This window comes from Oryctolagus cuniculus, chromosome 14 (genome assembly GCF_964237555.1).
Source record: "Oryctolagus cuniculus chromosome 14, mOryCun1.1, whole genome shotgun sequence".
Lineage (NCBI taxonomy): Eukaryota > Metazoa > Chordata > Mammalia > Lagomorpha > Leporidae > Oryctolagus > Oryctolagus cuniculus.
Window position 1 is genome coordinate 35,557,760 of NC_091445.1, and position 72,089 is coordinate 35,629,848.

The window sequence follows — 72,089 nt, forward strand, 5'->3', positions numbered from 1 at the left end:
AATGCACAAAAATCAACAGCCTTTGTATACACAGACAATGCCATGGCTGTTTTCTGGACTTTAACAATGGACTTCATCCTTTTGAATGCAATTTAGCATGTAAATTTTAGTTTTCTGCTGGCAAACGATAATTGTTTCCACCTGGAGTCAATTCCTCCACACATTCAAGTTTTCTAGGCAGAAAGCTTCAGAAACCCGAGAAAACATGCTAATTCTGTTTGTCCACATGTCATTGGATCCGCTTGCCGAACAGGAAAACTCTGCTTTCTGCAAAAAAACTTTGACGGTGATTTCTTTGTTAAATTTCACCCGAATTCCACAACACTTTGTCAATATATGCTGAAGGAAAGCGGAAATATTTGGTGTGTTGTGGCTATCTCAATCCAGATCTTGTACGACATCTGTGTTTGTTTGTGTTTTCTGGACTTTATCTATGGACTTTAACCTTTTGAATGCATTTTAGCATGTAACTTTTTGTTTTCTGCCAGCAAACGCTAATTGGTTCCACCTGGAGTCAATTCCTCCACACCATCTTGTTTTCTAGTCAGAAAGATTTAGAAACCAGAGAAAACATGCTATTTCTGTTTTTAAACATTACATTGGATCCAGTGGCCGAACAGAGGCATTGTGCTTCTCTCCAAAACTACTTTGACGATCATGTTTTGGATAAATTTCACCCAAAGTCCACAACACTTTGTCTGGATATGCCTGGAGGAAAGCAGAAATATCTGGTGTGTTGTGGCTATCTCAATCCTGATCTTGTACAACCTCTGTGTTTGTTTGTGTTTTCTGGATTTATCTATGGACTTTAACCTTTTGAATGCATTTTAGCATGTGCCTTTTTGTTTTCCGGCAGCAAACGCTAATTGGTTCCACATGAGTGAAATCCTCCACACATTTGTGTTTTCTAGGCAGAAAGCTACATAAACCCAGGAAAACATGCTATTTCTGTTTGTAAACATGGCATTGGATCCGCTGGCCAAATAGAAACTTTGTGCTTTTCTCCAAAACCACTTTGACCGTGATTTTATGGTTAAATTTCACCCAAATTCCACAACACGTTCTCTGGATATGCCCGGAGGAAAGCAGAACTATCAAGTGTGTTGGGGCTATGTCAATCCCAGATCTTGCCACAACCTCTGTGTTTGTTTCTGTTTTCTGGACTTTATCCATGGACTTTATCCTTTTGAATGTATTTTAGCATGTAACTTTTTGTTTTCTACCAGCAAACGCCAGCTGGTTCTACCTGGAGTCAATTCCTCCACACATTCGAGTTTTCTAGGCAGAAAGCTTCAGAAACCCGAGAAAACATGCTATTTCTTATTGTGAACAGGACATTGGATCCGCTGGCTGAACTGAAAAATTGGCGTTTCTCCAAAACCACTCTGACGGTGATGTTTTGGTTAAATTTCACCCGAATTCCACAACACTTTGTCCGGATTTGCCTGGATGAAAGCAGCAATAACCGGTGTGTTGTGGCTATCTCAATCCCAGATCTTGCTACAACCTCTGTGTTTGTTTGTGTTTTATGAGCATTATGTATGGACTTGGTGGTTTTGAATGCATTTTATCATGTACCTTTTTGTTTTCTGCCAAAAACGCCAATTGGTTCCACATGGAGTAAAATCCTCCACACATTCTAGTTTTCAAGGAAGAAAGCTTCATAAACCCAAGTAAACATGCTATTTCTATTCATAAACATGACATTGGATCCGCTGGCAGAAGAGAAAGATTGTGCTTTTCTCCAAAACCACTTTGACGGTGATTTTTTGGTTAAATCTCACACGAATTCCACAACACATTGTCCGGATATTCCTGGAGGAACGCAGAAATATCCGGTGTGTTGTGGCTCTCTCAATCCCAGTTCTTGCTACAACCTCTGTGTTTGTTTGTGTTTTTTGGACTTTATCTATGTACTTTATACTTTTGAATGCATTTTATCATGCAACATTTTGTTTTCTGCCGAAAACACTAATTGTTTCCACCTGGAGTCAATTCCTCCACACATTCGAGTTTTCTAGGCAGAAAGCTTCAGAAACCCGAGAAAGCATGCTAATTCTGTTTGTCCACATGACATTGGATCCGCTTGCCAAACAGGAAAACTCTGCTTTCTGCAAAACAACTTTGACAGTGATTTCTTTGCTAAATTTCACCCGAATTCCACAACACTTTGTCAATATATGCTGATGGAAAGCGGAAATATCTGGTGTGTTGTGGCTATCTCAATCCAGATCTTGTACGACATCTGTGTTTGTTTCTGTTTTTTGGACTTTATCTATGGACTTTAACCTTTTGAATGCATTTTAGCATGTAACTTTTTGTTTTCTGCCAGCAAACGCTAATTGGTTCCACCTGGAGTCAATTCCTCCACACAATCTTGTATTCTAGTCAGAAAGATTTAGAAACCAGAGAAAACATGCTATTTCTGTTTTTAAACATGACATTGGATCCACTGGCTGAACAGAGGCATTGTGCTTTTCTCGAAAACTACTTTGACGATGATTTTTTGGATAAATTTCACCCAAAGTCCACAACACTTTGTCCGGATATGCCTGGAGGAAAGCAGAAATATCTGGTGTGTTGTGGCTATCTCAATCTAGATCTTGTACAACCTCTGTGTTTGTTTGTGTTTTCTGGACTTTATCTATGGACTTTAACCTTTTGAATGCATTTTAGCATGTAACTTTTGTTTTCTAGCAGCAAACGCTAATTGGTTCCACATGAGTGAAATCCTCCACGCATTTGTGTTTTCTAAGCAGAAAGCTACATAAACCCAAGAAAACATGCTATTACTGTTTGTAAACATGGGATTGGATCCGATGGCCAAATAGAAACTTTGTGCTTTTCTCCAAAACCACTTTGACCGTGATTTTATGGTTAAATATCACCCGAATTGCACAACACATTCTCTGGATATGCCTGGAGGAAAGCAGAACTATCCAGTGTGTTGTGGCTATCTCAATCCCAGATCTTGGCACAACCTCTGTGTTTGTTTCTGTTTTCTGGACTTTATCCATGGACTTTATCCTTTTGAATGCATTTTAGCATGTAACTTTTTGTTTTCTACCGGCAAACTCTAGCTGTTTCTACCTGGAGTCAATTCCTCCACACATTCGAGTTTTCTAGGCAGAAAGCTTCAGAAACCCGAGAAAACATGCTATTTCTTACTGTGAACAGGACATTGGATCCGCTGGCCGAACTGAAAAATTGGCGTTTCTCTAAAACCACTCTGACGGTGATGTCTTGGTTAAATTTCACCCGAATTCCACAACACTTTGTCCGGATTTGCCTGGATGAAAGCAGCAATAACCGGTGTGTTGTGGCTATCTCAATCCCAGATCTTGCTACAACCTCTGTGCTTGTTTGTGTTTTATGGGCATTATGTATGGACTTGGTGGTTTTGAATGCATTTTATCATGTAACTTTTTGTTTTCTGCCGAAAACGCCAATTGGTTCCACATGGAGTAAAATCCTCCACACATTCTAGTTTTCAAGGAAGAAAGCTTCAGAAACCCAAGAAAACATGCTATTTCTATTTATAAACATGACATTGCATCCGCTGGCAGAAGAGAAAGATTGTGCTTTTCTACAAAACCACTTTGACGGTGATTTTTTGGTAAAATCTCACACGAATTCCACAACACATTATCCGGATATTCCTGGAGGAATGCAGAAATATCCGGAGTGCTGTGGCTATCTCAATCCCAGATCTTGCTACAGCCTCTGTGTTTGTTTCTGTTTTCTGGACTTTAACAATGGACTTCATCCTTTTGAATGCAATTTAGCATGCAAATTTTAGTTTTCTGCTGGCAAACGATAATTGTTTCCACCTGGAGTCAATTCCTCCACACATTCGAGTTTTCTAGGCAGAAAGCTTCAGAAACCCGAGAAAACATGCTAATTCTGTTTGTCCACATGACATTGGATCCGCTTGACGAACAGGAAAACTCTGCTTTCTGCAAAACAACTTTGACGGTGATTTCTTTGCTAAATTTCACCCGAATTCCACAACACTTTGTCCGGATATGCCTGGAGGAAAGCAGAAATATCTGGTGTGTTGTGGCTATCTCAATCCAGATCTTGTACGACATCTGTGTTTGTTTCTGTTTTCTGGACTTTATCTATGGACTTTAAACTTTTGAATGCATTTTAGCATGTAACTTTTTGTTTTCTGCCCGCAAACGCTAATTGGTTCCACCTGGAGTCAATTCCTCCACACAATCTTGTTTTCTAGTCAGAAAGATTTAGAAACCAGAGAAAACATGCTATTTCTGTTTTTAAACATGACATTGGATCCACTGGCCGAACAGAGGCATTGTGCTTTTCTCCAAAAATACTTTGACGAAGATTTTTTGGATAAATTTCACCCAAAGTCCACAACACTTTGTCCGGATATGCCTGGAGGAAAGCAGAAATATCTGCTTTTTATCTTCTGGACTTTATCTATAGACTTTATCCTTTGGAATTCATTTTAGGATGTAACATTTTGTTTTCTGCCAGCAAACGCTAATTGTTTCCATATGGAGTCAAATCCTCCACACATTCAAGTTGACTAGGCAGAAAGCTTCACAAACCCGAGAAAACATGCAATTTCTCTTTGTAACCATGACATTGGATCCACTTGCCGAACAGAAACATTCTGGTTTTTTGCAAAACAACTTTGATGGTGATTTTTTGGTTAAATTTCACCCAAATCCCACAACACTTTGTTTGTCCGGATATGCCTGGATGGATGCAGAAATATCCGGTGTGTTGTGGCTCTCTCAATCCCAGATCTTGCTACAGCCTCTGTTTTTGTTTGTGTTTTCTGGATTTTATCTAAAGACTTTACGGTTTTCAATGCCTCTCAGCATGTTTCTTTTTTTTTTTTTTCTGCTTTTCTCCAAAACCACTTTGACGTTGATGATTTGGTTAAATTTCACCCGAATTCCACAACACTTTGTCCAGATATGCCTGGAGGAAAGCAGAAATATCTGGTGTGTTGTGGCTATCTCAATCCCAGATCTTGCTACAACCTCTGTGTTTGTTTGTGTTTTATGGGCATTATGTATGGACTTGGTGGTTTTGAATGCATTTTATCATGTAACGTTTTGTTTTCTGCCGAAAACGCCAATTGGTTCCACATGGAGTAAAATCCTCCACACATTCTAGTTTTCAAGGAAGAAAGCTTCATAAACCCAAGAAAACATGCTATTTCTATTTATAAACATGACATTGGATCCGCTGGCAGAAGAGAAAGATTGTGCTTTTCTCCAAAACCACTTTGACGGTGATTTTTTTGGTCAAATTTCACACGAATTCCACAACACATTGTCCGGATATTCCTGGAGGAACGCAGAAATATCCGGTGTGTTGTGGCTCTCTCAATCCCAGTTCTTGCTACAACCTCTGTGTGTGTTTGTGTTTTTTGGACTTTATCTATGTACTTTATCCTTTTGAATGCATTTTATCATGCAACATTTTGTTTTCTGCCGAAAACACTAATTGGTTCCACCTGGAGTCAATACCTCCACACATTCGCGCTTTCTACGTAGAAAGCTTCAGAAACCCGAGAAAACATGCTATTTCTCTTTGTAAACATGACATTGGATCCAATGGCCGAACAGAAACTTTATGCTTTTTTCCAAAATCACTTTGACGTTGATTTTTGGGTTAAATCTCACACTAATTCCAAAACACATTGTCCGGATATTCCTGGAGGAATGCAGAACTATCCGGAGTGTTGTGGCTATCTCAATCCCAGATCTTGCTACAGCCTCTGTGTTTGTTTCTGTTTTCTGGACTTTAACAATGGACTTTATCCTTTTGAATGCAATTTAGCGTGTAAATTTTAGTTTTCTGTTGGCAAGCGATGATTGTTTCCACCTGGAGTCAATTCCTCCACACATTCGAGTTTTCTAGGCAGAAAGCTTCAGAACCCCGAGAAAACATGCTATTTCTTATTGTGAACAGGACATTGGATCCGCTGGCCAAACTGAACAATTGGCGTTTCTCCAAAACCACTCTGACGGTGATGTTTTGGTTAAATTTCACCCGAATTCCACAACACTTTGTCCAGATTTGCCTGGATGAAAGCAGCAATAACCGGTGTGTTGTGGCTATCTCAATCCCAGATCTTGCTACAACCTCTGTGTTTGTTTGTGTTTTATGGGCATTATGTATGGACTTGGTGGTTTTGAATGCATTTTATCATGTAACGTTTTGTTTTCTGCCAAAAACGCCAATTGGTTCCACATGGAGTAAAATCCTCCACACATTCTAGTTTTCAAGGAAGAAAGCTTCATAAACCCAAGAAAACATGCTATTTCTATTTATAAACATGACATTGGATCCGCTGGCAGAAGAGAAAGATTGTGCTTTTCTCCAAAACCACTTTGACGGTGATTTTTTGGTAAAATCTCACACGAATTCCACAACACATTGTCTGGATATTCCTGGAGGAACGCAGAAATATCCGGAGTGTTGTGGCTCTCTCAATCCCAGATCTTGCTACAGCCTCTGTGTTTGTTTCTGTTTTCTGGACTTTAACAATGGACTTCATCCTTTTGAATGCAATTTAGCATGTAAATGTTAGTTTTCTGCTGGCAAACGATAATTGTTTCCACCTGGAGGCAATTCCTCCACACATTCGAGTTTTCTAGGTAGAAAGCTTCAGAAACCCGAGAAAACATGCTAATTCTGTTTGTCCACATGACATTGGATCCGCTTGCTGAACAGGAAAACTCTGCTTTCTGCAAAACAACTTTGACGGTGATTTCTTTGTTAAATTTCACCCGAATTCCACAACACTTTGTCAATATATGCTGATGGAAAGCGGAAATATCTGGTGTGTTGTGGCTATCTCAATCCAGATCTTGTACGACATCTGTGTTTGTTTGTGTTTTCTGGACTTTATCTATGGACTTTAACCTTTTGAATGCATTTTAGCATGTAACTTTTTGTTTTCTGGCAGCAAACGGTAATTGGTTCCACATGAGTGAAATCCTCCACACATTTGTGTTTTCTAGGCAGAAAGCTACATAAACCCAAGAAAACATGCTATTTCTGTTTGTAAACATGGCATTGGATCTTCTGGCCAAATAGAAACTTTGTGCTTTTCTCCAAAACCACTTTGACCCTGATTTTATGGTTAAATTTCAACCGAATTCCACAACACTTTCTCTGGATATGCCCGGAGGAAAGCAGAACTATCCAGTGTGTTGTGGCTATCTCAATCCCAGATCTTGCCACAACCTCTGTGTTTGTTTCTGTTTTCTGGACTTTATCCATGGACGTTATCCTTTTGAATGCATTTTAGCATGTAACTTTTTGTTTTCTACTGGCAAACGCTAGCTGGTTCTACCTGGAGTCAATTCCTCCACACATTCGAGTTTTCTAGGCAGAAAGCTTCAGAAACCCGAGAAAACATGCTATTTCTTATTGTGAACAGGACATTGGATCCGCTGGCCGAACTGAAAAATTGGCGTTTCTCCAAAACCACTCTGACGGTGATGTTTTGGTTAAATTTCACCCGAATTCCACAACACTTTGTCCAGATTTGCCTGGATGAAAGCAGCAATAACTGGTGTGTTGTGGCTATCTCAATCCCAGATCTTGCTACAACCTCTGTGTTTGTTTGTGTTTTATGGGCATTATGTATGGACTTGGTGGTTTTGAATGCATTTTATCATGTACCTTTTTGTTTTCTGCCGAAAACGCCAATTGGTTCCACATGGAGTAAAATCCTCCACACATTCTAGTTTTCAAGGAAGAAAGCTTCATAAACCCAAGTAAACATGCTATTTCTATTTATAAACATGACATTGGATCCGCTGGCAGAAGAGAAAGATTGTGCTTTTCTCCAAAACCACTTTGACGGTGATTTTTTGGTTAAGTCTCACACGAATTCCACAACACATTGTCCGGATATTCCTGGAGGAACGCAGAAATATCCGGTGTGTTGTGGCTCTCTCAATCCCAGTTCTTGCTACAACCTCTGTGTTTGTTTGTGTTTTTTGGACTTTATCTATGTACTTTATCCTTTTGAATGCATTTTATCATGCAACATTTTGTTTTCTACCGAAAACACTAATTGGTTCCACCTGGAGTCAATACCTCCACACATTCGCGTTTTCTAGGTAGAAAGCTTCAGAAACCCGAGAAAACATGCTATTTCTCTTTGTAACCATGACATTGGATCCAATGGCCGAACAGAAACTTTATGCTTTTTTCCAAAATCACTTTGACTATCCGGAGTGTTGTGACTATCTCTATCCCAGATCTTGCTACAGCCTCTGTGTTTGTTTCTGTTTTCTGGACTTTAACAATGGACTTCATCCTTTTGAATGCAATTTAGCATGTAAATGTTAGTTTTCTGCTGGCAAACGATAATTGTTTCCACCTGGAGGCAATTCCTCCACACATTCGAGTTTTCTAGGCAGAAAGTTTCAGAAACCCGAGAAAACATGCTAATTCTGTGTGTCCACATGATATTGGATCCGCTTGCTGAACAGGAAAACTCTGCTTTCTGCAAAACAACTTTGACGGTGATTTCTTTGCTAAATTTCACCCGAATTCCACAACACTTTGTCAATATATGCTGATGGAAAGCGGAAATATCTGGTGTGTTGTGGCTATCTCAATCCAGATCTTGTACGACATCTGTGTTTGTTTGTGTTTTCTGGACTTTATCTATGGACTTTAATATTTTGAATGCATTTTAGCATGTAACTTTTTGTTTTCTGGCAGCAAACACTAATTGGTTCCACCTGGAGTCAATTCCTCCACACAATCTTGTTTTCTAGTCAGAAAGATTTAGAAACCAGAGAAACCATGCTATTTCTGTTTTTAAACATGACATTGGATCCACTGGCCGAACAGAGGCATTGTGCTTTTCTACAAAACTACTTTGACGATGATGTTTTGGATAAATTTCACCCAAAGTCCACAACACTTTGTCCGGATATGCCTGGAGGAAAGCAGAAATATCTGGTGTGTTGTGGCTATCTCAGTCCCTTATCTTGCTGCAGCCTCTGTGTTTGTTTCCGCTTTCTGGACTTTATCTATAGACTTTATCCTTTGGAATTCATTTTAGGATGTAACTTTTGGTTTTCTGCCAGCAAACGCTAATTGTTTCCATATGGAGTCAAATCCTCCACACATTCAAGTTGACTAGGCAGAAAGCTTCACAAACCCGAGAAAACATGCAATTTCTCTTTGTAACTATGACATTGGATCCACTTGCCGAACAGAAACATTCTGGTTTTTTGCAAAACAACTTTGATGGTGAATTTTTGGTTAAATTTCACCCGAATTACACAACACTTTGTTTGTCCGGATATGCCTGGATGGATGCAGAAATATCCGGTGTGTTGTGGCTCTCTCAATCTCAGATCTTGCTACAGCCTCTGTTTTTGTTTGTGTTTTCTGGATTTTATCTAAAGACTTTACGGTTTTCAATGCCTTTCAGCATGTTTCTTTCTTTTTTTTTTCCGCTTTTCTCCAAAACCACTTTGACGTTGATGTTTTGGTTAAATTTCACCCGAATTCCACAACACTTTGTCCGGATATGCCTGGAGGAAAGCAGAAATATCTGGTGTGTTGTGGCTATCTCAATCCAGATCTTGTACAACCTCTGTGTTTGTGTGTGTTTTCTGGACTTTATCTACGGACTTGAACCTTTTGAATGCATTTTAGCATGTAACTTTTTGTTTTCTGGCAGGAAACGCTAATTGGTTCCACATGAGTGAAATCCTCCACACATTTGTGTTTTCTAGGCAGAAAGCTACATAAACCCAGGAAAACATGCTATTTCTGTTTGTAAACATGGGATTGGATCCGCTGGCCAAATAGAAACTTTGTGCTTTTCTCCAAAACCACTTTGACCGTGATTTTATGGTTAAATTTCACCCGAATTCCACAACACGTTCTCTGGATATGCCCGGAGGAAAGCAGAACTATCCAGTGTGTTGTGGCTATCTCAATCCCAGATCTTGCCACAACCTCTGTGTTTGTTTCTGTTTTCTGGACTTTATCCATGGACTTTATCCCTTTGAATGCATTTTAGCATGTAACTTTTTGTTTTCTACCGGCAAACGCTAGCTGGTTCTACCTGGAGTCAATTCCTCCACACATTCGAGTTTTCTAGGCAGAAAGCTTCAGAAACCCGAGAAAACATGCTATTTCTTATTGTGAACATGACATTGGATCCACTGGCCGAACTGAACAATTGGCGTTTCTCCAAAACCACTTTGACCGTGATTTTATGGTTAAATTTCACCCGAATTCCACAACACTTTGTCCAGATTTGCCTGGATGAAAGCAGCAATAACCGGTGTGTTGTGGCTATCTCAATCCCAGATCTTGCTACAACCTCTGTGTTTGTTTGTGTTTTATGGGCATTATGTATGGACTTGGTGGTTTTGAATGCATTTTATCATGTAACGTTTTGTTTTCTGCCGAAAACGCCAATTGGTTCCACATGGAGTAAAGTCCTCCACACATTCTAGTTTTCAAGGAAGAAAGCTTCAGAAACCCAAGAAAACATGCTATTTCTATTTATAAACATGACATTGGATCCGCTGGCAGAAGAGAAAGATTGTGCTTTTCTCCAAAACCACTTTGACGGTGATGTTTTGGTTAAATCTCACACGAATTCCACAACACATTGTCCGGATATTCCTGGAGGAACGCAGAAATATCCGGTGTGTTGTGGCTCTCTCAATCCCAGTTCTTGCTACAACCTCTGTGTGTGTTTGTGTTTTTTGGACTTTATCTATGTACTTTATCCTTTTGAATGCATTTTATCATGCAACATTTTGTTTTCTGCCGAAAACACTAATTGGTTCCACCTGGAGTCAATACCTCCACACATTCGCGTTTTCTAGGTAGAAAGCTTCAGAAACCCGAGAAAACATGCTATTTCTCTTTGTAAACATGACACGGGATCCAATGGCCGAACAGAAACTTTATGCTTTTTTCCAAAATCACTTTGACTATCCGGAGTGTTGTGGCTATCTCAATCCCAGATCTTGCTACAGCCTCTGTGTTTGTTTCTGTTTTCTGGACTTTAACAATGGACTTCATCCTTTTGAATGCAATTTAGCATGTACATTTTAGTTTTCTGCTGGCAAACGATAATTGTTTCCACCTGGAGTCAATTCCTCCACACATTCGAGTTTTCTAGGCAGAAAGCTTCAGAAACCCGAGAAAACATGCTAATTCTGTTTGTCCACATGACATTGGATCCGCTTGCCGAACAGGAAAACTCTGCTTTCTGCAAAACAACTTTGACGGTGATTTCTTTGCTAAATTTCACCCGAATTCCACAACACTTTGTCAATATATGCTGATGGAAAGCGGAAATATCTGGTGTGTTGTGGCTATCTCAATCCAGATCTTGTACGACATCTGTGTTTGTTTCTGTTTTCTGGACTTTATCTATGGACTTTAACCTTTTGAATGCATTTTAGCATGTAACTTTTTGTTTTCTGGCAGCAAACGCTAATTGGTTCCACCTGGAGTCAATTCCTCCACACAATCTTGTTTTCTAGTCAGAAAGATTTAGAAACCAGAGAAACCATGCTATTTCTGTTTTTAAACATGACATTGGATCCACTGACAGAACAGAGGCATTGTGCTTTTCTCCAAAACTACTTTGACCATGATTTTTTTGGATAAATTTCACCCAAAGTCCACAACACTTTGTCCGGATATGCCTGGAGGAAAGCAGAAATATCTGATGTGTTGTGGCTATCTCAATCCCTTATCTTGCTGCAGCCTCTGTGTTTGTTTCCGCTTTCTGGACTTTATCTATAGACTTTATCCTTTGGAATTCATTTGAGGATGTAACTTTTGGTTTTCTGCCAGCAAACGCTAATTGTTTCCATATGGAGTCAAATCCTCCACACATTAAAGTTGACTAGGCAGAAAGCTTCACAAACCCGAGGAAACATGCAATTTCTCTTTGTAACCATGACATTGGATCCACTTGCCGAACAGAAACATTCTCGTTTTTTTCCAAAACAACTTTGATGGTGATTTTTTGGTTAAATTTCACCCGAATTCCACAACACTTTTTTTGTCCGGATATGCCTGGATGGATGCAGAAATATCCGGTGTGTTGTGGCTCTCTCAATCCCAGATCTTGCTACAGCCTCTGTTTTTGTTTGTGTTTTCTGGATTTTATCTAAAGACTTTACGGTTTTCAATGCCTTTCAGCATGTTTCTTTCTTTTTTTTTTTTCCGCTTTTCTCCAAAACCACTTTGACGTTGATGTTTTGGTTAAATTTCACCCAAATTCCACAACACTTTGTCCGGATATGCCTAGAGGAAAGCAGAAATATCTGGTGTGTTGTGGCTATCTCAATCCAGATCTTGTACAACCTCTGTGTTTGTGTGTGTTTTCTGGACTTTATCTACGGACTTGAACCTTTTGAGTGCATTTTAGCATGTAACTTTTTGTTTTCTGGCAGGAAACGCTAATTGGTTCCACATGAGTGAAATCCTCCACACATTTGTGTTTTCTAGGCAGAAAGCTACATAAACCCAGGAAAACATGCTATTTCTGTTTGTAAACATGGCATTGGATCCGCTGGCCAAATAGAAACTTTGTGCTTTTCTCCAAAACCACTTTGACCGTGATTTTATGGTTAAATTTCACCCGAATTCCACAACACGTTCTCTGGATATGCCCGGAGGAAAGCAGAACTATCCAGTGTGTTGTGGCTATCTCAATCCCAGATCTTGCCACAACCTCTGTGTTTGTTTCTGTTTTCTGGACTTTATCCATGGACGTTATCCTTTTGAATGCATTTTAGCATGTAACTTTTTGTTTTCTACCGGCAAACGCTAGCTGGTTCTACCTGGAGTCAATTCCTCCACACATTCGAGTTTTCTAGGCAGAAAGCTTCAGAAACCCGAGAAAACATGCTATTTCTTATTGTGAACAGGACATTGGATCCGCTGGCCGAGCTGAACAATTGGCGTTTCTCCAAAACCACTCTGACGGTGATGTTTTGGTTAAATTCCACCCGAATTCCACAACACTTTGTCTGGATTTGCCTGGATGAAAGCAGCAATAACCGGTGTGTTGTGGCTATCTCAATCCCAGATCTTGCTACAACCTCTGTGTTTTTTTGTGTTTTATGGGCATTATGTATGGACTTGGTGGTTTTGAATGCATTTTATCATGTACCTTTTTGTTTTCTGCCGAAAACGCCAATTGGTTCCACATGGAGTAAAATCCTCCACACATTCTAGTTTTCAAGGAAGAAAGCTTTAGAAACCCAAGAAAACATGCTATTTCTATTTATAAACATGACATTGGATCCGCTGGCAGAAGAGAAAGATTGTGCTTTTCTCCAAAACCACTTTGACGGTGATGTTTTGGTTAAATCTCACACGAATTCCACAACACATTGTCCGGATATTCCTGGAGGAACGCAGAAATATCCGGTGTGTTGTGGCTCTCTCAATCCCAGTTCTTGCTACAACCTCTGTGTGTGTTTGTGTTTTTTGGACTTTATCTATGTACTTTATCCTTTTGAATGCATTTTATCATGCAACATTTTGTTTTCTGCCGAAAACACTAATTGGTTCCACCTGGAGTCAATACCTCCACACATTCGCGTTTTCTAGGTAGAAAGCTTCAGAAACCCGAGAAAACATGCTATTTCTCTTTGTAAACATGACATTGGATCCAATGGCCGAACAGAAACTTTATGCTTTTTTCCAAAATCACTTTGACGGTGATGTTTTTGTTAAATCTCACACGAATTCCACAACACATTGTCCGGATATTCCTGGAGGAACGCAGTACTATCCGGATTATTGTGGCTATCTCAATCCCTTATCTTGCTGCAGCCTCTGTGTTTGTTTCCGCTTTCTGGACTTTATCTATAGACTTTATCCTGTGGAATTCATTTTAGGATGTAACTTTTGGTTTTCTGCCAGCAAACGCTAATTGTTTCCATATGGAGTCAAATCCTCCACACATTCAAGTTGACTAGGCAGAAAGCTTCACAAACCCGAGAAAACATGCAATTTCTCTTTGTAACCATGACATTGGATCCACTTGCCGAACAGAAACATTCTGGTTTTTTCCAAAACAACTTTGATGGTGATTTTTTGGTTAAATTTCACCCGAATCCCACAACACTTTGTTTGTCCAGATATGCCTGGATGGATGCAGAAATATCCGGTGTGTTGTGGCTCTCTCAATCCCAGATCGTGCTACAGCCTCTGTTTTTGTTTGTGTTTTCTGGATTTTATCTAAAGACTTTACGGTTTTCAATGCCTTTCAGCATGTTTCTTTCTTTTTTTTTTTTTCCGCTTTTCTCCAAAACCACTTTAACGTTGATGTTTTGGTTAAATTTCACCCGAATTCCACAACACTTTGTCCGGATATGCCTGGAGGAAAGCAGAAATATCCGGTGTGTTGTGGCTATCTCAATCCAGATCTTGTACAACCTCTGTGTTTGTTTGTGTTTTCTGGACTTTATCTACGGACTTTAACCTTTTGAATGCATTTTAGCATGTCACTTTTTGTTTTCTGGCAGCAAACGCTAATTGGTTCCACATGAGTGAAATCCTCCACACATTTGTGTTTTCTAGGCAGAAAGCTACATAAACCCAGGAAAACATGCTAATTCTGTTAGTAAACATGGCATTGGATCCGCTGGCCAAATAAAAACTTTGTGGTTTTCTCCAAAACCACTTTGACCATGATTTTATGGTTAAATTTCACCCGAATTCCACAACACTTTCTCTGGATATGCCCAGAGGAAAGCAGAACTATCCAGTGTGTTGTGGCTATCTCAATCCCAGCTCTTGCCACAACCTCTGTGTTTGTTTCTGTTTTCTGGACTTTATCCATGGACTTTATCCTTTTGAACGCATTTAACATGTAACTTTTTGTTTTCTACCGGCAAACGCTAGCTGGTTCTACCTGGAGTCAATTCCTCCACACATTCGAGTTTTCTAGGCAGAAAGCTTCAGAAACCCGAGAAAACATGCTATTTCTTATTGTAAACATGACATTGGATCTAATGGCCGAACAGAAACTTTATACTTGTTCCAAAATCATTTTGACGGTGATTTTTTGGTTAAATCTCACACAAATTCCACAATACATTGTCCGGATATTCCTGGAGGAACGCAGAAATATCCGGTGAGTTGTGGCTCTCTCAATCCCAGTTCTTGCTACAACCTCTGTGTTTGTTTGTGTTTTTTGGAGTTTATCTATGTACTTTATCCTTTTGAATGCATTTTATCATGCAACATTTTGTTTTCTGCCGAAAACACTAATTGGTTCCACCTGGAGTCAATACCTCCACACATTCGCGTTTTCTAGGTAGAAAGCTTCAGAAACCCGAGAAAACATGCTATTTTTCTTTGTAAACATGACATGGGATCCAATGGCCGAACAGAAACTTTATGCTTTTTTCCAAAATCACTTCGACGGTGATTTTTTGGTTAATTCTCACACGATTTCCACAAAACTTTCTCTGGACATGCCCGGAGGAAAACAGAAATATCCGGAGAGTTGTGGCTATCTCAATCTCAGATCTTGCTACAGCCTCTGTGTTACTTTCTGTTTTCTGGAATTTATCCATGGACTTTATCCTTTTGAATGCATTTTATCATGTAACTTTTGTTTTCTACCGGCGAACGCCAGCTGGTTCTACCTGGAGTCAATTCCTCCACACATTCGAGTTTTCTTGGCAGAAAGCTTCAGAAACCCGAGAAAACATGCTAATTCTGTTTGTCCACATGACATTGGATCTGCTTGCCGAACAGGAAAACTCTGCTTTCTGCAAAACAACTTTGACGGTGATTGCTTTGCTAAATTTCACCCGAATTCCACAACACTTTGCCAATATATGCTGATGGAAAGCAGAAATATCTGGTGTGTTGTGGCTATCTCAATCCAGATCTCGTACGACATCTGTGTTTGTTTGTGTTTTCTGGACTTTAACAATGGACTTCATCCTTTTGAATGCAATTTAGCATGTAACTTTTTGTTTTCTGCCAGCAAACGCTAATTGGTTCCACCTGGAGTCAATTCCTCCACACAATCTTGTTTTCTAGTCAGAAAGATTTAGAAACCAGAGAAAACATGCTATTTCTGTTTTTTTTTTAAGTTTCTTTTTTTTTTATCTTTTATTTAATGAATATAAATTTCCAAAGTACGACTCATGGGTTACAATGGCTTCCCCCCCCAAACCGTCCCTCCCACCTACAACCCTCCCCTTTCCCACTCCCTCTCCCCTTCCATTCACATCAAGATTCATTTTCGATTATTAATATACAGAAGATCAGCTTAGTATATCTTAAGTAAGTATTTCAACAGTTTGCTCCCACACAGAAACATAAAGTGAAAAATAATAGATGATTTTTTTTAAATGATGATGAAATCAGATCAGACCTATTGTCATGTTTAATCCCAGTGAGAGTCAAGTTGGGAATTGAAAATTTCTTCCTTTCTTTCTTTTTTTTTTTTTACAGAAGATCAGTTTAGTGTACATTAAGTAAAGATTTCAGTCGTTTGCACCCCCATAGAAACACAAAGTGAAATATACTGTTTGAGTACTTGTTATAGCATTAAGCCTCAGTGTACAGCACGTTAAGGACCGAGATCCTACATGAGGAGTAAGTGCACAGTGACTCCTGTTGTTGACTTTACCAATTGACACTCCTGTTTATGGCATCAGTAATCTCCCTATGCACCAGTCATGAGTTTCCAAGGCTATGGAAGCCCCTTGAGTTCTCCGACTCTTATCTTGTTTAGACACGGTCATAGTCAAAGTGGAGGTTCTCTCCTCCCTTCAGAGAAAGGCACCTCCCTCTTTGAAGACCTGTTCTTTCCACTGGAATCTCACTCACAGAGATCTTTTTGCCAGAGTGTCTTGGCTTTCCATGCCTGAAATACTCTCATGGGCTTTTCAGCCAGATCTGAGTGCCTTTAGGGCTGATTCTGAGGCCAGAGTGCTATTTAGGACATCCGCCATTCTATGAGTATGCTGAGTATCTCACTTCCCATGTTGGATCACTCTCCCCTTTATTTATTCTATCTGTTGGTGTTAGCAGATACTAGACTTGTTTATGTGCCCCCTTTGACTCTTAGTCCTTTCATTATCATCAATTGTGAACTGAAATTGATCACTTGGAGTAGTGAGATGGCATTGGCACATGCCACCTTGATGGGATTGAATTGGAATCCCCTGGTATGTTTCCAACTCTACCAATTGGGGCAAGTCAGCCCGAGCATGTCCCAAATTATACATCTCTTCCCTCTCTTATTCCCACTCTTATGTTTAACAGGGATCACATTTCAGTTAATTTTCAACACTTAAGAATAACTGTGTGATAATTACAGAATTAAACCAGTCATATTAAGTAGAACAGACAAAAAAAATACTATGAGGGATAATGTATTAAGTTGTCCATTAGCAGTCAGAGCTATGCTGATCAAGTCACCATTTCTCATAGTGTCCATTTCACTTCAGGAGGTTTCCTTTTTGGTGTTGAGTCAGTTGTCACCGATCAGGGAGAACATATGGTATTTGTCCCTTTGGGACTGGCTTACTTCACTCAGCATGATGTGTTCCAGATTCCTCCATTTTGTTGCAAATGACTGGATTTCGTTGTTTCTTACTGCGGTATAGTACTCTAAAGAATACATATCCCATAATTTCTTTATCCAGTCTACCGTTGATGGGCATTTAGGTTGGTTCCAGGTCTTGGCTATTGTGAATTGTGCTGCAATAAACATTAGGGTGCAGACCGCTTTTTTGTTTATCAATTTAAACTCCTTTGGGTAAATTCCAAGGAGTGGGATGGCTGGGTCGAACGGTAGGGTTATATTCAGGTTTCTGAGGAATCTCCAGACTGATTTCCATAGTGGCTTGACCAGTTTGCATTCCCACCAACAGTGGGTTAGTGTCCCTTTTTCCCCACATCCTCGCCAGCATCTGTTGTTGGTAGATTTCTGGATGTGAGCCATTCTAACCGGGGTGAGGTGAAACCTCATTGTGGTTTTGATTTGCATTTCCCTGATTGCTAGTGACCTTGAACATTTTTTCATGTGCCTGTTGGCCATTTGGATTTCCTCTTTTGAAAAATGTCTATTGAAGTCCTTGGCCCATCTCTTAAGTGGGTTGTTGGTTTTGTTTTTGTGGAGTTTCTTGATCTCTTTGTAGATTCTGGTTATTAACCCTTTATCTGTTGCATAGTTTGCAAATATTTTTTCCCATTCTGTCGGTTGTCTCTTCACTCTCCTGACTGTTTCTTTTGCAGTACAGAAACTTCTCAATTTGATGCAATCCCAATAGTTGATTTTGGCTTTGCCTGCCTGTGCCTCCCGGGTCTTTTCCAGAAATTCTTTGCCTGTGCCAATATCTTGAAGGGTTTCTCCAATGTTCTCTAATAACTTAATGGTGTCAGGACGAAGATTTAGGTCTTTAATCCATGTTGAGTGGATTTTTGTGTAAGGTGTAAGGTAGGGGTCTTGCTTCATGATTCTGCACGTGGAAATCCAGTTTTCCCAGCACCATTTATTGAATAGACTGTCCTTGCTCCAGGAATTAGTTTTAGATCCTTGATCAAATATAAGTTGGCTGTAGATGTTTGGGTTGATTTCTGGTGTTTCAATTCTGTTCCATTGGTCTATCCATCTGTTTCTGTACCAGTACCATGCTGTTTTGATTACAACTGCCCTGTAGTATGTCCTGAAGTCTGGTATTGTGATGCCTCCGGCTTTGTTTTTGTTGTACAAGATTGCTTTAGCTATTCGAGGTCTCTTGTGCCTCCATATGAATTTCAGCATCATTTTTTCTAGATTTGCGAAGAATGTCTTTGGTATCTTGATTGGGATTGCATTGAATCTATAAATTGCTTTTGGGAGAATGGACATTTTGATGATGTTGATTCTTCCAATCCATGAGCATGGAAGATTTTTCCATTTTTTGGTATCCTCTTCTATTTCTTTCTTTAAGGTTTTGTAATTTTCATCGTAGAGATCTTTAACGTCCTTGGTTAAGTTTATTCCAAGGTATTTGATTGTTTTTGTAGCTATTGTGAATGGGATTGACCTTAGCAGCTCTTTCTCAGTCATGGCATTGCTTGTGTATACAAAGGCTGTTGATTTTTGTGCATTGATTTTATATCCTGCCACTTTGCCAAACTCCTCTATGAGTTCCAATAGTCTCTTAGTAGAGTTCTTTGGATCCTCTAAGTACAGAATCATATCGTCTGCAAAGAGGGATAGTTTGACTTCTTCCTTCTTGATTTGTATTCCTTTGATTTCTTTTCCTTGTCTGATGGCTCTGGCTAAAACTTCCAGAACTATGTTAAATAACAGTGGTGAGAGTGGGCATCCCTGTCTGGTGCCAGATTTCAGTGGAAATGCTTCCAACTTTTCCCCATTGAATAGGATGCTGGCTGTGGGTTTTTTATAAATTGCTTTGATTATATTGAGGAATGTTCCTTCTATACCCAATTTGCTTAGAGTTTTCATCATGAAAGGGTGTTGAATTTTATCAAATGCTTTCTCTGCATCAATTGAGATAATCATATGGTTTTTCTTCTGCAGTCTGTTAATGTGGTGAATCCCATTGATTGATTTGCGAATGTTGAACCATCCCTGCATACCAGGGATGAATCCCACTTGGTCTGGGTCGATGATTTTCCTGATGTGTTGTTGTATTCTATTGGCCAGAATTTTATTGAGGATTTTTGCATCTATGTTCATCAGGGATATTGGTCTGTAATTTTCTTTCAGTGCTGCATCTTTCTCTGGCTTAGGGATTAAGGTGATGCTGGCTTCATAGAAAGAATTTGGGAGGATTCCCTCTTTTTCGATTGTTCTGAATAGTTTGAGAAGAAATGGGATTAGTTCTTCTTTAAATGTCTGGTAGAATTCAGCGGTGAATCCATCTGGTCCTGGGCTTTTCTTTGTTGGGAGGGCCTTTATTACTGTTTCAATTTCTGTTTCAGTTATGGGTCTATTTAGGTTTTCTATGTCTTCATGGTTCAATTTAGGTAGGTTGCATGTGTCCAGGAATCTATCCATTTCTGATAGGTTTTCCTGTTTGCTGGCGTACAGGTCCTTGTAGTAATTTCTGATGATTCTTTTTATTTCTGTGGTGTCTGTTGTTACGTTTCCTTTTTCATCTCTGATTTTATTGATTTGGGTCTTTTCTCTTCTTTTTTTAGTTAGTTGGGCCAATGGGGTGTCAATTTTGTTTATTTTTTCAAAAAACCAGCTTCTCGCTTGGCTGATTTTTTGTAATGTTTTTTTGGATTCAATCCTATTAATTTCTTCTCTGGTTTTAATTATTTCTCTTCTCCTACTAGATTTGGGTTTGGTTTGCTGCAGTTTTTCTAGGTCCTTGAGGTGCGCTGAAAGCTCATTTATTTGGTACCTTTCCAATTTCTTGGTATAGGCACCTATTGCTATAAATTTGCCTCTCAATACTGCTTTTGCTGTATCCCATAAGTTTTGATATGTTGTGTTGTTGTCTTCATTTACTTCCAGAAAGTTTTTGATTTCTCTTTTGATTTCTTGAATGACCCAGTGTTCATTCAGGAGCATGTTGTTCAGTCTCCATGTGTTTGCATACTTTCTGGGGTTTCCTGAGTTGCTAATTTCCAGCTTCATCCCGCTGTGGTCTGAGAAGCTGCATGGTATGATTCTAATTCTTTTAAATTTGCTGAGACTTGCTTTATGGCCTAGTATGTGGTCAATCCTAGAGAAGGTTCCATGCGCTGCTGAGAAGAATGTGAAGTCTGTAGATGTAGGGTTGAAAGTTCTGTAGATATCTGTTAGATCCATTTGGGCTATAGTGTCATTTAAATCTGCTGTTTCCTTGTTGATCTTCTGTCCGGATGATCTGTCTATTTCTGAGAGTGGAGTATTGAAGTCCCCCAGTACTATTGTATTGGAATCTAAATCTCCCTTTAAGTCCCTTAACATATCTTTTAAATAGACTGGTGCCCTGTAATTAGGTGCATATACATTTATAATAGTTACATCTTCCTGTTGAATTGAACCCTTAATCATTATATAGTGTCCCTCTTTGTCTCTCTTAACAGTTTTTGTATTAAAGTTTATTTTGTCTGATATTAATATGGCTACACCTGCTTTTTTTTTGGTTTCTGTTGGCATGGAATATCTTTTTCCAACCTTTCACTTTCAGTCTGCATGCCTCTTTGTTAGAGAGATGTGTTTCTTGTAGGCAACAAATAGTTGGGTTGTGTTCTGTGAGCCAGTCAGCTAAACGGTGTCTTTTAACTGAAGAATTCAGACCATTAATGTTCAATGTGACTATTGATACGTAGTGACTTTGCCCTGCCATTTTCCCGGAAATATTTTCTAGTATATGCTTTGAGCTTCCCATGCTCTTTTACTGGTAGGTGTTCTTCCTTTCCCTTCTTTCATATTGATGGTCGTGTTTCTGTGTTTCTGAGTGTAGCACATCTTTAAGTATCTTTTGCAGGGCCGGACGAGTGGCCACAAAGTCTTTCAATTTCTGTTTGCTATGAAAGGTCTTTATTTCACCTTCATTCACAAATGAGAGCTTGGCAGGATATAATATTCTGGGCTGGCAATTTTTCTCTCTTAGCACCTGTGCTATGTCTCGCCATTCCCTCCTAGCTTGTAGGGTTTCTGATGAGAAGTCAGCTGTGAGTCTGATTGGAGATCCTCTGAGAGTAATCTGACGTTTCTCTCTTGCACATTTTAGGATCTTTTCTTTATGTTTCACTGTGGTAAGTTTAATTACCACGTGTCGTGGTGAGGATCTCTTTTGGTCATGTTTATTGGGGGTTCTATGAGCTTCCTGTACTAGGATATCTCTGTCCTTCTCCAAACCTGGAAAGTTCTCTGCTAGTATCTCACTAAAAAGGCCTTCCAATCCTTTCTCTCTCTCCATGCCTTCAGGAACTCCTAGAACGCGAATGTTGGTTTTTTTGATAGTATCCTGTAGATTCCCAACAATATTTTTTAGGTTTCTAATTTCCTCTTCTTTTCTTTGGTTTGACTGTATGTTTTCCTGTGCTCTATCTTCTAAGTCCGATATTCTCTCTTCTGCTTCACCCATTCTGTTTTTAAGGCTTTCTAATGTGTTTGTCATTTGATCTATTGAGCTCTTCATTTCATTTTGATTTCTCTTCACTATAACACTTTCCTGTTCTACTAGTTTCTGAGTTTCATTTTGACTCTTCCTTAAAATTTCGTTTTCACGAGAGAGATTTTCAATCTTGTCCATTAAGGATTTCTGTAGTTCAAGGATTTGCTTTTGAAAACTTCTAAATGTTCTTATCATAAATTTTTTGAAATCCGTATCTTGCATTTCTTCTATCTCATCATCTTCATACTCTTGGCTTGGGGTGTTTTGCTTATTTGGAGGCATCATAGTGTCATCGTTGATCTTGCTCCCTCTATTTCTGTGTTTGTTACTCGGCATACTTAATTCTTCTTGCGTCACTGTGCGTTTTTTTTTTACCTCCACACATTCGCATTTTCTAGGTAGAAAGCTTCAGAAACCCGAGAAAACATGCTATTTCTCTTTGTAAACATGACATTGGATCCAATGGCCGAACAGAAACTTTATGCTTTCTTCCAAAATCACTTTGATGGTGATTTTTTGGTTAAATCTCACACGAATTCCACAACACATTGTCCGGATATTCCTGGAGGAACGCAGAACTATCCGGAGTGTTGTGGCTATCTCAATCCCAGATCTTGCTACAGCCTCTGTGTTTGTTTCTGTTTTCTGGACTTTAACAATGGACTTCATCCTTTTGAATGCAATTTAGCATGTAAATGTTAGTTTTCTGCTGGCAAACGATAATTGTTTCCACCTGGAGTCAATTCCTCCACACATTCGAGTTTTCTAGGCAGAAAGCTTCAGAAACCGGAGAAAACATGCTAATTCTGTTTGTCCACATGACATTGGATCCGCTTGCCAAACAGGAAAACTCTGCTTTCTGCAAAACAACTTTGACGGTGATTTCTTTGTTAAATTTCACCCGAATTCCACAACACTTTGTCAATATATGCTGATGGAAAGCGGAAATATCTGGTGTGTTGTGGCTATCTCAATCCAGATCTCGTACAACATCTGTGTTTGTTTCTGTTTTCTGGACTTTATCTATGGACTTTAAGCTTTTGAATGCATTTTAGCATGTAACTTTTTGTTTTCTGGCAGCAAACGCTAATTGGTTCCACCTGGAGTCAATTCCTCCACACAATCTTGTTTTCTAGTCAGAAAGATTTAGAAATCAGAGAAAACATGCTATTTCTGTTTTTAAACATGACATTGGATCCAGTGGCCGAACAGAGGCATTGTGCTTTTCTCCAAAACTACTTTGACCATGATGTTTTGGATAAATTTCACCCAAAGTCCACAACACTTTGTCCAGATATGCCTGGAGGAAAGCAGAAATATCTGGTGTGTTATGGCTATCTCAATCCCTTTTCTTGCTGCAGCCTCTGTGTTTGTTTCTGCTTTCTGGACTTTATCTATAGACTTTATCCTTTGGAATTCATTTTAGGATGCATCTTTTTGTTTTTTGCCAGCAAACGCTAATTGTTTCCATAGTGAGTCTAATCCTCCACACATTCAAGTTTACTAGTCAGAAAGCTTCACAAACCCGAGAAAACATGCAATTTCTCTTTGTAACCATGACATTGGATCCACTTGCCGAACAGAAACATTCTGGTTTTTCCAAAACAACTTTGACCAACAAACGCTAATTGGTTCCACATGGAGTCAAATCCTACACATTCGATTTTTCTAGGCAGAAAGCTTCAGAAACCCGAGAAAACATGCTATTTCTGCTTGTAAACATGTCATTGGATCCATTGGCCGAACTGAAACATTTTGCTTTTCTCCCAATCCACTTTGATTGTGATTTTTTGGTTAAATTTCACTCAATTCCCACAACTCTTTGTCCGGATATGCCTGGAGGAATGCAGAAATATTCGGTGTGTTGTGGCTATCTCAATCCCAGGTCTTGCTACAGCCTCTGTGTTTGTTTTTGTAACCTGTACATTATCTACAGACTTTATCCTTTTGAATGCATTTTAGCATGTAAGTTTTTGTTTTTTGCTGACAAAGTTAATGGGTTCCACATGGAGTCAAATCCTCCACACATTCAAGTTTACTAGGCAGAAAGCTTCAGAATCCCAGAAAGCATGCTATTTCTGTTTGTATACATGGCATTGGATCACTGGCCAAACAGAAACATTGTGCTTTTCTACAAAACCACTTTGACGGTGATTTTTTGGTTAAATTTCACCCGAATTCCACAACACTTTGTCCAGATATGCCTGGAGGAAAGCCTAAATATCTGGTGTGTTGTGGCTTTCTCAATCCAGGATCTTGCTACAGCTTCTGTGTTTGTTTGTATTTTCTGGACTTTATCTACGGACTTTATCCTTTTTTTTTCATTTTCCAGAAGATATATTATACAAAATACAGTCAGAATCATGGATTGCTTTCTCTTCGTCTTTTCTTCCCTGAACGTGCAGTTGTTTGAGTCTCTTGTGTTTCTTTTTTTACATCAGATACAGGCTGTCTGAAAACTATTTCATCATCTTTCTCATCATCTTTCATTTCAGCTGCTTCAGATTTTCGTCTCTCCAAATATGATGGTGTACAAACTGGTGTGGGGCCCTGGCTATCCACAGTCTTCTCAGGAGTGTTAGCAGTACCTGAAGTCTTTTTTTTCTTCTTCTTAGTTTTGCCAGAAGTTTTCTTCTTCTTTGAAGGTAAATTTACCACCTGGCCATTTGTAGATTTCTGAAGATCAGTGCTTTCAACATTTTTCCCTTTCTGTAAAATCAATGAGGGAAAATCATAATCAATTCCTTTTTTAGCTAATTTCTTTCTGAGTAGTTTTTCTTTCTTTTTAAATCACTCCTCCATCCGTAGCTTTTGTAGAACTGTCCAATTCCGATTATACCGTTTCACTGCTGGATGTGATGGCTGATGAAATGGAACATTCCATGCTTTAAAAAGTTCCTTATGTACTTTTTCAGGTGGCATAAAATGACACACCAAGAGCCTTTCACCAAAAAGGTAGTTGTTCATTGTATCAGCAACTATCTTGGCAACATCCTCAGACTCAAACTCCACAAAGGCATAGCCTCTGCTATTTCCAGTCCTTTTGCTTCTGGACAGTCGGAATCTTGTAACAGTGCCAAACTGGGAGAAATACTCTTGAATCTGGGTTTCATAAAGTATTGGAGGTAGGTGGCCAACATAGATTACTCCAGGAGTAAGGGTTTCTTGCTTTTTTTTTCTGGGTGACGCGCTTGCGGACTTGCTCCACCTCCTTCCAAAACTGTGCGTCTTTCTCCGGGTTGAGAGACAGAATAGGGGCCGCGGGTCTGGAGAAGTCAACCATGCTGGAGGTGCCCAGGCTGACCCACGCGGCCTGGAGGAAAGCATAAATATCGGGTGTGTTGTGGCTCTCTCAATCCCAGATCTTACTACAGCCTCTGTTTTTGTTTGTGTTTTCTGGATTTTATCTAAAGACTTTACGGTTTTCAATGCCTTTCAGCATGTTTCTTTCTTTTTTTTTTTCTGCTTTTCTCCAAAACCACTTTGACGTTGATGTTTTGGTTAAATTTCACCCGAATTCCACAACACTTTGTCCGGATATGCCTGGAGGAAAGCTGAAATATCTGGTGTGTTGTGGCTATCTCAATCCAGATCTTGTACGACATCTGTGTTTGTTTGTGTTTTCTGGACTTTATCTACGGACTTTAACCTTTTGAATGCATTTTAGCATGTAACTTTTTGTTTTCTGGCAGCAAACGCTAATTGGTTCCACATGAGTGAAATCCTCCACACATTTGTGTTTTCTAGGCAGAAAGCTACACAAACCAAAGAAAACATGCTATTTCTGATTGTAAACATGACATTGGATCCGCTGGCCGAATAGAAACTTTTTGCTTTTCTCCAAAACCACTTTGACCGTGATTTTATGATTAAATTTCACACGAATTCCACAACACATTGTCCGGATATTCCTGGAGGAAAGCAGAAATATACGGTGTATTGTGGCTCTCTCAATCCCAGTTCTTGCTACAACCTCTGTGTTTGTTCGTGTTTTTTAGACTTCATCTATGTACTTTATCCTTTTGAATGCATTTTAGCATGTAACATTTTGTTTTCTGCCGAAAACACTAATTGGTTCCACCTAGAGTCAATACCTCCACACATTCGCGTTTTCTAGGTAGAAAGCTTCAGAAACCCGAGAAAACATGCTATTTCTTATTGTGAACAGGACATTGGATCCGCTGGCCGAACTGAACAATTGGCGTTTCTAAAAACCACTCTGACGGTGATGTTTTGGTTAAATTTTACCTGAATTCCACAACACTTTGTCCAGATTTGCCTGGATGAAAGCAGCAATAACCGGTGTGTTGTGGCTATCTTAATCCCAGATCTTGCTACAACCTCTGTGTTTGTTTGTGTTTTATGGACATTATGTATGGACTTGGTGGTTTTGAATGCATTTTATCATGAAACATTTTGTTTTCTGCCGAAAACGCCAATTGGTTCCACATGGAATAAAATCCTCCACACATTCTAGTTTTCAAGGAAGAAAGCTTCATAAACCCAAGAAAACATGCTATTTCTATTTATAAACATGACATTGGATCCGCTGGCAGAAGAGAAAGATTGTGCTTTTCTCCAAAACCACTTTGACGGTGATGTTTTGGTTAAATTTCACACGAATTCCACAACACATTGTCCAGATATTCCTGGAGGAACGCAGAAATATACGGTGTGTTGTGGCTCTCTCAATCGCAGTTCTTGCTACAACCTCTGTGTTTGTTTGTGTTTTTTGGACTTTATCTATGTACTTTATCCTTTTGAATGCATTTTATCATGCAACATTTTGTTTTCTGCCGAAAACACTAATTGGTTCCAGCTGGAGTCAGTACCTCCACACATTCGCGTTTTCTAGGTAGAAAGCTTCAGAAACCCGAGAAAACATGCTATTTCTCTTTGTAACCATGACATTGGATCCAATGGCCGAACAGAAACTTTATGCTTTTTTCTAAAATCACTTTGACGGTGATTTTTTGGTTAAATCTCACATGAATTCCACAAAATATTGTTCGGATATTCCTGGAGGAACGCAGAACTATCCGGAGTGTTGTGGCTATCTCAATCCCAGATCTTGCTACAGCCTCTGTGTTACTTTCTGTTTTCTGGACTTTAACAATGGACTTCATCCTTTTGAATGCAATTTAGCATGTACATTTTAGTTTTCTGCTGGCAAACGATAATTGTTTCCACCTGGAGTCAATTCCTCCACACATTCGAGTTTTCTAGGCAGAAAGCTTCAGAAACCGGAGAAAACATGCTAATTCTGTTTGTCCACATGACATTGGATCCGCTTGACGAACAGGAAAACTCTGCTTTCTGCAAAACAACTTTGACGGTGATTTCTTTGTTAAATTTCACCCGAATTCCACAACACTTTGTCAATATATGCTGATGGAAAGCGGAAATATCTGGTGTGTTGTGGCTATCTCAATCCAGATCTTGTACGACATCTGTGTTTGTTTCTGTTTTCTGGACTTTATCTATGGACTTTAACCTTTTGAATGCATTTTAGCATGTAACTTTTTGTTTTCTGCCAGCAAACGCTAATTGGTTCCACCTGGAGTCAATTCCTCCACACAATCTTGTTTCCTAGTCAGAAAGATTTAGAAACCCGAGAAAACATGCTATTTCTGTTTTTAAACATGACATTGGATCCACTGGCCGAACAGAGGCATTGTGCTTTTCTCCAAAACTACTTTGACGATGATTTTTTGGATAAATTTCACCCAAATTCCACAACAATTTGTCCGGATATGCCTGAAGGAAAGCAGAAATTTCTGGTGTGTTGTGGCTATCTCAATCCAGATCTTGTACAACCTCTGTGTTTGTTTGTGTTTTCTGGACTTTATCTACGGACTTGAACCTTTTGAATGCATTTTAGCATGTAACTTTTTGTTTTCTGGCAGCAAACGCTAATTGGTTCCACATGGAGTGAAATCCTACACATTCGATTTTTCTAGGCAGAAAGCTTCAGAAACCCGAGAAAGCATGTTATTTCTCTTTGTAAACCTGTCATTGGATCCATTGGCCGAAATGAAACATTTTGCTTTTCTCCCAATCCACTTTGATTGTGATTTTTTGGTTAAATTTCACCCAATTCCCACAACTCTTTGTCCGGATATGCCTGGAGGAACGCAGAAATATACGTGTGTTGTGGCTATCTCAATTCCAGATCTTGCTACAGCCTCTGTGTTTGTTTCTATTTTCTGGACTTTATCCTTTTGAATGCATTTTAGCATGTAACTTTTTGTTTTCTGACGGCAAATGCTAATTTGTTCCACCTGGATTCAAATCCTCCACACATTCGAGTTTTCTAGGCAGAAAGCTTCAGAAACCTGAGAAAACATGCTATTTCTCTTTGTAAACATGGCATTGGATCCACTGGCCAAACAGAAACATTGTGCTTTTCTGCAAAACCACTTTGACGTTGATTTTTTGGTTAAATTTCACCCAAATTCCACAACACTTTGTCCAGATATGCCTGGAGGAAAGCCTAAATATCTGGTGTGTTGTGGCTTTCTCAATCCAGGATCTTGCTACAGCTTCTGTGTTTGTTTGTATTTTCTGGACTTTATCTACGGACTTTATCCTTTTTTTTTCATTTTCCAGAAGATATATTATACAAAATACAGTCAGAATCATGGATTGCTTTCTCTTCGTCTTTTCTTCCCTGAACGTGCAGTTGTTTGAGTCTCTTGTGTTTCTTTTTTTACATCAGATACAGGCTGTCTGAAAACTATTTCATCATCTTTCTCATCATCTTTCATTTCAGCTGCTTCAGATTTTCGTCTCTCCAAATATGATGGTGTACAAACTGGTGTGGGGCCCTGGCTATCCACAGTCTTCTCAGGAGTGTTAGCAGTACCTGAAGTCTTTTTTTTCTTCTTCTTAGTTTTGCCAGAAGTTTTCTTCTTCTTTGAAGGTAAATTTACCACCTGGCCATTTGTAGATTTCTGAAGATCAGTGCTTTCAACATTTTTCCCTTTCTGTAAAATCAATGAGGGAAAATCATAATCAATTCCTTTTTTAGCTAATTTCTTTCTGAGTAGTTTTTCTTTCTTTTTAAATCACTCCTCCATCCGTAGCTTTTGTAGAACTGTCCAATTCCGATTATACCGTTTCACTGCTGGATGTGATGGCTGATGAAATGGAACATTCCATGCTTTAAAAAGTTCCTTATGTACTTTTTCAGGTGGCATAAAATGACACACCAAGAGCCTTTCACCAAAAAGGTAGTTGTTCATTGTATCAGCAACTATCTTGGCAACATCCTCAGACTCAAACTCCACAAAGGCATAGCCTCTGCTATTTCCAGTCCTTTTGCTTCTGGACAGTCGGAATCTTGTAACAGTGCCAAACTGGGAGAAATACTCTTGAATCTGGGTTTCATAAAGTATTGGAGGTAGGTGGCCAACATAGATTACTCCAGGAGTAAGGGTTTCTTGCTTTTTTTTTCTGGGTGACGCGCTTGCGGACTTGCTCCACCTCCTTCCAAAACTGTGCGTCTTTCTCCGGGTTGAGAGACAGAATAGGGGCCGCGGGTCTGGAGAAGTCAACCATGCTGGAGGTGCCCAGGCTGACCCACGCGGCCTGGAGGAAAGCATAAATATCGGGTGTGTTGTGGCTCTCTCAATCCCAGATCTTACTACAGCCTCTGTTTTTGTTTGTGTTTTCTGGATTTTATCTAAAGACTTTACGGTTTTCAATGCCTTTCAGCATGTTTCTTTCTTTTTTTTTTTCTGCTTTTCTCCAAAACCACTTTGACGTTGATGTTTTGGTTAAATTTCACCCGAATTCCACAACACTTTGTCCGGATATGCCTGGAGGAAAGCTGAAATATCTGGTGTGTTGTGGCTATCTCAATCCAGATCTTGTACGACATCTGTGTTTGTTTGTGTTTTCTGGACTTTATCTACGGACTTTAACCTTTTGAATGCATTTTAGCATGTAACTTTTTGTTTTCTGGCAGCAAACGCTAATTGGTTCCACATGAGTGAAATCCTCCACACATTTGTGTTTTCTAGGCAGAAAGCTACACAAACCAAAGAAAACATGCTATTTCTGATTGTAAACATGACATTGGATCCGCTGGCCGAATAGAAACTTTTTGCTTTTCTCCAAAACCACTTTGACCGTGATTTTATGATTAAATTTCACACGAATTCCACAACACATTGTCCGGATATTCCTGGAGGAAAGCAGAAATATACGGTGTATTGTGGCTCTCTCAATCCCAGTTCTTGCTACAACCTCTGTGTTTGTTCGTGTTTTTTAGACTTCATCTATGTACTTTATCCTTTTGAATGCATTTTAGCATGTAACATTTTGTTTTCTGCCGAAAACACTAATTGGTTCCACCTAGAGTCAATACCTCCACACATTCGCGTTTTCTAGGTAGAAAGCTTCAGAAACCCGAGAAAACATGCTATTTCTTATTGTGAACAGGACATTGGATCCGCTGGCCGAACTGAACAATTGGCGTTTCTAAAAACCACTCTGACGGTGATGTTTTGGTTAAATTTTACCTGAATTCCACAACACTTTGTCCAGATTTGCCTGGATGAAAGCAGCAATAACCGGTGTGTTGTGGCTATCTTAATCCCAGATCTTGCTACAACCTCTGTGTTTGTTTGTGTTTTATGGACATTATGTATGGACTTGGTGGTTTTGAATGCATTTTATCATGAAACATTTTGTTTTCTGCCGAAAACGCCAATTGGTTCCACATGGAATAAAATCCTCCACACATTCTAGTTTTCAAGGAAGAAAGCTTCATAAACCCAAGAAAACATGCTATTTCTATTTATAAACATGACATTGGATCCGCTGGCAGAAGAGAAAGATTGTGCTTTTCTCCAAAACCACTTTGACGGTGATGTTTTGGTTAAATTTCACACGAATTCCACAACACATTGTCCAGATATTCCTGGAGGAACGCAGAAATATACGGTGTGTTGTGGCTCTCTCAATCGCAGTTCTTGCTACAACCTCTGTGTTTGTTTGTGTTTTTTGGACTTTATCTATGTACTTTATCCTTTTGAATGCATTTTATCATGCAACATTTTGTTTTCTGCCGAAAACACTAATTGGTTCCAGCTGGAGTCAGTACCTCCACACATTCGCGTTTTCTAGGTAGAAAGCTTCAGAAACCCGAGAAAACATGCTATTTCTCTTTGTAACCATGACATTGGATCCAATGGCCGAACAGAAACTTTATGCTTTTTTCTAAAATCACTTTGACGGTGATTTTTTGGTTAAATCTCACATGAATTCCACAAAATATTGTTCGGATATTCCTGGAGGAACGCAGAACTATCCGGAGTGTTGTGGCTATCTCAATCCCAGATCTTGCTACAGCCTCTGTGTTACTTTCTGTTTTCTGGACTTTAACAATGGACTTCATCCTTTTGAATGCAATTTAGCATGTACATTTTAGTTTTCTGCTGGCAAACGATAATTGTTTCCACCTGGAGTCAATTCCTCCACACATTCGAGTTTTCTAGGCAGAAAGCTTCAGAAACCGGAGAAAACATGCTAATTCTGTTTGTCCACATGACATTGGATCCGCTTGACGAACAGGAAAACTCTGCTTTCTGCAAAACAACTTTGACGGTGATTTCTTTGTTAAATTTCACCCGAATTCCACAACACTTTGTCAATATATGCTGATGGAAAGCGGAAATATCTGGTGTGTTGTGGCTATCTCAATCCAGATCTTGTACGACATCTGTGTTTGTTTCTGTTTTCTGGACTTTATCTATGGACTTTAACCTTTTGAATGCATTTTAGCATGTAACTTTTTGTTTTCTGCCAGCAAACGCTAATTGGTTCCACCTGGAGTCAATTCCTCCACACAATCTTGTTTCCTAGTCAGAAAGATTTAGAAACCCGAGAAAACATGCTATTTCTGTTTTTAAACATGACATTGGATCCACTGGCCGAACAGAGGCATTGTGCTTTTCTCCAAAACTACTTTGACGATGATTTTTTGGATAAATTTCACCCAAATTCCACAACAATTTGTCCGGATATGCCTGAAGGAAAGCAGAAATTTCTGGTGTGTTGTGGCTATCTCAATCCAGATCTTGTACAACCTCTGTGTTTGTTTGTGTTTTCTGGACTTTATCTACGGACTTGAACCTTTTGAATGCATTTTAGCATGTAACTTTTTGTTTTCTGGCAGCAAACGCTAATTGGTTCCACATGGAGTGAAATCCTACACATTCGATTTTTCTAGGCAGAAAGCTTCAGAAACCCGAGAAAGCATGTTATTTCTCTTTGTAAACCTGTCATTGGATCCATTGGCCGAAATGAAACATTTTGCTTTTCTCCCAATCCACTTTGATTGTGATTTTTTGGTTAAATTTCACCCAATTCCCACAACTCTTTGTCCGGATATGCCTGGAGGAACGCAGAAATATACGTGTGTTGTGGCTATCTCAATTCCAGATCTTGCTACAGCCTCTGTGTTTGTTTCTATTTTCTGGACTTTATCCTTTTGAATGCATTTTAGCATGTAACTTTTTGTTTTCTGACGGCAAATGCTAATTTGTTCCACCTGGATTCAAATCCTCCACACATTCGAGTTTTCTAGGCAGAAAGCTTCAGAAACCTGAGAAAACATGCTATTTCTCTTTGTAAACATGGCATTGGATCCACTGGCCAAACAGAAACATTGTGCTTTTCTGCAAAACCACTTTGACGTTGATTTTTTGGTTAAATTTCACCCAAATTCCACAACACTTTGTCCAGATATGCCTGGAGGAAAGCCTAAATATCCGGTGTGTTGTGGCTATCTCAATCCTGGAACTTGTTATAGCATCTGTGTTTTTTTTGTTTTCTGGACTTTATCTACGGACTTTATCCTTTTGAATGCATTTTAGCATGTAATATTTTGTTTTCGGCCGCCGAACGCTAATCAGAAATACCTGGAGTCAATTCCTCCACACATTCTTGTTTTCTAGACAGAAAGCTTCAGAAAACCAAGAAAACATGCCATTTCTGCTTATAAACGTGACGTAGGATACACTTGCCCAACAGAAAGATTGTGCTTTTTCCAAAACCCTTTTGACAGTGATTTTTTGGTTAAATTTCGCTTGAATTCCACAACAATTGGTCCGGATATGCCTGGATAAAAGCAGAAATATATATGGTGTGTTGTGGCTATCTCAATCCCAGATCTTGCTACAACCTCTGTGTTTGTTTCTGTTTTCTGACTTTATGTTTGTACTTGGTGGTTTTGAATGCATTTTAGCATGTAAATTTTTGTTTTCTGCCGACAAAAGCTAATGGGTTCCACATGGAGTCAAATCCTCCACACATTCAAGTTTACTAGGCAGAAAGCTTCAGAATCCCAAGAAAACATGCTATTTCTCTTTGTAAATATGTCGTTGGATCCACTGGCCAAACAGAAACATTGTACTTTTCTCCAAAACCACTTTGACTGTGATTTTTTGGTTAAATTTCACCCGAATTCCACAACATTTGTCCGGATATGCCTGGAGGAACGCAGATATATCCGGTGTGTTGTGGCTATCTCAATCCCAGATCTTGCTATATCCTCTGTGCTTGTTTCTATTTTCTGGACTTTATCTACAGGCTTTATCCTTTTGAATGCATTTCAGCATGTAACTTTTTTTTTTCTGCCGACAAAAGGTACTGGGTTCCACATGGAGTCAAATCTTCCACACATTTAATTTTAATAGGCAGAAAGCTTCAGAATCCCAAGAAAACATGCTATTTCTCTTTGTAAACATGTCATTGGATCCACTTACCCAAAAGAAACATTGTGCTTTTTTCAAAACCACTTTGACGTTGATTTTTTGGTTAAATTTCACCCAAATTCCACAACACTTTGTTCAGATATGCCTGGAGGAAAGCCTAAATATACTGTGTTGTGGCTATCTCAATCCCAGATCTTGCTACAGCCTCTGTGTTTGTTTCTATTTTCTGGACTTTATCCTTTTGAATGCATTTTTAGCATGTAACTTTGTGTTTTCTGCCAGAAAATGCTAATTGGTTCCACCTGGAGTCATTTCCTGCACACATTCTGGTTTTCTAGGTAGAAAGCTTCAGAAACCCGATTAAATATGCTATTTCTCATTGTAAACATGACATCGGATCCCCTGGCTGAACAGAAAAATTGTGCTTTTCTCCAAAACCAGTTTGACGGTGATTTTTTGGTAAAATTTCACCCGAATTCCACAACACTTTGTTCAGATATGCCTGGAGGAAAGCCTAAATATACTGTGTTGTGGCTATCTCAATCCCAGATCTTGCTACAGCCTCTGTGTTTGTTTCTATTTTCTGGACTTTATCCTTTTGAATGCATTTTTAGCATGTAACTTTGTGTTTTCTGCCAGAAAATGCTAATTGGTTCCACCTGGAGTCATTTCCTGCACACATTCTGGTTTTCTAGGTAGAAAGCTTCAGAAACCCGATTAAATATGCTATTTCTCATTGTAAACATGACATCGGATCCCCTGGCTGAACAGAAAAATTGTGCTTTTCTCCAAAACCAGTTTGACGGTGATTTTTTGGTAAAATTTCACCCGAATTCCACAACACTTTGTTCAGATATGCCTGGAGGAAAGCCTAAATATACTGTGTTGTGGCTATCTCAATCCCAGATCTTGCTAAAGCCTCTATTTTTGTTTGTGTTTTCTGGACTTTATGTATGGGCTTGGTGGTTTTGAATGCATTTTAGCATGTAACTTTGTGTTTTCTGCCGGAAAATGCTAATTGGTTCCACCTGGAGTCAAATCCTCCACACATTCGAGTTTTCTAGGCAGAAAGCTTCAGAAACCTGAGAAAACATGCTATTTCTCTTTGTAAATATGTCATTGGATCCATTGGCCGAACTGAAACATTGTGCATTTCTCCCAAACCACTTTGACGGTGATTTTTTGGTTAAATTTCACCCGATTCCCGCAACACTTTGTCTGGGTACGCCTGGTTGAAAGCAGAAATATACGTGTGTTGTGGCTATCTCAATCCCAGATCTTGCTACAGCTTCTGTGTTTGTTTCTGTTTTCTGGACATCATGTATGGACTTGTTGGTTTTTAATGCATTTTAGCATGTAACTGTTTGTTTTCTGCTGGCAAACGCTAATTAGTTCCACATGGAGTCAAATCCTCCACACATCGAGTTTACTAGGCAGAAAACTTCATAAACCCAAGAAAATATGCTATTTTCTTTGTGACCATGACATTGGATCCACTGGCCATACAGAAACATTGTGCTTTTCTCCAAAATCACTTTGAGGGTGATTTTTTGGTTAAATTTCACCCAAATTCCATAACTTTTTTTTCTGCCAGCAATGGTAATTGGTTCCACATGGAGTCAAATCATCCTCACTTTTGACTTTTCTAGGAAGAAACCTTCAGAAACATGAGAAAACATGCTATTTCTGTTTGTAAACATGACATTGGATCCAATGGCCGAACAGAAAAATTCTTCTTTTCTCCAAAACACTTTGATGGTGATTTTTTGGTTAAATTGCATGCGAATTCCACAACACTTTGTCTGGATATTCCTGGAGGAACACAGAAATATCCGATGTGTTGTGGCTATCTCAATCCCAGATCTTGCTACATCCTCTGTGTTTGTTTCTATTTTCTGGACTTTATCTACAGACTTTATCCTTTTTAATGCATTTTAGTATGTAACTTTTTTTTTTGCTGACAAAAGCTACTGGGTTCCACATGGAGTCAAATCCTCCACATATTTAAGTTTACTAGTGGAAAGCTTCAGATTCCCAAGAAAACATGCTATTTCTCTTTGTAAACAAGTCATTGGATTCACTTGCCCAACAGAAACATTGTGCTTTTTTCAAAACCACTTTGACCGTGATTTTTTGGTTAAATTTCTCCCGAATACCACAACACCTTGTCCGGATATGCCTGGATAAAAGCAGAAACATATATTGTGTGTTGTGGCTATCTGAATCCCAGATCTTGCTACAGCCTTTTGTTTGTTTCTATTTTCTGGACTTTATCCTTTTGAATGCATTTTTAGCATGTAACTTTTTGTTTTCTGCGGCAAATGCTAATTGGTTCCACCTGGAGTCAATTAATCCACACATTCTGGTTTTCTAGGCAGAAATCTTCAGAAACCCGATTAAACGTGCTATTTCTCATTGTAAACAGGACATTGCATCCAATGGCGGAACAGAAACATTGTGCTTTTCTCCAAAACCGCTTTGACGATGATTTTTTGGTTAAATTTCACCCGAATTCCACAACACTTTGTCCGGATATGCCTGGATAAAAACAGAAACATATATTGTGTGTTGTGGCTATCTCAATCCCAGATCTTGCTACAGCCTCTATGTTTGATTGTGTTTCTGGACTTTATGTATGGTATGGTTTTGAATGCATTTTAGCATGTAACTTTGTGTTTTCTACCGGCAAATGCTAATTAGTTCCACTTGGAGTCAAATCCTCCACACAATCTTGTTTTCTAGTCAGAAAGATTTAGAAACCCGAGAAATCATGCTATTTCTGTTTGTAAACAGGACATTGGATCCAATGGCAGAACTGAAACATTGTGCTTTTCTCCAAAACCACTTGACCGTGATTTTTTGGTTAAATTTCACGCGATTCCCTCCACACTTTGTCCGGATATGCCTGGATGAAAGCAGAAATATACGTGTGTTGTGGCTATCTCAATCCCAGATCTTGCTACAACTCTGTGTTTGTTTCTATTTTCTGGACTTTATCCTTTTGAATGCATTTTAGCATGTAAATTTTTGTTTTCTGCCGACAAAAGCTAATGGGTTCCACATGGAGTCAAATGCTCCACACATTCAAGTTTACTAGGCAGAGGGCTTAAGAATCAAAAAAAACAATGTATTTCTCTTTGTAAACATTTCATTGGATCCACTGGCTGAACAGAAACATTGTGCTTTTCTCCAAAACCACGTTGACCATGATGTTTTGGTTAAATTTCACCCATTTCCCACAACAATTTGTCCGGATATGCCTGGATAAAAGCAGAAATATATATGCTGTGTTGTGGCTATCTCAATCCCAGATCTTGCTACAACCTCTGTGTTTGTTTCTGTTTTCTGGACTTTATCTACAAACTTTATCCTTTTGAATATGTTTAGCATATAACTTTTGTTTTCTGCTCGAAAATGCTAATTGGTTCCACATGGAGTCATATCCTCGACTTTCGAGTTTTCTAGGCAAAAGCTTCAGAAACTCAAGAAAACATGCTATTTCTGTTTGTAAACATGATATAAGATTCACTTTCTGAACATAAAGATTGTGCTTTTCTCCAAAACCAGTTTGACTGTTAAATTTTTGTTAAATTTCACCCGAATTCCACAACACTTTGTCCGGATATGCCTGGAGGAAATTAGAAATATATGGTGTGTTGTGGCTATCTCAGTCCCAGATCTTGCTACAGCCACTGTGTTTGTTTCGGTTTTTTGGACTTTATCTATGACTTTATCCTTTGAATACATTTTATCAAGTAATTGTTTTCTGCTGGAAAATGTTAATTGGTTCCACATGGAATCAAATCCTCTACACATTCGAGTTTTCTAGGCAGAAAGCTTCAGAAACCTGAGAAAACATGCTATTTTGTTTGCAAACATGACCTTGTATCCACTTTCCGAACAGAAATATTATGCTTTTCTCCAAAACCTCCTTGACGGTGATTTTTTGGTTAAATTTCACCTAAATTCAAAAACCCTTCGTACATATATGCCTGGCTGAAAGCTGAAATATCCAGTGTTTTGTGACTATCTCAATCCCAGATCTGGTTAGAACCTCTGAGTTTGTTTCGGTTTTCTGGACTCTATCTATGGACTTTTGCCTTTTGAATGCATTTTAGCAGGTAACTCTTTGTTTTCTGTGGGCAAACACTAATTGGTTCCACATGGAGTTAAATCCTCCACACATTCCAGTTTTCTATGCAGAAAGCTTCAGAAACCCGAGAAACCATGCTATTTCTGTTTGTAAACATGACATTGGATCCACTTGCCGAACAGAAACATTGTCTTTTTCTCCAAAACCACTTTGATGGTGATTTTTTGGTTAAATTTCACCGGAATTGCACAACACTTTGTCCGGATATGCCTGGATAAAAGCAGAAATATCCGGTGTGTTGTGGCTATCTCAATCCCCGATCTTGCTACATCCTCTGTGTTTGTTTGTGTTTTCTGGACATTATTTACAGACCTTATGGTTTGAATGCAAAGTGGGTGTTTCATGCTTAGAAATCTACAGGCAACACGACCAAGAGGAGCTTTCTGTTTTGGAAAATGAAATGGAACCTTTTGCTGAGGGGCAGATATTAATTCCCTCCACATTTAGTGTGAGTGCCTTTTGCAGGTTAATTCAATGCGAATTCCACAGCCAGTCATCTGGGAGGGTTGCATGAATACGGAAACAGCTGGTTTCCTTGTGCCTAATGAAGCCCAGTACCAGTAAGGACTCTTGGATTTCTTTGGCTTTTTTCACATTTTTCTTATTTATCATGGTTTGTAATGAATTTTCTAATGTGAGTTTTGTTTTTGAGGCTGAAAAGAAGTAGTTCAGGGCACGGGAGATATCGTCTTCTTGAATCAATGTACTACAATGGGCTTGCTCCAATTCTGGATTTCTGTCATTGCTTTGGGTGCCTCAGCCGATTTTTGCTTTCTTGAGTGGCAATTTCCTAAGTTGTTTCTGGATCTGATTTCATTTGTCTTCGTCCTTCCCAAATTTTGTATTCTGATGCATTACAAACAAGAGTTTGGACAGAGTATTCATTAGGATATAAAAACATAGCAAATTGGTGTTTCACGCTTAGACATCTATGGGCAACAGACCAAGAGGAGTTTTTGTGTTTTGGAAAATGAAATGGGACCCTTTATCTGAGGGGACAGATATTAATCACCTCCAAATTGAGTGTGGGTGCAGTTTTCATTTAATTCAATCAGAATTCCACAGCCAGTCAGCAGGGAGGGGTGGATGAATCCGGGAACAGCTGGTTTCAATGTGCCTAATCAATTCCAATATCACTACCAACTCTTGATTTCTTTGGCTTTTTTCACATTATTCTTATTTATCATGGTTGTAATGAATTTTCTAATGTGAGCGTTAGTTTTGTGGGTGGAAGAATTAGTTCAGGATTTGGGAGGTATGGTCTTTTTCAATCAGTGCACAACAGCTGGCTTGCTCCAATTCTGGCTTTCTGTCATTGTTTTGGGTGCCTCAGCCAATTTTTGCTTTTTGAAGAGCAATTTCCTAAATGTTTCCTGCGTCTGAGTGTGAGTGCAATGTTCAGGTTAATTCAATCAGAATTCCACAGCCAGTCATCTGGGATGGGTGGATGAATCCAGGAACAGCCAGTTTCCAGGTGACTAAGTCAAGCCCTATATCACTAAGGACTCTTGGATTTCTTACTTTGTTTTTTTTTTTTTCACATTTTTCTTATTTATCATGGTTTGTAATGAATTTTCTGATGTTAGCTTTGGATTGGAGGCTGGAATATGGAGTTCAGGGCACGGGAGGAATGGTCTTTTTCAATCAGGGCACAGCTGATGGCTTGCACCAAATCTGGCTTTCTGTCATGGTTTTGGGTGCCTCACCCAACTTTTGGTTTCTTGAGTGATAATTTCCTAAATTGTTTCTTGGGTTGAGTTTGTTTTCCCTTTTTCCTTCCCAAATTTTGTATTCTGACACAATACAAACAAGGAAGCCATTGTAATCCATAAATCGTACTTTGGAAATTTATATTCATCAAATAAAAGTTTAAAAAAAGAGTTTAGACAGAGTATCCATTAGGAAATAAAAACAAAACAACCTCATCAAGGTTATTAACATTTGATGTTGGACAAATCCACAGATACGTAAGCTCTCCTCCATTAGAAAACAATAATAGGGATAGGGGCAAGTTTGTAGAGTAGGGAGGGAGCTTGCTGCTCTATTCTTGGGGAAGATAGTTTTTAAAAAAATGGAAAGAGTGCAGATTCAGGCAAGAGTTTTGGGTAAAAAAAGCAGAGGAAGCTCTACACATTAGAGGGACAAAGTGGACCTACATGGAGGGATTCACAACTCAGAACTCCAGCAGCCAAGAGCCTCCACATCAGAGAGGATAGTGTGGTGAGACCAGACTGCATAAGCCAAATCCATGGGTGAAAAAGCTGCAGGAAGAGCCTACAGAGAATCTGACTTGGAGCAAACTGGGGGATGATGTATCTGCCAAACTAGAGGAGAAAAAAAAGAGGGGGCACATTTTCTCTGTCCATAGCACCCTGCAACTGCAACATGTAAGAAAGTGATATAGAATAAGTGCCATTTTGACACATATGACAGCTTGTGTCAGCATCTTGAAAGCAGCCAAGCAGAGAATCCTGATCTGGTGGGGAGATCTGGCAGGGGGGTATGCTGTTTGAGACTGTGTGAGGTTTCTGTGCAAGGACTGTGTAAATACTGAGGTTGTGTGGGAGCACTCAGGAGTGACCGGGACTTTGAGCAGTCACTGTGGGAGGCTCCACACAATCAGCATTCCCTGGTAACCAGTCAAGGGTCATTGCTGGGAAGGGGAGAGGGAGTGGGAAAGCAGTGGGTTGTGGGTGGGAGGGACGTTATGGTGGGGAAGCCGTTGTCATCCATAAGCTGTACTTTGGAAATTTATATTCATTAAATAAAAGTTGAAAAAAATGAGAATCCAAACTTATAATGAAAACTGCACAGATCCTTTGTTTGGTCCTTGTGGCAGTGACAACAAATAATATACCCTCTGGGGCTAGCACCCAGGCATTGGTCTCATTTGAGAAGAGGAGCTCAGATGAATCTACACCAACAGACAAGAAGAAACCTCCCCTCTAATAAAAAAAGAGATTTAAGATGCCAAAATTGGAGTGTCAATTCAGACACACCCTTCACTCTGAAGCAATGAACAGAGCTCCCTGGCTACAATCACCACAAGCCTTTAGGTATTTCCTGAAAGCAATCAGATAATGAACACATAGTCCACAGATAAATGCTGCCACAGCACACAAAAAATGAGTATCTCCACAAATACTAAATAACAAATGCACCAAACAAGAATACAGAGGACAAAATGATGGCTCCCAAAGAACACAACACTACAATAATAGAGTGTGAAGATGATGAGATTAAAAAAATATCTAGAAATAGAATTCAAAATATTGATCACAGGATTGCTTAAACGTAATCAGAATAAAATGCATGAACTAATAAAATCTATACATGACATGGAAGAAATTTTCTCCCATGAAATTGAGAACTTAAGGAGAAATCAAAATGAAATCTTGAAAATGAAGAAGTCAATAGAGCAAATTAGAAAATGCAGTGGAAAGCCTTAACAAAAGAATCTATGAATCAAAAGAAAGAATAACTGACTTAGAAGACAAAAAAAGAAAATCATTCAGAGAGATCAAACATAAGAAGAAATTAGAAAGTTAAAATACACTGTTGGTAAATTATAGATACTATCAAATGACCCAACATAAAAGTTCTAGGAATTTCTGAAGTTTTGGAAAGATGGGATGGATTAGAAGGCCTTTTTAGTGAAATAATAACAGAAAACTTCCCTAATTTGGAGAATTAAAGGGACATTTAAGTACGAGGAGCCCATAGAACCCCTAAAAGATATGACCAGAAAATATATTCACCATGATAGATTATAATCAAACGTTCCACAGTAAAACATAAAGAAAAGATTCTAAAATCTTCACAAGAGAAACAATAGATTTATTTCAGGTATCTCCAGTCAAACTCAGAGCGGACTTCTCATCAGAAATCCTACATGCTAGGAGGGTATATCACTATTATAAATGCATATGCACCTAATTACAGGGCACCTGGCTATTTAAAACAAACATTAAAGGAACAAAAGGGAGACGAAGATTCAAACATAATACTAATGGGGGACTTCAATACCCCACATTCAGGGATGGACAGATCCACCAGACAGAAATTCAGCAAGGAAACAGCAGAGGTAATCAACACTATAGACCAAATGGATCTAATAAGTATCTACAGAAAGTTTCATCTTACAGTTCCAGAATACATATTATTCTCAGGAGTGTATGGAACTTTTTCTAGGAGTGACCACATACTAGACCATAAGGCAAACATCAGCAAATTCCAAAAAGAAAAAAAAATCAAAATCATACTACGCTTCTTCTCACACCACAATGGAATGATGCTGGAAATCAGCAACTTAACAATCTCTGAAATATATGCAAACATATGGAGACAGAACAATATGCTCCAGAATAAACAGTGGGACATAGAAGAAATTAAAATTGAAAAAATATTTCTATAAACAAATGAAGCAACAATAAAATATCAAAACTTATGGTGTACAGCAAAAGCAATGTTAAGAGGAAAGTTTGTAACAATTAGTGCCTATATCAAGAAATTGGAAAAACACCAAATAAATGAGCTATCAACGCATCTCAAGGATCTAGAAAATGAACAAACAAAGCCCAAACTAACAGGAGAAAGAAATATCAAAATTAGATAGGAAATTTAAAAAATGAATCAAAAAAAACAATATAAAAGAACAGCAAAATAAAGAGCTGTGGCTGGCGCCTTGGCTCAATAGGCTAATCCTCCGCCTAGTGGCACCAGCACACCGGGTTCTAATCCTGGACGGGGTGCCAGATTCTGTCCCAGTTACCCCTCTTCCAGGCAAGCTCTCTGCTGTGGCCAGGCAGTGCAGTGGAGGATGGCGCATGTGCTTGGGTCCTGCACCCCATGGGAGACCAGGATAAGTACCTGGCTCCTGCCTTCAGATCAGCGTAGTGCGCCGGCTGCAGCACACCAGCCATGGCAGCCATTGGAGGGCGAACCAATGGCAAAGGAAACGTTTCTCTCTGTCTCTCTCTCTCACTGTCCACTCTGCTTTTAAAAAAAAAGCTGTTTTTTTTTAAAAAATAAAATTGACACATAATTGGGCAACTAACCAAAAAATGATGCAAATTAATAAAACTAGAGATGAAAAAGGAAATGTAACAACAGACACCATAAAGTGAATAACAAGAAATTAATAAAAGAGCTGCATGTCAACAAGCTGGAAACATAAATGAAATGGACAGATTCCTGGAAACAAACAACCTAGCTACATTGAGCAATGAATACATAGAAAACCTAAACAGACAAATTTCCAAGATGAAAATTGAATCAGTAATAAAGACCCTCTCAATAAAGAAAAGCCGAGGTCCTGATGGATTCACTGCTGAATTTTAACAAACATTTAAATTAGAATTAATATCAATTCTTCTCAAGTTATTCAAAACAATTGAAAGAGAGGGAATTTTCACAAAATCTTTCTATGAAGCCAGCATCACCTTAATTTCTAAACACGGAAAAAGACACAATAGAGAAAGAGAACTACACACCAATTTCCCTAAATCAAATAGATGCAAAAATCATTAATAAAATTCTAGTCAATGGAATCCAACAACACATCTAAAGATCATTCACACAGACCAACTGGAATTTATCCTTGGTATGCATGGATGGTTCGATATTTGCAAATCAATCAATGTGATACATCACATTAACAAATTCAAGAACAAAAACCAAATCTCTATATGCAGAGAAAGCATTTGATAAAATACAACACCCTTTCATGATGAAAACTGAGCAAATTGAGTACAGAGGAAAATCTCTTGACACATCAAGGAAATTAATGACAAAACTATATATAGTCAGCATCCCTTTGAATGAGGAAAAGTTAGAAGCATTCTCACTGAGATCTGGAACTAGACAAGGATGCCCACACTCAACATTGCTATTCAGTATAATCCTGGAAGATTTAACCAGAGCCATTAGCCAGAAAAAGAAATCAAGGGACACAAACTGGTAAAGAGAAAGTCAAACTATCTCTATTTGCAGATGACATCTCTATTTGCAGATGGATCCAAAAGACTCCTCCAAGAGATTATGTGAACTCATGGAAGAGTTTGGTAATGTAGGAGGATATACAACCAATACAAAGGCATTAAAACAGCCTAAGTCCTTGGGAACCTGCACCCATGTGGGAGACCCTGGAGAAGTTCCTGGCTTCAGATCAGCACAGCTCTAGACATTGCAACCATCTGGGGAGTGAACCATCAGCTGGAAGACCTCTATCTCTGTCTCTACCTCTCTCTGTAACTCTGTCTTTCAAATAAATTCAATAAATCTTTAAAAGAACACAGTGAAGTGTCATCTCATTGCAGTTAGAATTGCTTTCATACAGAAATCAACAAGCAGCAAATGCTGATGAGAATGTGAGGCAAAAGGTACCCCAACCCATTGCTGGTGGGAATGTAAACTTGTAAAGCCACTATGAAAGACCATTGGAGATACCTCAGAAATCTGAATATAGACCTACCATAGGACCCATCCATTTCAATCCTTGGAATTTACCCAATGGAAATGAAATCAGGAAATGAACAATGTTATCTGTACCTCGATGTTTATTAAAGCTGCATTCACAATAGCTAAGACATGGAATTGACCTAAATGCCCTTCAACTAAAGACTGGATAAGGAAATTATGGGATATATACTCTATTGTATACTACACAATGGATAAAAACAATGAAATCCATTCATTTGCAACAAAATGACTGAATCTGGAAAACATACTGAGTGAAATAAGACACTTCCAATATACTAATACCACCTTTTTTCCTTGATCTGTGATAACTAACAGAGCACCTAAAAGAAAATCTGTAAAATTGAGATTGACACTTTGAGAAGCAATGATGGAACAGCTTTGGTCTTGACTGTTGAGAAAGAGTTTTTTTTTTTCTATCTGTCATACTATTTGTTGAACTCTTTCTTAACATTGAGTTAATCATGTGGTTTTTTTATTTAATAAATGTGAATTTACAAAGTGCAACTTTTGTATTGTGGCTTCCCCCCAACCTCCCTCCCTCCTCTGACCCTTCCCTCTCCCACTCCCTCTCCCATCCTGCTCTTCATTGAGTTTCATTTTCAACTACCTTCATATACAGAAATCAACTTAGTATATACTAAGCAAGGATTTCAACAGGCTGCCTTCAAACAACCACACAAGGTGTAGGGTATTGTTCAACTAGTAATGTTGTCTTTAAGTTTCATAGTAAAGCACATTAAGGACAGAGATCCTACATGGGGAGCATGTACCCAGTGACTCCCACTGTTGATTTAACAATTGGCACTCTTATTTATGATGTCAGCAATCATCTGAGGCTCTTGCCATGAGCTGTCTAGGCTATGCGAGCCCCTTGAGTTCACCAACTCTGAACTTGCTTAGTCAAGGCCGTATCACAGTGGAGGTTTATAAAGTCAATTGAAAATAAATCTCATTAAGCATAATGTTTGGAATGACACAGGAAGGAGGAATTTTGTAACTGTGAAGCTCTATTGTCCTGCATACTTTCCTACAGATTACTTCTAAAGGTACAGTTTAAAATCGTGGTATGGGACCTCAAATCCCATCAAACTGGATAGTAAAAAATGTCATCTAAATTGTTCAAGTGAACATATTAAGTGTTAAATTGAAAATACAGACAGGATTACATGTTAAATGGATCATATAAATAATATAAAATGTCTGGTAAAAATAAACAGAATTGAAAAGGAGAGAATATTCCAACATGGGAAGCAGTACACAGAGCAGACACATAGAATGAGAATCACATTAAATAACACTCTGTCCTCAGAATCAGCCCATAAGACATTCTGGTCAGGATAAAGTCGCATGAGAGCAATTCAAGCATCAAAAGCCAAGACAATGTGGTAAAAATGTTCTACATAAAGGATCTCTGTGAGAGAGACCCCAGTGGAAAGAAGTGTCCATAAAAGAAGGATGTACTTTTGTCTGACAGGTGGAGTGTATTTCAACTTTGCTTGTGGACTTGTCTAGATACTGATACAGATTTTGGATACAGAGGCTACTTTAGCCTTTGTAGTTTCTATAACATAGGCAGCTCATGACAAGAGTTTTGGGTGATCACTGATATCATACATAAGAGTGTAATTTTTAAATTAACAACAGGAGTCACTGTGCACATACTCTCCACAAAGGACTTCTGTCCACAATGAACTGTATTATGAGAATTAACAGTAAAACTAGTTCTAAGTTTGTGTGTGTGAGTCTGTGTGTATTTGTTCATATGTGTAAATTGTTGAAATCTACTTTGTAAAAGTTGGTCTTCTATGTATAAAGTTAAATAAAATGTATCTTAAAGGATAATGGAACGTGGAATGAGCTAGGGAGGAGGAGTGGGGTAGAGTGGAGGAGGGAGGGCAGTATACTGAGAAGAATCACTATATTCCTAAAGTTGTACTGATGAGATTTGTACTCATTAAATAAAATGTTTCTTTGAGATATAAAAAGAAACAAGAAGAATGGTTTGTATGTTTCCTGAGTAATTGCTTCACTCTCAAGACAAAATGCATGATGCAAAAGAATTCATCTTCAACCACACACTAATGAAGTGGAACTCTAGTGTTTAAATTTTAGGGTTTCAAACTCATTTGATAGGCATGTGTTAAAAACAGATGAATTCTTATTTCAGCTCAATTCACAATAGCTAGAACCTGGAATCAACCCAAATGTCCATCAACAGTAGAATGGATAAAGAAATTATGGGGCATGAACTCCATAGAATACTATACAGCAGTCAAAAACAACGAAATCTTGTCATTTGCAACAAAATGGAGGAATCTGGAAAACATCATGCTCAGTGAATTAAGCAAGTCCCAAAGGGACAAATATCATATGCTCTCCCTGATTGGTGACAACTAACCGAGCACCAAAAAGGAAACATGGTGAAGTGAAATGGATACTATAAGAAACAGTGACTTGATCAGCCCTTGTCCTTACTGTTGATCTACAAGTTAAAACTTTATCACTTTAAGTATTTTTTGATCTACTTAAAACTATTGGTTGAACGCTTTAATTAACACACAATTATTCTTAGGTATTTAAATTCAACTGAAAAGTGATCTCTGTTAAATATAATAGTGGGAATAAAAGATGGAGGAGATTTAGAATTTGGGACATGCTCATTCGGACTTGCCCCAAATGGTGGAGTTAGAAACATGCCATGGGATTCCAATTCAATCCCATCACGGTGACCTGTACCAATGCCATCTCACTAGTGCAAGTGATCAACTTCAGTTCACAATTGATCATACTTATAGGCCTATGAGTCAAAGGGATCACATAAACAAGAGTAGTGTCTGCAAATACTAACTGATAGAATTAAAAAGGGAGAGAATGATCCAACATGGGAAGCAGGATACACAGCAGACTCATAGAAAGGAAGATGTCCTAAACAGCACTCTGGCCTCAGAATCAGCACTTAAGGCATTCAGACCTGGCTGAAGAGCCCATGAGAGTATTTTAGGCATGGAAAGCCAAGACACTCTGGGAAAAAAAAAACCCTAGAGGAAAGATATCTGTGAGTGAGATCCCAGTGGAAAGAACAGGGCCATCATAGAAGGAGGTACCTTTCTCTGAAGGGAGGAGAGAACTTCCACTTTGACTATGACCTTGTTGACACAAGATCGAAGTCAGTGAACTCAAAAGGCTTCCATAGCCTTGGCAATTCATGACTAGAGCCTAGGGAGATTACTGATGCCTTAAATAAGAGTGTCAATTTGTTAAGATAACAACAAGAGTCACTGTGTACTTACTCCTCATGTAGATCTGTGTCCTTTATGTGTTGTTCAATGTGAATTAATGCTATAATTAGTACTCAAACAGTATTTTACACTTAATTGTTCTGTGTGGGTGCAAACTGTTGAAATCTTTACTTAATATAGACTAAATTGATCTGTCCATAAAGAGAATCGGAAATGAATCTTGATGTGAATGTATGGGAGAGGCAGCAGGAGATGGGAGGGCTGTGGGTGAGAGGGAAGTTATGGGGGAAGCCATTGTAATCCATAAACTGTATTTAGAAATTTATATTTACTAAATAAAAGTTAAAAATGGATAAATTCAAATGTGGGAACAGGTTTTATGATTATTATTTGCTTTCCCTTTGTTTTCAATTCTGATAATTATACTGTATTTCTAAACACACATCTGCTTGTTGCAGATACATGTATAAAATATGGAAAACATGATGCTATTCTACTTTAAGATACTTAAACAAGAAGCTAATATTCCTCCGGCAACTTATATCTAATCCATCCAAAGATATTTGCTGTGACCTAATCAAATAATTTTTGTGTTATTCATGGGTAATATTCCAGAATTCAGAAAACTACTATAGTACATTTACTAGAATAAAATAATGAGTCTTACTGTGGGTGCATTTAAATTCATTGCACAAAACAAAAGTTCCAGTCTCGGGGAATTAATCCAAAACTCTTGAAATCCATTTCTCTACACATCCATCTGATGATCTATCAAATCTTTATTGCTCTGAGAGTCAGGTCTTATCTTTCTCTGTTCGCTAGTTTCTTCTATAAATCATGCAAGATATCAACACAAGAATTACATAGAGCCTCTACTGCCACTGTTGTTCTTCTCTAACAGGGAATGGCCATGGCTAATGTGAACTTCAGTGGGAGTAAGACAATGTACTGGTTTTAGGCCCACAACCTCTCCCTGGTTTCCATTATTGCACAGGATATGATTTTCCCTGTTCAAATTCCTGTGTTTTCTCTATACTGCCATTGTCCTAAGTGATATTCTACAAATGTGGGAACCTTAAACTTGAGCTTCCAAGCCTAGGTTCCCTCATCTCAGAGCTCAGAAACTAGTACATGATGAAAAAATAGGTCTCAATTTCATATTGTTTGAGATAAAAATGAAATTTCAGGGATTAATGAGCTAGCTCAGCACCATGGACTTTGTGAGTTTATATGTCGTTTCCTGGAATTTGCTCTCTGTTCATCACACGCCTCTGCCAACAGGAGTTGTTCCTTCTGGGAATGGAGATATAGTTTCCAAGGGAAACTCCAATATGAGAAAAATTGTGAACATCCTACTCACCAAAAATTGGCTAATCATAAGCCACTCCTTTGTCTGACTCTTCTGAGTCAATAAGGAAGCTATAGTGATTAATTTGTCCTGAATACAGAAGATTATATAGTCCAAGTGCTATAAATAAAGGGAGTGATGAGCAAAGGGTGAGTCTAGCTAGTTAAAATAACCTCAAGGATTATTAACTGAATTTAGCCTTTTCTTTTTAAATCTTTAATTATTTGAAAGGCAGAGAAATGAAAGACAAAAACAGACAGAGACACATGAAGCATCTTTTTCTTGGCTCACTTCCCAAGATGCTAAAATAAACAGGTTTTGGCAAGGACAGAGCCAGGAGCAAGTAATTTTATTTACATCTGCTATATGGGCACATTCCAAAGCATTTGGGTCATGTTCCATTGCCTTCCCAGGTTCATTAATAGAATATACACAAAGTAACACTACAATAGAGGAGGCCAGCATTGCAAGCAGTGGCCAATCCCATTGCAAACTAATGTGTGCCACAAACACTAGTCATTTCAGATCCATCATTAAAAATATTTAGTCATATACCTCTGTTGCCTCATCATGTATTTTTCTATTAATTCAGCTCATAATTTTATTGTTTAAAAAGACAAACAATATACACCTTGAAGTTTTAGACATAACCATTAGATAAGAGAGGAAATCAAAGGGATACAAATTAAAAAGTGGGAATTCAGATTATTCCTATTTGAAAATGACATGGTTCTCAATATAGGGAAGCCAAAAGAGTCCACTAGTAGATGATTAGAATTCATAAAAAACTTTGTTAAAGTAGCAGAATATAATATTAACACACAAAATTCAGTAGCCTTTCTATACACAGACATTGCCATGGCCAAACACCTAAACAGAACGATTTCCAATAAACAACCTAAGTATCCATCTCAAGAGTCCTAGAAAACAAGAATAAGCCAAATACAAGATGAAATTAATAGCATAGGTCATAAATGGAATGTTAACATTAAAGATAAGCAAAATAAAGATTTTATTTTTAATAGAAGAAACAATCATTTCGCTAGGTTATAAAAACTAGGTTCAAGTAAATAAAATCAAAGAAGGGGAAACTACAATGCATATCACAGATAGAATAGGCATCACTAATTTATATTAACAAGGATAAATGAAAAAAATTAAAAAATTGTTTATTTGTGGATACCTATAACCTACCAAAACTGAGCCAAGTAGATATAACATATCTGAGAATCCAGGTCTCCCATGGGGTTGCGGCTTTGGGTGATGATCATTGCAAATGTTGTTCTTTAGCTGCAGACAACATGCTCTCCATGCAGGATGTTGGTCATAGAGGAAGCCACCAGCTAGCAGGAGGTAGGAAGTACACAGTGACCTTACTTTCTGCTTGCTGTCACTGCCAATCTACAAATGCCCTTTAGAAGAAGCCTATTGGCAAGCCAGTGGTGGTTACAAGATAGCAGAATAAGGAGGGAGCTTATTTCTCTAGCCCAGGGGAAAATAGTTTTAAAAAAGTGGTAGTCTTGGGGAAGAGTTGTGAAAAAAAGGCAGAGGAAACTCTACTACATGGAGGGAATGGGTACCCATGGCTCAGGACTCCAATATCCAAGAGCCCATGCACCATCGCTGCAAAGTTAGGTGAGATAAGATGGCAGTAGCCTGAGAGACTCTGGTGAAAAAGCAGAAGGAAGACCCTAGAGGAAGTGAGGTTTGAAGCTATGTGAGGGAACGTGCACCTGCCTAAGTAGAGGAGAGAAAAAAAAAAGTAGAGTATGAACACAGTTCTCTCTGATCACCTTACAAAGCCATACAAGCCAATAGAGCAGGTGCCAATTTGGACATACATAACAGCTGCACCAGCTCATTTCTATGCCCAACAATCAGCCAAATGGAGATTCCTGACTCCAGTGGGCAGAAATAACAGAAGGTTAGGAGCTTGTGAATGTGTGAAGCCTCAGAACCGGGACTGTGGAAAAAAATGAGTGTGTGTGGAAGAACTCATGGTGTGGATGAGACTTTGAGCAGTCTCAGTGGGACACCACAAGCTCCAGAAGTCCTGGACACCTGGTGAGAGTCATTGCTGGAAAATCTTAACTTATACTGAGGATTGCACAAATCCTTTGTGTGGTCCTTGGGATAGAGCAGAGGAATATTATATCCACTTTGGCTAGTGCTCAGGCACTGGACTCCATCAAGGAGAAGAGCTCAGCTGAGCAGAAATAATTCCCTTCTGATTAAAAAAAGAGAGTGAAGATTTACCATGTCAAACCTGAGAATATTAACTTAGGCATGCCCTTAACTCTAGAGAACTGAACAGAGCTCTCTGGCTACATCCACTACAAGCCACTAGACATTCACTGAAAGCAGACATTCCACTTATCTATAGATTCATAGTACAATGACAAAAGCTGCCAAAGTGGGGGAAAAAAAAAAAGAAGAAACCAACGAGTACCTCCACAAATGCTGAACAACAAATGCAACAACCCAAGAGACAAGAATAAGGAAGACAACATCATGCTCCCAGAAGAACAGAACACTTCAATACAAGATTATGAAGATGATGAGATAGAAGATATGCAAGAAATAGAATTTCAAAAATTGATGATAAGATTATACAGAAGTAATCAAAAGCAAAAGCATGGACTACTAAAATTCATGGAGAACATGAAAGAAAATCTCTCAAGAAATTAAATTTTTTTTATTTAGTAAATATAAATTACCAAAGTAAAGATTATGGATTACATAGGCTCCCCCAATAATTTCCCTCCCACTCGCACCCCTCCCATCTCCCGCTCCCTCTCCCATTCCATTCATATCAAGATTCATTTTCAATTATCTTTATATAGAGAAGATCGATTCAGTATATATTAAGTAAAGATTTCATCAGTTTACACCCACACAGAAGCAGAAAGTGTAACACTACAGTTTCAGTACTAGTTATAGCATTACTTCACATTGGACAGCACACTAAGGACAGATCCCACATGAGAAGAAAGTACATAGTGACTCCTGTTGTTGACTTAACAATTTGAAACTCTTGTTTATGGCAACAGTTATCTCCCTAGGCTCTAGTCATGAGTTGCCAAGGCTATGGAAGCATTTGGGGTTCACCAACTTCGATCTTATTCAGACAGGGTCATAGTCAAAGTGGAAGTTCTCTCCTCCCTTCAGAGAATGGTACTTCCTTTTTTGATGGCCCCAATCTTTCCACTGGGATCTCACTCAAGCACATCTTTCATTTAGGTCTTCTTTTTTTTTCCCAGAGTGTCTTGGCTTTCCATGCCTAAAATACTCTCATGGGCTCTTCAGCCAGGTCCGAATGCCTTAAGTGCTGATTTTGAGGCCAGAGTGCTATTTAGGACATCTGCCATTCTATGAGTCTGCTGTGTATCCCGCTTCTCATGTTGGATCGTTCTCTCCCTTTTTGATTCTGTCAGCTAGTATTAGAAAGCACTACTCTTGTTTATGTGATCCCTTTGACTCTTAGACCTAGCAGTGTGATCAATTGTGAACTGACGTTGATCACTTGGACTACTGATATGGCATTGGTACATGCCACCTTGATGGGATTGAATTGAAATCCCATGGCACATTTCTAACTCCACCATTTGGGGCAAGTCTGATTGAGCATGTCCCAAATTGTACATCTCCTCCCTCTCTTATTCCCACTCTTATATTTAACAAGGATCACTCTTGTTAAAATTTAAACACCTAAGAATAATTGTGTGTTAATTACAGAGTTCAACCAGTAGTACTAGAACAAAAAAATACTAAAATGGATAAAGTATTACATTGTACATCAACAGTCAGGACAAGAGCTGATCAAGTCACTGTTTCTCATAGTGTCCATTTCACTTCAACAGATTTCCCCTTTGGTGCTCAGTTAGTTGTCACTGATCAGGGATAACATATGATATTTGTCCCTTTTTGCCTGGCTTAATTCACTCAGCATAATGTTTTCCAGATTGCTCCATCTTGTTGCAAATGACCAGATTTCGTTGGTTTTGGCTGCTGGATAGTATTCTATAGAGTACATGTCCCATAATTTCTTTATCCAGTCTACTGTTGATGGGCATTTGGGTTGGTTCCAGGTCTTAGCTATTGTGAATTGAGCTGCAATAAACATTAATGTGCAGACAGCTTTTTTTTTTGCCTATTTAATTTATAAGGAGAAATAAAAATGAAACGAAAAAACTCAATAGAACATGAAATCAAGATATTGAAGGGAAAACAAAATGAAAATGAAGAATTCAACAGAACAAATAAAAAATGCATTTGAGAACCTTAAAATCCAAATCAGGCAGAAGAGAGAATATCAGACTTAGAAGACAGAGCACAGAAAAGTATACAGTCTAGCTAAAGTCTGCAAGAGAAAATTAGAAATCTAAAACATATTGTTGAGAATCTATAGGACACAATGTACAAAAAACAAGATTTTGGGTTCTAGTAGTTTCTGAAGTTATGGAGAGAGGAAATGTTAGAAGGCCTTTTTAAGCAAAATACTAGCGAACTTCTAACAGGCATGACCAGAAAAGATCATCAACACAACACATTGTAATCAAACTCACCACAGTGAAGCATAGGAAAAAGATTCTAAAATGTGCAAAAGAGAAATGCCTGATTACTTTCAAGGATCTCTGATTGGATTCACATCAGACTTCTAATCAGAAACCCTGCAAGCTGGGAGAGAATGGTGAGATACAGCCCAAGACTTAGAGAAAATACAGTCATCCTATTATATTATACCCTGCAAAGGTCTCATTTGGGAATAAAGATGAAATAAAAGCCTTTCATCACAAACAGAATGAATTTGCCACCACTCATCCATCCCTGCAAAGGATGCTGAAGATGTTTTACAAACAGAAACACAGAAACAGAGTCATCAACAGAAAGAGGGTAAAGGAAGAAAACCTTGCAGTAAGGGATCACAGGAAGTTCAAACTATATATTAGAAATATCTTTGGGAACATGGCAGGGCAAAGTCACTACTTATCAGAGCTGCATTCTCTAGAGATCCCAGTGGAAAGAACAGGTCATCAAAGAAGGAGGTACCTTTCTCTGAAGGGAGGAGAGAACTTCCACTTTGACTATGACCTTGTCTAAATATGATCAGAGTCGGAAAACTGAAAAAGCCTCCATAGCCTTTCCAACTCATGACAAGAGCCTAGGGTGATTACTAATGCCATGAACAACGATTGCAATTTGTTAAGCCAACAACAGAAGTCACTGTGCACTTACTCATCATGTAGGATCTCTGTCCTAAATGTGCTGTACATTTTGATTTAATGCTATAACTAGTGCTCAAACAGTATTTTACACATTGTATTTCTGTGTGGCTGTAAACTGTTGAAATCTTTGCTTAATATATGCTAAATTGATCTGCATATAAAGATAATTGAAAATGAAGCTTGATGTGAATGGAAGGGGAGAGGGAGTGGGAGAGAGGAGGGTTGCAGGTGGGAGGAAAGTTATGGGGGGGGAACCATCGTAATCCATAACTGTACTTCAGAAATTTATATTCATTAAAGAAAAGTTTAAAATAAAAGACACAGACTGGCTGAATGGATTAAAAAACAAAACCCATCGATTTGCTGCTTACATGAAACACATCTTTCCCAACAAAGATGCATGCAGACTGAAAGTGAAAGGTTGGAAAAAGATATCCCACGCCAAAAGAAACCAAAAAAGAGCTGATGTAGCCACCTTCATATCAGAAAAAATAGACTTTAACACAATAATTGTTAAGAGAGACAAAGAGAGGCACTATATAATGATTAAGGTATCAATTCAACAGGAAGATGTAACTATTATAAATGTATATGCACCTAATTACAGGGCACCGGTTTATTTCAAAGATATGTTAAGGAACTTAAAGGGAGACTTAGACTCCAATACAATAATATTGGGGGCTTCAATGCTCCACTTTTAGCAATGGACAGATCAACCAGACAGAAATCAACAAGGAAACAGCAGATTTAATTGACACTAGAGAACAAACAGATCTAAGAGATATGTACAGAAATATTCATCCTAATGTTACAGAATACATATTCTTCTCACTAGTGCATGGGACTTTCTCTAGGATAGACCACATATTAGGCCAAAAAGCAAGTCTCAGCAAATTTAAAACAAATCAAAAACATACCATACATTTCAGACTACAATGGAATGAAGCTGCAAATCAGCCACTCAGGATTCTCTAGAGCATAAGTAAACACATGGAGAATGTCAGCATGCTCCTGAATGAACACTGGCTCATAGAACAAATCAAAAGAGAAATCAAAAACTCTCAGGAAGCGAATGAAGATAACAACACAACATATCAAAACGTATGGGATACAGTAAAAGCAGTGTTAAGAGGAAAGTTTATAGCAATAGGTGCCTACATCAAGAAATTGGAAAGGCACCAAATAAATGAGCTATCAATGCATCTCAAAGATCTAGGAAAACTACAGCAAACCAAACCCAAAACTTTAGGACAAAAGAAATAATTAAGATTAGAGAGAAAATCAACAAAACTGAATCCAATAAAATTACAAAAGAGAAGCAAAATGTTGAAAGCATTTTTTGAAAAAAAAAAAAAAACAAAATTGACTCACCATTGGCCCAACTAACCAAATAAAGGAGAGAGAAGACACAAATCAATAAAATTAGACATGAAAAGGAAATGTAACAACAGACACCACAGAAATAACAAGAGTCATTATAAATTACTACAAAGAGTTGTATGCCAGCAATCAGGGAAATCTGTCAGAAATGGATAGATTCCTGGACATATACGACCTACAAAAATTGAAGCAAGAAACATAGAAAACCAAAAATGACCCATAACAAAGTCAGAAATTGAATCAGTAATAAAGGCCCTCCCAACAGAGAAAAGCCCAGGACAAGAGAGATTCACTGTTGAATTCTATCAGACATTTACAGAAGAAATAACTCCAATTCTTCTCAAGCTATTCAAAACAATTGAAAGAGAGGGAATCCTCCCAAATTCTTTCTACAAAGCCAGTATCACTTAATTCCTAAACCTGAAAAAGATGTAGCAGAGAAAGAGAATTACACACCAATTTCTCTAAAGAACATACAAAAAATACTCAACAAAATTCAAGCCAAAATAATCCAACAACAAATTAGAAAGATCATCCGACCCGACCAAGTGGGATTTCTCCTTGTATGCAGGGATGGTTCAACATTCACAAATCAATCAATGTGATACACCACATTAACAAACTGCAGAAGAAAAATCATATATTATCTCAATAGATGCAGAGAATGCATTTGATAAATTACAAAACCATTTCATGATGAAAACTCTAACCAAATTGTGTATAGAAGGAACATTCCTCAACACAATTAAAGCAATTTATGAAAAACCCTCGGCCAGCAACCTATTGAACGGGGAATAGTTGGAAGCATTTCCACTGAGATCCAGTTCCAGACAGGGATGCCAAATCTCACCATTGCTATTCAATATAGCACTAGAAGTTCTAGCCAAGCCATTAGTCAAGAAAAAGAAATTGAAAGGGGTACAAAAAGGGAAGGAAAATGTTAAACTATCCATCTTTGCAGACAATGTGACTCTTTATTTAAGGGATCCAAAGAACTCCACTAAGAGACTATTGGAACTCATAGACAAATTTGGCAAAGTAGCAGGATATAAAATCAATACATAAAAATCAACAGCCTTTGTATACAGACACTGCCAGAACTGAGAAATAACTTCTAAGGTCAATCCCATTCACAACAGCTACCAGAAAAAACCAAATACCTTGGAAAAAACTTAACCAAGGATGTCAAACATTTCTATAATGAGAATTACAAAATCTTAAAGAACTAGAAGAAGATACAATAAAATGGAAAAATATTCCATGCTCACTGATTGGAAGAATCAATATCATCAAAATGTCCATTCTTCCAAAAGCAATTTACAGATTCAATGTGATACCAATGAAAATATCAAACACATTCTTATAAGAACTAGAAAAATGATGCTGATATTCATATAGAACCATATTGAGGTGCAGGAAACCTCAAATAGATAAATGAGACTTATACAACAAAAACAGAGCTGGAGGCATCAGAATATCAGATTTCAAGACATACTGCAAGGCAATTATAATCAAAACAGCATGGTACTGTACAGAAACAGATGGATAGGCAATAGAACAGAATAGGAACACCAGAAATCAATCCAAACATCTACAACTGATTTATATTTGATCAAGGAGCTAAAACCAATTCCTGGAGCAAGGAGAGTCTTTTAAACAAATATTGTTGGGAAAACAGGATTTCCACATGCAGAAGTATGAAGCAAGATACCTATGTTACACCTTACACAAAAATCCACTCAACATGGATTAAAGATCTAAATCTATGACCCAACACAATAAAATTATTACAGAACATTGGAGAAAGTCTGCAAGATATAGGCACAGGCAAGACTTCTTGGAAAAATCTCCAGTGGCATAGGCAGTCAAAGCCAAAATTAACAACAGGGATTCCATCAAATTGAAAAGTTTTGGTACTGCAAAAAAAAAAAAAAAGTCAGCAAAGTGAAGAGGCAGCTGAAGTAATGGGAGAAAATCTTTGTAAATTATGCAACTGATAAAGGATTAATAACCAAAATCTGGCAGGCACCACAGCTCACTTGGCTAATTTTCCACCTGTGGAGCTGGCACCCTGGGTTATAGTCCCAGTTGGCGTGCCAGGTACTGTCACAGTTGCTCCTCTTCCAGTCCAGCTCCCTGCTGTGGCCTGGGAAGGCAGTGAAGGATGTCTCAAGTGGTTGGGCCCTGCACCCACATGGGGGACCAGGAGGAAGCATCTGGCTCCTTGTTATGGATCGGCAGAGTGCACCAGTGTAGCAGCCATTTGGGGGGTGAACCGACAGAAAAGGAAGACTTTTCTCTCTGTCTCGCTCTCTCTCTCTTACTGTCTAACTCTGCCTGTAGAAAATAACCAGAATCTACAAAGAGATCAAGAAACTTCACAACAGCAAAACAAACAACCCACTTAAGAGATGGGCCAGAGCCTAAATAGACATTTTTCAAGAGGAAATATAAAAGGCCAACAGACACATGAAAAAATGTTCAGAATCACTAGCCATCAGGGAAATGCAAATCAAAACCACAATGAGGTTTCACCTCACTCCAGTTAGAATGGCTTTCATACAGAAATCAACTAACAACAGATGATGGTGAGGATGTGGGGGCAAAGGCACAATAACCCACTTTTGGTGGGAATGCAGACTGGTGAAGCCACTATGGATACAGTTTGGAGATACCTCAGAAATCTGAATGTATCCCTACCACATGATCCAGCCATTCCATTCTTTGGAGTTTACCCAAGGAGAATTAAATTGGCAAATAAAAGAGCTGTCTACACCTCAATGTTTATTGCAGCGCAATTCAGAATGGCTAAGACGTGGAATCAACCTAAATGCCCATCAACAGAAGACTGGATAAAGAAATTAAGTGATATGTATTCTACAGAATACTACACAGTGGTAAAAGAAATGAAATCTGGTCATTTGCAACAAAATGGAGGAATCTGGAAAACATCATACTGAGTGAAATAAGCCAGTTCCAAAGGGACAAATATCATATGTTCTCCCTGATATGTGACAACTGAGCATCTAAAAAGAAAACTGTGGAAGTGAAACTGACATTATGCGAAGCAATGACTTGATCAGCCCTTGTGATGACTGTCAAGGAACAGCTTACTATTTTATTCATTTTAGTATTTTCTTTTTCTACTTAATACCATTGGTTGAGCTTTTTACTTAACACAGAATTATTCTTAGGTGTTTAAATCAAATTGAAATAAAAATTAAGAGTTAAATAAGAGATGGAGGGGATATACAGTTTGTCACATGCTCCCAGGTATTTACCCCTAGGGGCAAAGCTTAAAACTTGCCATGGGACTCGGAATACTAAAACTTGGCATGTACCAATGCCACCTTACTAAATAAAGTGATCCGTTTAAGTCCATAACTGATCATAAAGAGGATTAAGTGTCAAGGGAGCACACAAATAAGACCAGTGTCTGCTAATAATTGCAGAATTAAAAAGGAGAGAACAATCCAGGATGGGAAGCAGGTCACAGAGCAGACTCTTAGAATGACGAATGCCGTAAACAGAACTCTGGCCTCAGGATCACACCTTAAGGCATTTGGATCTGGCTAAAAAGCACATGAGAGTAGTTCAGGCATGGAAACATAGGACATTGTGGCAAAAATGACCTTAAAGAAAGACCTCTGTGAGTGAGATTCCAGCAGAAAGAAGCGGACATTAAAGAATGAGGTACCTTTCTCTGAAGGGCGGAGAGAACTTCCAGTTTGATTATGACCTTGTATAAATAATGATGGACTTTGTGAACTCAAGAGGCTTCCATAGCCTTGGCAGCTCATGAAAAGAGCCTCAGATGATTACTGACATCATAAATAAAAGTCTGAACTGTTAAATCGTCAACAGGAGTCACTGTGCACTTGCTCCCTATATTGGGACCTGTGTACTTCATGTTCTTTACTATGAGAATTAACACTATAACTAGTTCTCAAACCATGCTTTATACTTTGTATTTCTGTGTGGCTGCAACCTGTTGAAATCTTTACTTAGTATAGAGTTGATCTTCTGTATATAAAGATATTTAAAATGAATCTTAATGAAGAATGGGATAGGAGAAGGAGTAGGAGATGGGATGGTTTGTGGGTGGAAGGGTGGTTATAGAGCAAAGAGTCACTAAAATCCAAAAGTTGCACTTTTGAAATTATATTTATTAAATAAAATTTTTCTATAATTATAATATATGTGAATAGAGCAATACTGACTAAGAACATTAAATCAGGAATAATGTGTTCAAGTGAAAGATCAGCAACAAATATCTTCATTCATAAAATCTACAAAATTAAAAAATATATAACACCAATCTTTTGAAAAGTTAGAGAGGTAACTATTCCAAACTCATCATATGAGGCCAGCTGGTAAAGCCATTTATGGAAGTCTGTTTGGAGATTCCTCAGAAACCTGAATATAACCCTACCATACAACCCAGCCATCCCATTCCTTGGAATTTACCCAAAGGAAATTAAGTTGGCAAATAAAAGAGCTGTCTATATCTTAATATGTATTGCAGCTCAATTCACAATAGCTAAGACCTGGAACCAACCTAAATGACCATCAACCAAAGACTGGATAAAGAAATTATGGGATATGCACCCTATAGAATACTATACAGCAGTAAAAAATGAAATCTGTTCATTGGCAACAAAATGGAGGAATCTGGAATACATCGTGCTGAGTGAAATAAGCCAGTCCCAAAGGGACAAATATCATATGTTCTTGATCGGTGACAACTGACTGAGCACCTAAGAGGAAACCTGTTGAAGTGAAATGTATACTATGAGAAAAATGACTTGATCAGCCTGTGTCCTGACTGTTGAAGGACAACTTACTATTTTGTTCCTTTTAGTATGTTTTGTTCTACTTAATGCCATTGGTTGAACTCGTTAATTAACATGCAATTATTCTTAGGTGTTTAAATTTAACTGAAAAGTGATCTCTGTTAAATATAAGAGTGGAAATAAGAGAGGGGGGAGAGGTACAGTATGGCCCATGCTCATCAGACATACCCCTAGTGGTAGAGTTAGAAACATGCCAGGGGATTCCAATTCAATCCCATTAAGGTGGCATGTACCAATGCCAGCTCACTAGTCAAAGTGATCAGTTTCAATTCATAATTGATCATAATGATAGCATTGAGAGTCAAAGGGATCACCTAAACAAGACTAGTATCTGCTAATACTGACTGATAGAATTAAAAAGGAGAGAACAACCCAAGATGGGAAGTGACTCATAGAATGGCAGATGTCCTAAACAGCACTCTGACCTCAGAATCAGCCCTTAAGGTTTTAGATATGGCTAAAAAGCCCATGAGAGTATTTCAGGCATGGAAAGCCAAGACACTCTGGCAAACAAAAAGACCAAATGAAAGATCTCTGTGAGTGAGATCCCAGTGGAAAGAACGGGCCCTCAAAGAAGGAGGTACCTTTCTCTGAAGGGAGGAGAGAATTTCCAGTTTCACTATGGCCTTGTCTAAATAAGATCAGAGGTGGTGAACTCAAGAGGCTTCCATAGCCTTGACAGCTCATGACAAGAGCCTCGGGTGATTACTGACGTCAAAAATTAGATCATCAATTGTTAAGTCAACAACAGGAGTCACTGTGCACTTACTCCACATGTAGGATCTCTGTCCTTAATGTGTTGTACTATGTGAATCAATGGTAAAACTACTACTAAAGCAGTACTCTATTCTTTGTGTTTCTGTGTATGTGCAAACTGTTGAAATCTTTCCTTAGCATATACTAAATTGAACTTCTGTATATAAAAGTAATTGAAAATGAATCTTTTTTTGTTATTTTTTAACTTTTATTTAATGAATATAAATTTCCAAAGTACAGCTTATGGATTACAATGGCTTCCCCCCATAACGTCCCTCCCACCCACAACCCTCCCCTTTCCCGCTATGAATCTTGATGTGAAGGGGATGGGAGAGGGTTTGGGAGATGGGATGCTTGCGGGTGGGAGGGAGGTTATAGGGGGGAAAGCCGCTATAATCCAAAAGTTGTACTTTGGACATTTATATTTATGAAATAAAAGTTAAAAAATAAATAAATAAACAAGTTTAATTAAGGGAATTATAAAAATGTTTCTATAATAATAATAACATCTCTGAATAGAGCAATCCTGAGAAAGAACATTAAATGAGGAATAATGTGTTCAAACGAAAGATCAGCAACAAACGTCTTCATTGCTAAAATCTACAAAATTAAAAAAAAAAACACCAATTTTTTGAAAAGTATTATACAAATTGTTAGGGAGGTAACTTTTCCAAACTCATTATATGAGGCCAGTTTTTCCTAAAGTGACCTGATAGATGCAAGATCTCAGTTTATCTCTGATTCTCTTTTTTCAAATAAAAACTTACAAAGCAGAGTCCCTGCTGAATATAATGCAACACTGTCATCCTAATAGGATTTATATTAGAATATAGGTGCAAAATTTAATAGTAATTGAATCCAGTTTGGAACCCCCCAAAAAATAAATAAAATGGTCAGATAGCATAATCAAGTCAGATGTAATATAGGAGCAGGAAAAATGTGAATGTAATTGGTAATTACAATAATTCACATCAATCAAAAATAAACATCAGTATAATAAACTAGATGCAGAAAACATTTTGTATAAAATTATACATTCACTTTTGAGAAGTAAATTGAGCAGAACCCTTATAGATTGCATATACTTCAATTACAAAACCCTTGCATTTGAGGAACCTGAGCCAGATTCTATTGAATGCCAACAAAATGAAAGCATTTACCCTATAATTGGAACCATAAAATGATGCACATTTTTTTACTTTTATATTCAATGCTGCAATGTAAGGTCTAGGCAAAACAAAAAGAAAAGGGAAGGAAATAAAAGACACAGATATAGAAAAGGAAGAAATTGAAATTATTTATTTTTCCAGATGATTTTATTCTATTTATATGGAAATGCAACGAGTTCAACAACAGGCCACCTGGACTGGTAAATGACTGGTAGATTTGTAGGATACAAAGTAAGCACAAAAAAACAGAATAAGTTTTATATACCTATACTATTGTGAACCCACTGAGAAAATAAATTAAAGAAGAAATTAAATTCACAATAAGAAATAAAATACCCTGGATAAATTTCACTTGTGATGTAAAATGCCTCTACAGCAACAATTCTAAAGCCATGATAAAGAATCTGAGATCAAAAAGACTGCTCATATTCACAGATTGAAATACTTTCTGATATTTCCATATTATCCAAGTTAATTTACAGATACAATATGCTTTCCATCAAAATCAATGGAATTCATCATGTATCTAGAAAAATAAACCTAAACCTCATAGCTTCACATATATTAAAAAATGTTCCACATAGAAAAGTAACTCTTGAGAAACAGAACACATCTGGGGTCACAACAAATGAGTTCAATACATAGCATAGATGTATGGTAAACCCTGTCATAAAAACTGATGAATAGAGCAGTGTAAGAGGATAGAGGCTCCCAAAAAGAAATACAGATACATACAGACAATGGATCTTTTACAAAGCTAACAAAAATACACTGGAAAAGGTATAGTCTATTCAATAAATTGTCCAGAGGCAACAGGATATCCATATGGACATGACTAAACCCAGATGACCACCCCTCTTTTCCTATACAAAGTCAACTGAAAGTGAGTCATGGATGTAAATGTAAGAACTGAAACTTACAAAATATAGAGAAACTATAAGACATTGACATAAGCAATGGCTTCTTGATAAGATACCCTAAGAACAGGCAATAAAAAACTAATAGAGAAACCTTATATCAAACTAAGAAGATAATTCACAACAAAGAAGACAACCATCAGAGTGAAGATAAAACCCCTCTTAACTCCTATAAAACCAGCACCACTTTAATTCTAAAACCAGGTATATGTACAAAGCAAACTAAGACCAATGTATTTGATAAATACAGATGCAAAACATCCTCAAAATACTTGCTAATCAAACATAACAACACATTAGAAATATAATTCACCCAGACCAAGTGGGAATGCACTAGATAAAATATGTCATTGATATAAACCTTAAACTGGGAATAGAAGGAATATTCATGAACACATTCAAGGTAGTTTATGGCAAACACAGAGCCACCATCAAATTGTGTGGGTAAATTGGAAGCATTTCCACTAAGATCTCCAAGGATGCTCACCCCCATAATTGCTATTCAATATAGTTCTAGAAGGTTTACTGAGAGCCACCAGCAAGCAAAATCCATGCAAAGGGATACAAATTGGAAAGGTTGAAGTCAAATGATTACTGTTGATAGAAGATATGATTTTATATATATAGGGAAGCCAAAAGACTCCACCAGGAGACTATTGGAACTCAAGAGAGTTTGGTAAATTTGCAAGATAAAATCAATACACAAAATTCAATAGCATTTGTATAAAAAGACAATGCTCTGGCTGAGAAAGGACATGCAAGATCAGTTCAATTCACAATAGCCAAACAAATTGGACTAAATTTAAATAAAGAGGTCAAATATCTCTACAATGATAATTACAAAACATTTTTAAAATAAATCGGAGAACATAAAAATGGAAATATCTGTCATGTTCATGGATTAGAAGAATTAATAGAATCAAAATGTCCATACCACTGAAAGCAATTTACATGTTCAATATGATCCCAATCAAAATAGTACTGACATTCTTCTGAAAACATGATAGAAAAAATGATGCTAAAATTCATATGGAAACCCAAGAGATCCTGAATAGCTAGAGCAAACTTAAAGAATAAAGCAAAGCCAGAGGCATCGCAATATCAGATTTCATGACAACTACAGGTCAGTTATTATCAAAAAAGCCTAATCCTGGCACAAAAATAGACATGTAGACCAATGGACTGGAGTAGAAATTCCAGATGTTAATACACTCATGTACAACCAACCGATCTTTGACAAAGGAGCCAAAATCAATGCCTGAAAAAAAGGTACTCTTCAACAAATGTTACTGGAAAACTTGGATTCTGCATGTGGAAGTATGAAGCAAGACCACCACCTTACAATTTATACAGAAATGAACTATAGATGGATCAATGATATAAAACAATAACCTGATAACATCAAATTACTAGATGAAAATATTGGGAAACTCAGCAAGACATTGGCATACACACGGAATTCTTGTTAAATACCCCAGAATGATAGGCAATCAAAGCACAAATAAACAAATAGGATTGCATTAAGCTAAGATGCTTATGCACTGCAAGGAATTGCTCAACATATTGTAGAGGCATCCAAGAGAACAGGAGAAAATATTTGCAAATCTTGCAATGGTTAAAGGTCTAATATCCAGAATCTACAAAGAGTTCAAGTAATCCAGAACAACAAAAAACAACAAGAATCCTGTAAAGCAATGGGCAAAGGACAAAACAGACATTTTTGAAGGATGACTTTCAAATGGTCAACAGAAACATTTAAAAATGCTCAGGATCATTAGCCATCAGGAAATGCAAATCAAAAGGATGATGAGGGTGAAACCTCACCCCAATTAGAGTGGCTATCTTTCAAAACTTATAAAACAATAAATATTAGCAAATATATGGGTGATAAAATACTATAATCCACAGCTGGTTAAATTGTAAAAGAGTACAACCATTATGGAACACAGTCTGGTAATTTTTCAGTAACCTGAAAATTGTTCTACCGTATACACAGCCATCCCACTCCTAAAAATTTACCCAAATGGAATGAAATCAGCATAAGGAAGACTTGTCTACACCTTATGTTTATTGCAGATCAATAGCTAAGATCTGACATCAACCTAGAGATACGTATGAAGCTGCTGAAATTATGCACAAATATATCAAAAATTGGGAAAGGATCTGAACAGGCATTTCTGTAGAGAAGAAATACCCATGGTCAACAAAAATGGGAAAACATGCCATATAATTATTATATAGGAAAATGCAAATCAAAATACACTAGGTGTCACCTCACTAACAAGTGCTAGTGGGGTATGAAGAAAAAAAAACTTTAATAAGTTATTGGAGCCTGCACTGTTGTGTAGCAATTCAAGCTGCCACCTGCAGTACCAAAAATCCCATATGGGGACTTGAGTCCCAGTTGCTCCACTTCTGATCTAGCTCTCTTCTGTGGCCTGGGAAATCAGTGGAAGGTGGCCCAAGTCTTTAGGCCTCTGCTCCCACACGGGAGACCCAGGAGGAAGCTTCTGGTTCCTGGCTTTGTTTTGGCCCAGCTCTAGCCATTGCAGCCATTTGGGGAGTGAACCAGTGGATGGAAGCTCTCTCGCTCTCTCTCTCTCTCTTTCTATCTGTAACTATGACTTTCAAATAAATAAATATTTTAAAATATAAGATAGTGATGAGAATGCAAGTTAGCCTGAGCATTATGAAGACTTAGTATGGCCATCCCTCAAAAAATGCGTATGTATCAGAAGGAAATTCAATCTGCATGCAAAAGAGATTTCTGCTTTCTGTTTTGACTACAGCACTATTCATAGTAGTAAATATCTGGAACCAACCTAAGAATCTATCAATGTGTTACAGGTTTTCCAATCCTAATTCAGTGATTAAAAAGGATTGAAATATTATTTGCTTCAAAATGGGTGGAACTGGAGATCCTTAAGTGAAGTAAGACTGGCATAGGAAGAAATAAATCTCACATGTTCTCTGATATATGGGTTTCTAAAAAATGGTGGATATAAATGTAAATGGTTTTAATTAGGATGGGAAGATTCATTACTGGAGATACTGGGTGGTAGGATAACAGATATAGAAACAGAGTTAGAGAGAACGAACCAGTTGCAGTGTTCCATAATATGGTGTTGTGACTTTAGTTCATGATAAGATACACTGTATAAGAAATTGGAATGGAGGAGCTTGTAGGCCTTAAACACAAACTAAGCCAGGAAAATCCTCATTTTCTAGATTGATTAAATTATGTTGTGTACGTACTCAGATGTTGCACAGTATCCTGTAATAATATACAAGTAGTGTTAATCAAAGACTGAGCAAAATTTTAAAAATCAGAAATGTCTCTATATTCTATCAATGAACTATCTGCAATATGTGATTAACCAAACCACATCATTTACAAAGCATACGAAAGCAATAAGGCAATAATCTCCAGTCCTGCTAAGGATTATTTAAATAATCTTAAAATTTAAAAATCAAGGTTGCCTTTCCCATTGAACTTTCTTCAATGGGAATGAAAGTCATCCCTTGTATGACTTTCTGATATTCTATGAATGCCATTGTTGCAAAGCTTAACTTGAACCTAAATGGAAGACTAGTTGTAAGGTTTTAATATGTATTTATTTACTTGAAAGGCGGAGGGACAGTAGTGGGTAGATCTTCCATCCACTAGTTCACTTGTCAATGTTTGCAAAACCTGGCTCTGGTTCCAGTTTAATCTAGGAGCCAGGAACACCCTTTGTATCTCCAATGTAGGCAGAAGGTACATGAGTACTTAAGACATCATCAAATGCCCCTCGGATACATTTTAGCAAGAATCTGGATTGGAAGTGGGGAATGGCCAGGACCTGAATGAGGAAGACAAATATGAGATGAGGGCATCCCAAGTCATGGCTTAACTCACTGCTCATGACCCCATCCCTTTATACTATTTCATTCATTCTTAATACTGTTGTCAAATTACAGGCATGATGTTCAAACTTAGATCCATGTATTTCAGTTTAAAAAAAGGCTTAGGGTAACTGTTAAGATTAATAAAACTGTATACCACAATTGAGGACCCGGGTGCATTTCCTGATTCTGATCCTAACTTCAGCTTCCAATTAAAGCAGACCCTGGGAAGTCATGATGATGTCTCAAGACATGTGGTTTGTGCCACCCACATGGAAAACCTGAAGTGAGTTACCTGCTCTCAGGTTTAGATCTGATCCCTCCCTGGAAGATGGGAGCATTTGCAAAGTGAACTTGTGAATAGGAGCTCTTTCTCTCATTCATTGTCTCTTGTTTTCTATCAAGTCAATTAGAAAATAATCCATCAGACATAAAGAGCAACATAGTCTTGGAAGTCATCCAAGTGAAGAAAAGACTGAAAGCAAATGGAGGTATAGCAAAATACTTATATTCTTCATTCCAATGTAACCTAACAGAAAACGTTATCATTTTAATAAAAATTTAACAATGAACAGTGTTGTTACAGTTTCTGATCATTAAAAATAATGACAGAAATTGTATAAACGATAGGAGTAAGGAGTTGAGAACATTCATTTATAAGATATCTGAGCTTCCAAAGAAATAGTGTTCCAAACCAATTTTATGTGCTAAATGCATTACATGTTTGTCAGCTTAAGATACATATGTACAGATTTCAAAAGTAAAATAGAATGAAGATATAAAATGATTAAATAGAAAATATGCAGAAACATGGTCCATTATAACACCATTACACTGAAGCCTGGAAAAGCAATGTGCACTTCAGGTTAATCAGGATTTGTGTCAGGAAATTTAAAAGGGTTACACAGTGAGATGAGCAGATCATTTTCTATGAGGATAGTACAGTGTTTCATATCAGTGTTCATAGATAGAGCATCCGAATATTAAAGAAAAATGCTTACAAAACTGCAAGGATTGCCCAGTGTTTACCAGAACAAATAAACACAATGGTATAAATACCCAACCAGGGGTAATTAATAGTTATCCATACGTCATTGTGCAGATACATCAGCTAACACTAGATGGAGAAAATAAATAAATAAGGTCACTTCAAGTGTTGAAAAGGCACGAAAATCAGTATATATGGAAGAAAAGATAGACAATCCATTTTAACTATCCATATTTCGTACAGAAGCACAGTCTATACACAATCTATAACATGACAGCATTTTGCCATAATGTAACAAAAAAGGCCAAGAATTAGCAGATGAGGAACAAAAATCAAGAAAGATATTGTCACAAATACCAAACAAAGCTAGCAAAACTCATGCTTTAGAGAAACAGAAAGTAAGCAAACAAAAACATCAAAGAACCAGGACTTTCCTCTTGGGGGCAGAAGTAGAAGAGATTGGGAAAATACCTGAACTGACCAAGGCCCCTATATTTTCCTGAATATGAGTTCTATGGATGTTAACATTCTTATTCAAATTTAGCAGAAAACAAAGATGTCAACAATTGTCTTCCTTTCAGGTTTTATTACTGTATATTAGGGAGCTATGCAAGAGTATATATGTCTAACATGAAATCATGGCACATAATTTCTAAACTGGTGTACTAAGTGCAATTAAAAGGAAACAACCTATTTATCCCACAGTATCAAGGGACACCAAACTCAGGTTCCCAGACTTTGGGGATCACTCTCAGGAGATGCAGACTAAGGGGATTCACTCTCAGGAACTAAGACACACCTCAGCAGCCAGAGCATTTAATTCTGAGAGTTCCACACTTTTTACTTTTCCCTCCCAACAGTTTGCATTGGCTCCCTCCTCCAAGGTCTTAATTCTCACCACAAATCAAACACTTAAAATCAGTTTAAGTCTGTGACCTGTGCAGTCATTTTCGTGGTCACTAACACCAAATGTGTGTTGTTTGCTTAATATCAAACAACACATCTATAACACCTATGACTTACCAACAGTTCACTTCTGACATTATATAGAGTTAGTAGACATAACGGATTAAGATTTTAGCATAAACACATCCCAGGTATATACCAATGCAAAGCATGTATTTGATTTTCTGGCTCCAGTCAAAATTATGAAGTTATCCAGAGATCCCCTCTAAAGCTATCTTACTTGCATGAGCTTAGCTATGGCCTGAAATTTGTGTATTAGGATCATAGCCACTCATATTACCCATGAAATATCTGAGTCTTAAAATCAAAGGTACAGGCATTGAGGAGAAAAGAATTTTTTTTTCTTTTACCAGTCACAAATGAACTCTCAAATTTATAAACCATTTTATAGCCAGCAGAATCTGATATTCTGAGATATTCTCAAATGCTACAAGCTATCATTTGACTAAACCAAATTTGGATGCATAATGAAACTACTGTGTGTTCAGCAGTTTATTTGATTCTCAGTTCTCACACCAGTTAGCTTGGGGTTAGGGAGTGAAGAATGATTGGCCTTTACAAAGATATTACTCTCCACACAAGGGTGTGAAGGCATTTAATCCCAATTAGGAGAGATTAATCATTGGGAACAGGCGGGACCCTAATGAAGTGATTAGGCTAAATCAATTCATGTGATTATTGAGTGACTGCTTATTCCCAGGTGTGTGCTATAGAAACTACTTCATATTTGAACCTCCTGCAATTTCATTATTCGGTCATATGGTCTCTGTGCCACCCAAACCTCTGCCAACACGATGACCATCAACAGATACTGCCCTCCGACCTTGGACCCAAACCATGACACAAATACCATTTCTTTCTAAATTACTGAGTCTGTACTATTCTGTTATTAGCATCAAACAAAAGCTGACTCAGAACCTAGGAAGAGCTGTGCTGACAGGACTGAATTGTAAACTAGTGACCTCGTTTCTCAACCAAAGGATATCAGATCACATGTGGAAGTTCATTTCTCCATGAGGATTCTGTAACCACATTCAATTTGGAAAGCTGTGAGGCCCCAGGGTTCACACAAACCCTTTTCCTTCAGACACAGGACAGGACACCAGGGTCCTGGCTACTGGCCCAGCTCACCTCCTGTGACCAGAGAATACTGGTCTCTGACACTCACCACTTTCCAGCTTCCAACGAGTCCCAGCATCCTCTGAGGGCTCCTGAGTGAGATGAGGGAAGTTCACAGAACAGCAATGGGTGAAACACCTGAGACCTCTCTCAGGAACAAACCCAGAAAGCCTAACATTGGGATGCCAGAAAAGAAGATGCTGTGTGGTTCAGCAGTGTTTTAAAGTCTGCCCTAACAATGAGCATGCATAACATCAGAGAACACACAGCCAATCCAAATGCTCCTAGCATGAGGGCCGTAGCTTGGGGTTGTGGCAGGTGGGGGCAGAGAGGAACTCTGCTTGGTCTCAGGTCTGAAACTGCCTCATCTTTGCAGCTTGATCCTCCCAACAGCAGGGGCCGCTCTCACCTCCCTGATGATCATGACATCAGAGCACTGTCCCTCCCTCCCTTTTCCAGGACCCTATTAAAATCTTGTGACCCTTGGACTTTCAATAATGGTCTCACGTGTAACAGAATGCTGAATCTTTCCGGTATTCTGGGTCTTTATAGTATTTATATTCTTGGCTCTTTTTTAAGGTCATTTGACTTCAAAAAAAAATGACTCCAGGACTATTTTAAGATACTAAAAAATACATTACATAGATTGACCTCTCTTTCTCTTGTTTCTATTACAGGTATTCACTTGTAGTTCTGTATTCTGTAATTTAATATTGTTGTCTGTTTCGTTCTTACTGGCATGTCATAACACATTGGGTTTATATATTGATCTTATACACAGTAATCCTGCATAAATCTCTGGTCAGTTTTTATTTCTTTTGAATTTTATGGGATTATCTCCGTATATAATAGTTTAATTAATATGTATTGATGGTTTTGCTGCTTAAAAGCATATCCGTCTACATAAAATTTTCTGTTTTTTAAATTCCCTAACTGCACATCTAGGACATTGTTGAAGACAGAAAATACAAGGAGAGCGGCTTGTACAGCTGTGTTCCGAGGGAAATAGCTTTCAGTGTTCTATGACAATTATGCTTTATATTATACGTGCATTGCAGCCCATCTTAGTTATAATAAGTAATAACTATTTTTACTGCTTTACTCACAGTTTATTTTTATGATTAGATGCTTAATTTTATTCAAAACTTTTCATCTTTTATTTGCAGTTACCATGTGATTTTTTGTGTTTCTCTTCCACATGAATTATTTACATGATTTATTTAGAAATGTTAAACACCTTGGCATCTTTGACTCTATCTTGCTTTTTTATTGATCTCTTGTGATTTCATATTTTTCTCTATATTAACATTTTGCTTAAAATATTTGTACCTCTTTTTAGAAAGATATGTTCTTTAAGTTCCTTTTTAGTTCATGTCTTGATCTGACTGTGGCATCAATGTAATACTGCATTCAGAAAAGATATTAAATCGTATTCCATATTTATTACCACTGTTTATGAATCTGGGAAATTGAGGAGTGTTTTACTGCCTTGAATATGAGGGAAATTCTAGAAATCTAGGCCAGAAATTTTGCTTTTCGAATTTGTTCATTGGTTATTTTGATTTTTTAAACAGAGTCAACTTATTTTGTTTATATAGCAGATTCCTATGTTATTGAAGATTTTTGATAAATTTATTTCATAACGTGGTGGCTCTGGGTTTAAGTTTTTTTAAAAAAAACTATTTCTATGCATTTCAGAATATTCTTTAACTGTGTTGCTAAACTTTATTAATTTGGTCAAGAACAATGCTGTTTGGATTTCTGTCACTGGTATCTGTG

At 38.0% G+C, this 72,089-nt stretch overlaps 2 pseudogenes; both read right to left on the minus strand.

Moving 5' to 3' along the window:
* Nucleotides 1-24,443: 24,443 nt before the first annotated feature.
* LOC138845234 (MKI67 FHA domain-interacting nucleolar phosphoprotein pseudogene) lies at nucleotides 24,444-25,392 on the minus strand (annotated as a pseudogene).
* Nucleotides 25,393-28,717: 3,325 nt separating this feature from the next.
* Nucleotides 28,718-29,669, minus strand: LOC138845235 (MKI67 FHA domain-interacting nucleolar phosphoprotein pseudogene; annotated as a pseudogene).
* Nucleotides 29,670-72,089: the final 42,420 nt, after the last annotated feature.